The 72,089-nt window shown below is 37.9% G+C and overlaps 4 protein-coding genes and 1 pseudogene across 5 annotated transcripts; 1 reads left to right on the top strand and 4 right to left on the bottom strand.

Moving 5' to 3' along the window:
* Positions 1–12,507: 12,507 nt before the first annotated feature.
* On the bottom strand, positions 12,508–16,764 carry LOC107799139 (kinesin-like protein KIN-14S; annotated as a pseudogene).
* A 1,498-nt stretch (positions 16,765–18,262) lies between these two features.
* On the top strand, positions 18,263–26,330 carry LOC107799142 (uncharacterized). Its single transcript, XM_016622224.2, has 9 exons — positions 18,263–18,662; positions 18,983–19,070; positions 20,440–20,553; positions 20,795–20,877; positions 21,068–21,182; positions 21,795–21,886; positions 22,448–22,513; positions 22,642–22,735; positions 25,863–26,330. The coding sequence occupies exons 1-9, from the start codon at positions 18,394–18,396 to the stop codon at positions 25,971–25,973; spliced, it is 1,032 nt and encodes a 343-aa protein (XP_016477710.2). The 5' UTR covers positions 18,263–18,393; the 3' UTR covers positions 25,974–26,330.
* Positions 26,331–26,753: 423 nt separating this feature from the next.
* On the bottom strand, positions 26,754–29,033 carry LOC107799140 (pentatricopeptide repeat-containing protein At3g05340-like). The gene has a single exon (XM_016622222.2). It carries the CDS (start codon positions 28,751–28,753, stop codon positions 26,849–26,851), a length of 1,905 nt encoding a protein of 634 aa, XP_016477708.1. The 5' UTR covers positions 28,754–29,033; the 3' UTR covers positions 26,754–26,848.
* LOC107799141 (GDSL esterase/lipase At5g03980-like) lies at positions 28,956–31,107 on the bottom strand. Its single transcript, XM_016622223.2, has 5 exons — positions 30,804–31,107; positions 30,400–30,600; positions 29,857–30,005; positions 29,501–29,774; positions 28,956–29,294 (listed from the first exon to the last, which is right to left on the bottom strand). The coding sequence occupies exons 1-5, from the start codon at positions 31,105–31,107 to the stop codon at positions 29,080–29,082; spliced, it is 1,143 nt and encodes a 380-aa protein (XP_016477709.2). The 3' UTR covers positions 28,956–29,079.
* Positions 31,108–33,456: 2,349 nt separating this feature from the next.
* LOC107799138 (acetylajmalan esterase 2-like) lies at positions 33,457–37,209 on the bottom strand. Of its 2 annotated transcripts, none has more exons than XM_016622221.2 (5): positions 36,750–37,209; positions 35,688–35,816; positions 35,423–35,571; positions 34,009–34,282; positions 33,457–33,755 (listed from the first exon to the last, which is right to left on the bottom strand). In XM_016622221.2, the coding sequence occupies exons 1-5, from the start codon at positions 37,048–37,050 to the stop codon at positions 33,538–33,540; spliced, it is 1,071 nt and encodes a 356-aa protein (XP_016477707.1). In that variant the 5' UTR covers positions 37,051–37,209; the 3' UTR covers positions 33,457–33,537. The 2 variants fall into 2 exon arrangements, with proteins under 2 accessions (XP_016477707.1, XP_016477706.1); XM_016622220.2 differs by having other exon boundaries at positions 35,688–35,894; positions 36,750–37,202.
* Positions 37,210–72,089: the final 34,880 nt, after the last annotated feature.

Genomic DNA, 72,089 nt, shown 5'->3' on the forward strand with positions numbered 1-72,089 from the left:
CCTGTGCAAATAGTAATATACGTACAACATAACAACAATAAAGGCTAAACATGTACTATTGGCAGAGGACATGCGAAAGGGGGTACAAGATACGATAAGTACAATAGGGAATAATATCAAGAAAAATTAAATAAGCCCTTAACCAGCAAAACAAATAAACATAACGGAAAAAACTGCACGACATCACCTTTCGTGCTTTTACTCTCAACCTCACTATGAAACAATAATAATAGCATGACATCACTCTTCGTGCTTTTACTCTCACTTTCATCATAAATCAATAGATACGACACGAGCATCACCCTTCGTGCATTAACTCTCAAAATATGGCACGGCATCACCCTTCATGCATTAACTCTCCCAATATGGCACGACATCACCCTTCGTGCATTAACACTCAAATACGACATGTCATCACCCTTCGTGCATTGACACACACTCTTACCATATAACAATGAACATATAACAATATAGAGATAAAATGAACAAGAACAAGCCTTACGTAAAAATGGGTTCCATAATACCAACCTCAACTTCAGAAACAATACTCAATTATCACAGATAGTCCATAAACGCAGAAAGAATGATCAATTTAATAATTAATTAGTCTAAGCATGGATATCATGATCAAAGAAAGCACTAAGTTAAAAGAAACTAGTCCCACCCGCATGCTTTAGCCCAACAACAACGCATAAGTACTCGTCACCTCACATATATGTTGTACCCAACATTTAAACAAGTAGCAAATAGAAAAACAAGTCCTAATCCCTAAAGTCAAGATTAACCGTGATACTTACCTCGCTCTAAATATAAATTCAAAGTTCAACCAAAGCTTTGCCATTCAAACAAGCCTCCGAACCAACAAAATCTAGCAAATTATCAACCAAACGATTCAAATTAAGCCTTAGGAACTACCTACGATTGCAAAAGATTCGATTTAGATCATTATTGAAAAAGTCAACAAAAGTTAACTCCCGGGCACGCTTGGTCCAAACCCGAAATTCGGACCAAAACCCGATTATCCATTCACCCCCGAACCCGGTTATGTAATTTATTTCGAAAACCGACCTTAATTTGAAGTCTAAATACCAATTTTTTTCAAAAATCCCTAATTCTACCCAAACCCCCAATTTCCACCATGAAAATACTAGATTTTAGGTTGAAATCTTATGAAATGTAATGGAAGATTGAAAGAAAATAGGTTAGAATCACTTACTAATGAATTGGGGAAGAAGGGCTCTTGGGAAAATCGCCTATAGGGTTCTCTAGGTTTGAAAATTTGAAAGAATGAGGTAAATCCCGTCTAACTCAAATTTTGATCAGTCGTAGATGTCGCAATTGCGATATATGTTGCTATTGCGAAGCCTTTGAACCTCTAATTTCATCGCATTTGCGATGAAGTGTTCGCAAATGTGAACTCTGGTCCCCCGCAAATGCGACCTTTTGATCGCAATTGCGATCCCTTGCTGACCTAGGCGTTTCTTCGCAAATGTGAAGAAGTGGTTCGCAAATGCGAACCTAATAGGGATTTGATTGTTTGCAATTACGAACACTGACCTCGCAATTGCGAGATCAGAGACCAGCACCAGAACGAGATACACCAGCTATTTTCCTAAGTTCAAAACTCACTCCGTAGCCTATCCGAAACTCACCTAAGTCCTCTGGGCTCCAAACCAAACATGCACACAAGTCTGAAAACATCAAACGAGCTTACTCGCATGATCAAATTGCCAAAATAACACATAGAATCATGAATCGGACACCAAATCAAGTGAAATTTTTATGAAAACTTTGGAATTGCTATTTTAACAACCGGACGTCCGAATCACGTCAAACTAATTTCGTTTCTCACCAAATTCGATAGGCAAGTCATACATATAGTATCAAATCTATACCAGGTTCCGGAACTAAAATACGGACCCGGTATCAACAAAGTCAAAAATTGGTCAAACTTTTAGATTCATTAAGCCTTCAAACTTCAATTTTTCAACAAAATATGAAATCTCGAGCTACAGACCTCCGAATTCGATTTCGAGCATACGCCCAAGTCCTAAATCACGATATAGACCCGCCAGGACTGTCAAAATATGGATCCTGATTCGTTTGTTTAAACGTTGATCGAAGTCAACTCAAATAAATTTTTAAGGAAAAAATTCATATTTTATCAATTTTTAACATAAAACCCTTCTAGAAAAATACCCGAACTGTGCACACAAATCGAGGAAAGCTAAAATGAGGGTTTTTGAGGTTTGAAACATGGAATTAGGGTTTAAAACTCTAGATGACCTATCGGGTCATCATAATTATACCCAATTGTACATAATATTATGCATGTATTATATATTATACATCTGCCGGCTATTTTTAGTTTAAAAGACTAGGTGGACAGCTATTTGGTTAATTCTTCTAATAGTAGTTATACATTCTCTATAAGTCTATATAGTTCAATGTGAGAAATATGCAACTGGTAAGTCTTTCATTGTTGCATTGTAATCCTGACCTTTTGTAATTTAACTTGTTTATAAGTTTCCCATAGAAAAACTAGGATCTCTCTCTATAACACTTCGTGCTGATCTTTCTCAGATAATATTTGGGTGTGTGGATGAGAAGGAAGAGAACAATAGCTCACTGTTAATCTAAATCAGTGTAGAGTCAACACCAGGAGCCTTTCGCAATGCGCTCCCTCTATCTATGAACATATTTGGATGTCTTCTAGAATGGATTACCAGAGTATAGATTAAATGAGTGCATTCAGTTTTCATGATAAGAGCAATCATGGTGAATTTGAAGGGACTCTTTTGCTATACATGCATGTAAATTTCATAGGACCCTTGATATAATACTATTAGATAATTATGTAAATAATGTGAATTAGTCCTAGTCCCACATAGAATAGGAGTATAATGTGTATTGTGTAAATATGGCACATTGTATTATAAATAAATGGAAGATAAATAATATTTTGTCATGTGCTTTCTCACATGGTATAAGAGCATTAGTGAGAAAAAATTGATGTGCGTCATTCCAGCGTAACCGGAATGAAAGAACTTAGTCATCATACAATTTTTCTGGTGAACTTAGGCATGTCTACATGAAAGTCACTTTCTGACAGTGTTGTGCAACAACCAACATCACCACCACCATGAGGTAGATCACCCTCCGACAACCAACCCCTAAGAATTTCTCCGGTAGAAAAGCTGCCACGCGCCGGCAACAAAATCTTTTTCCGCGAGGGTTCCGAACACGTGTCGGTGCGTGGGCCACTTTTCGGCCATTTTTTTGTGAAACCTATTCAGGATAGTCTACTCTCCTCACAATTCTGAGTCTGTCCATTTAACTCAAATAAAATTTTGATGACGTTTATATTTTCCGATGTGAATAGTGATTTTTTTCGGTATGAATAGTAATTCCCAAAAAGAATCTGCTTTTTCCGGCATAAACATTATAATGGCATTCATATCAGAAGCCTTTGACTCACAATCTGTTGGATCCAATGCAATCCAAATGGGTTCCTTACCAGATTATATTGAGTTCCTTTAATATAAAGCATGTAAGCAAACATCTTCAGGGATAACTTCCGTTATTCAAATAGATAGTAGCGTGACTTGTGTCTCCCAATTTTCAACCCCTGAGTTTTGGGTCATTGATTCAGGTGCATTTGATGATATTTCTGGTAATAAATCTCTTTTCACTACTATTTCATGTTCTCAATCTCTCCCAACAGTCACAATGGCCAACGATCTCAAACCATGACAACTGGAATAGGTCAAGCAAGTCCACTTTCTTCTTTACCTTTAGATTCAATTCTTTATATTTCCAATAGTCCTTTTAATCTCATAGCCATTAGTCGCTTAGCCAAATCACTTAAATGCTCTATTTTATTTCTTGATGACCTTGTTTTTATACAGGAATGCAGTACAGGTCGGATCATTGGTGTCGGGCGTGAATCAGATGGACTTTATTACCTTATCCTTGCAAAATCACATGTACTCACATCTTGTCTTCCTTCAATAACTTGTCATGTTACTGATTCACCAGATTTATTATATAAACGGTTGGGACATCCCAGTTTGTTAAGATTTCAAAAAATGGTAACTAGCTTATTGTCACGACCCATTTTCTGAACAAGCCGTGACCGACACCCGATCACTAAAGATGACCGAGAAAACCATCTGTGCTTATCAAATATATTATAACTTCAAACTTTGTATGCAACAAGGTAATACTTTAACCAAATACTTTTGACTAATTTAAATATTTAAAATAAATCAACTCCAAAACTTTATTCGTAGTAACTGCTGAAATACTACTAAGTTATTATCCAAAAATATCTGAATCTTAACCCACCGACTGTGTCTATGAAGCCTCTACTGATAAACTGATGCATTGCTCAGTACATGAGAATTCCTGGCTAGTTCTATAAGTAAACAAAGAAATAACTAAATAAAGATGACTCTAAGGAATACTCCACAAACAAAAGCGGAGCTCACCAATAGCACTGGAAGGTAGGGAAGTCCTAAATTGTAGCCTGCTCGCCTACAAAACCGGTTCCTACATTGTACCGTAGACCAACGTAGGTTCCCAAAAGAGAACGTCAGTACTATCCATTGTACTCAGTGAGTCTCAATGACAGGGGATGAAACTTTAATAAAACATACATTACGAACAAAGATTCTAATGCATGGGAAACATAAAGCTTCTAAGAAGAATTCTAAAATAATTGCATAATAGCACTTTATGAATATTCTAAAAGAAATTCTTTTCTTTTTCTTTTTAAAAAAATACTTCCCGTCGTACTTCGAGAGTTCTAACTATCCTGACTTATTTCTGTCTTAGTCACCATATGATCAGCATGGGTTCGATCCCAACCTAATCGAATAGGCCCAATCCACGAGGTGCTACTCGCTTCATGGTTCTCAGCTCTTATGTACCATACCTTAGCTTGGCTAGGTAAATTCTCAGCAACGAATCCCTCGGCTCATGTGCTCCCTACTTTGGCACAAGTAATTTCAGGAAGTCGACGCCTTGGTCAGGATCCTCGACCTGGATGATGACCCCTTCTCAGAATAGAGGATACTCCCAAAAAAATTTTCTTTCTAAAACTTCTTCTTGTGACTTTTCAAGTCTAAATCTTTCAAACATACTTATTGTAGAATCCTTAAAGGTAAGGTATGACATAAGAATGAAATAAACATTCAAAATTATTTCTAAAGATTCTTGCATCTTCATGAATTTTCAATATGAAAATGACATATAAGAATAACACAAAAATCTGAAAATTTATGCACATATATCAAAATAATCATCTAAACTTTAGCTAGAAAATAATTCTAAGCTAGTAGGTACTTACTCACTCCAATTAAGTATATATTAGCTCTTTTATGCAATTCATCAAACACCTTCTATGCGTGCTTTTGTGAGTTAAACCACTTTAATAAAGGGGTATATCAACTCACCTCAAAACTCCTTGAGCCAATACATAGGCCCCAGTCCAATTTATACCCGTCAAACAATTGATTCTACAACAACTAGTGCATTTGGATTAATTTCATAGTTTTACGCCTAAACATGGAACTTACTGTTGATACATAGGAAGAAGGAAATTAACTATTCAATTTTTACCTATTACTACTGTAGGATAATTGACAATAGGGAATTTTATATACCCGAGTTCAAGAATCAGTGAGTTATGAAGAAACCTAGAATTTTTTGAGCAATTTCTGGCTGCATCTGGTCGATCCGTGTGTCTGTATTTTTGTGTTCTCTAAGGCATTAAGCCTTTTTTGTTTTGTTTTGTTTTGTTGGAATAAGGCTTCTACCCTTTTGCCCTTCTGAATGAGAATTACGTACTTCTCATTCCAAGGCTTTAAGCCCTTTGTTTTGTTTTGTTTTGTTTTTTTATTTGTTTTCCCTTTTTTTGGTTTTGACTTAACTAGTATTTAATTATACTTACTTTTAATAATTAATAACATTAAAATTATTAATATTTCCCTAATTGTACATTCAATTATTTATAAATAGAGAAGTAACTCAAAATCAATCACAAGGGTTTTAATCTGTAATAGAATTATAATTTAAGATTATAAAAATTAAATTCTATATTTAACAGGTCTTGAAACTTTTATAAATTTGAGGAGTGTTACACTTATCTCACTTGTCCACTTTAAAGTGTGAGTCGTGTCAGCTTGGTAAACATACCCGCTCCCATTTCCCTCGGCGTCTTGATAATCGAGCAGGGTCACCTTTTACTTTAGTCCATTCAGATGTTTGGGGTTTTAGTCGGGTTAGTTCTACCTTAGGATTCTGCTACTTTGTTAGTTTTATTGATGATTATTCTAGGTGCACTTAGATATTTTTGATGATAAATCAAACTGACTTATTTTCTATTTTCCAGACCTTCCATACTGAAATTTGAAATTAGTTTAGGGTTTCTATTCGCACATTTCGTAGTGATAATGCCCTAGAGTATTTTTCTTCCCCATTTCAATAGTTTATAAACTCTCATGAGATTATTCATCAAATATCTTGTCTGTACACATCCCAACAAAATAGGGTAGCTGAAAGAAAGAATATACATCTTATTGAAACAACTCGTACCCTACTCATACAATCTCATGTTCTGTTGCGTTTTTGGGGGATACAGTTCTTACATGTTGTTATCTTATTAATCATATGCCATCTTCATCCATCAAGAATTAAAGTTCCATTCTCTATCTTTTTCCCCACTTAACTTTGTTCTCTCTTCATCCCGTATTTTTGGGAGCACGTGTTTTGTTCATAACCTTATTCCAGGAAAAGATAAGTTAGCTCCTCGTGCTCTTAAGTGCATATTTTTGGGTTAGTCTAGAACGCAAAAAGGATATCGATGCTTTTATCTTGACCTCCAGCGATATCTTATGTATGTTGATTTTACCTTCTTTGAAACCCAATCATACTTCACATGTCCAGGTAATCACTTAGATATTTATGAGGTGCTACCACTTTCATCATTTAGAGATTCAGTCACTATCTCCCATTAATCTTCCTCTATAACTCCAGTTTCACCACCTACAACTCCAGTTGTAGCTCCACCACTTATAGCTCTAGTTCTACCACCTAGTCCAGTTTAACCTTCTACAACTCCACCACTCCTGACTTATCATCGACATTCGCACCCATTATCACACTAGCTGACCCTGCTAATACTGCAGACTTGTCTCCTCTTAGTCAACCTACTACATTACAGAAAGGTATATGGTCCACATTTAATCCTAATCTCCATTATGTCGGTTTAAGTTACCATCGTCTGTTATCACCCCATTGTGTATTTGTATCATTTTTTTCTCTATTTCCATCTCTAAGTCTACAAGTGAAGCACTGTCTCATCCAGGTTGGCGAAAAACTATGATTGATGAGATGTCTGGTTTACATATGAGTGGTACTTGGGAACTTGTTCCTCTTCCTTCGGGTAAATCGATTGTTGGTTGTCGTAGGGTGTATTCTTTCAAAGTGGGTCCAAATGGCTAGGTTGATCGACTTAAGGCTCGTCTTGTTTCCAAAGGGAATATTCAGAGTTTTGGGCAAGGGCCCTTGGGGCTTAAAGTATAAAGCGCACTCAAAGCACGAGCTTTAGTGCAAAAATAAATGCAATGTAACAAATAATATAAAATATATTTACAGATCGCGTAATAAAAACATAAGTGACAAATATATTCAACATTAGAGCAATATAATATTATTTTTATCAATGCAGCATCATTATGGTAACAAATATGATATACTATCTCAACTATTCTACTTCTAAATTCTAATCACTAGCATTATCATATATATCTAAACTGTCATCATCTTCTTCAATTGGATACTCTCATTGGTATCACTAGAATTATAACCTTCAATATCTTCTTCCTCTGATTCCTCAGAATCAACATCATCATCTATATCTATATTAATACATCGAACTTGAGAGCTTGAAGCATTGGTTGCCAAAGTTTTTGATGGTCTCCTTTGTCTCATTGAGTATGAGTATGTTTGTGCATCTTCACTTCCTGATGCTCTAGCCACATTGCCTCAAGTTAAGTCACCATCTCCCCCAAACACCAATTCATTTTCCGCTTCAAAATTTACCCCCATTTCTCCAACCAACCATTCATTACTATGATCAACATGATCCAGTGAAATTGGATCAATGATATTCCGCAAGTGAAAGCGAGTTCTTAGAACATAATTATACTTGACATACACTAGATCATTCAATCTTTTATGCTCTAATATATTCCTCTTCTTGCTATAGATCTGTACATGAATTATTTTATCTCATTGTTAGTAACACTGTAAGTTTGTATTAATTAACCAAGTAAAATAAAATAACGAATAGTTATATGTAACTAATGTCTAATAAGAACCCACATGTTCAAACACACTCCAATTACACTCACAACCAACTGAACTAGCGGTTAAGCTCAAGATTATAATGTCTAATTTTTGGAGATGAGGGGCTGAATTCCATATAGGTTCCACCATTCAGCTGAAAAAGATATAACTTAGTGGTAAGTAAATATTGAACGTGAAGCCTTTAAGTGTTAATTGTAAAAATTGAATTTTTATATACCTGGAGATCTCGTTGCTCTTGATCTTTTTGCCATGAGAAGTCCAAATTGCCCTCAGCTCTTGTATATAATGGTAACTGTAAAGACCCAGCCGATCGTTTTATGAATTTCAATCCTGTTTCCCCCATTTATGCTTCTTTATGTCTTGTTCAACTGTATTATGTGGTATCGGGTTGGTTGGTTCTGGTTCGGAGAGGTTTTGGAGAGGTATGATACACTTAGTCTCTTTTGAGTAAGCTTAAGTTAGAAAAGTCAACCAAATATTGACTTATGTGTAGGAGGTCTCGGATATAAATTCTGATGGTTCGTATAGCTCCGTTAGGTGATTTTGGACTTAGGAGCGTGTTCGGAATATAGTTTGGAGGTCCGTGGTTGATTTAGGTGTGAATTGGCGAAATTGGAAATTTGGCATTTTTCGGTCGGCAGTGGAAATATTGATATAGAGGTCGGAATGGAATTCTAAAAATTTTACTAGGTCCTTTGTGTCATTTGGGACGTGTGTGCAAAATTTTAGGTCCTTCGGAGGTGATTTGATAGGTTTCGGCGTCGTTTGTGGAATTTAAAAGTTTATAAGTTCTTAGGCTTGAATCCGATATTAATTCGGTGTTTTGGTGTTATCTTGAGTGATTCGAAGGCTCGACTAAGTTTGAATGATGTTATGTGACTTGTTCGTATTTTTGGATGAGGTCTCGGGGGCCTCGGGATGATTTCGAATGGCATTCAAAAAGTTTGGAGTTTGAGTTGTGCTGCAGATTTTGTTGTTCCTGTTATTTCCGTACCTGCAGATTGGGGAACGCATGTGCGAGGTCCGCAAAAGCAGTTATGTAGCGTAGGTGCGCAGCAGGGGTCGCAGGTGCGGTTTGGTCCCCGCATCTGCGATGACCGCAGGTGCGGTTAGGAAATCGTAGAAGCGGAAATGCCTTTTAATGAAATTCCGCAGAAGCGGAGGATTTTGCGCAGATACGGCCCCGCAAATGCGTAATGGGGACCGCAGATGCGGAAGTGTTGGGCAGTGATTTTCAAGAGGAATCAAGGATTTTCAATGGGGTAAGTTACTTGGGCTTTATTGTTTTTGTTTATGATGATTTTCCATTGTTTAATCATGAAATTAGTGGGATTTAAAGCCTAAAAACGGAATATTAGTGCTTGAGTTTTGGAGAGCTTTGAGGGGCCATTTAAGGTCCGATTTTGATGTTCTTAGTATGTATAAATTCGTGGGAGGATAAAGATTTTAGTGATGTAATTTTTATCGAAATACGAGGCGTGGGCCCAGGGGGTCGGGTTTGAGCAAATTCAGGATTTTTGATCTAATTTGATAATTTTCGTATGAGTTTTATTACTTTAGCGTATATTGATGATATATACTGATTTTGGTTAGAGTCAAAGCATTTGGAGGCCGAATCGAGAGGCAAGGGCATTGCGGGCTAGAGTTTGGCTTGGCTTGAGGTAAGTAACGCTTCCAAACTTGGTTCTGAAGGTTTGAAACTCTGAACTATGTGTTCTATGATTAGTATTGAGGTGGTGCAAATGCCAAGTGGCGGGTGTGTAGGTGTGCACAGTGATAATCACGGCCTGGATCATTGCATGGCACCGCTTAGTGACTCTTTCTTACTGATATCTGCTTTGTAACTATGTGATTAAGTTAATGATCTGTAAATCATGCTAATTATCATGTTAAGGCTTCACGTCGATACTGTTGAGACCGAGAGGTCGTTTCTTGCTGTCATATTATTAGCTTCATTGATATTCTTTACTCAGTCCTGTTCATGCATATTATATCATGTCTCAGTCTCGGTTATTGTTATTGGCGTATCATATCATTGTTTCGGGCTAGTATCATGGCATTTTGAGCCCGTGTGTGTGAGATTGGAGAGTGATGACTGAGTGAGGCTGAGAGCCTGATATTGAGTGGCAGTATGGGATTGGGATGCATGCCACAACGAGATATTGAACATGCCTTCATTGGCTTGTTATAGCGCTTGGGCTAAAAGAAGCCCCTCCGGAGTCTTAACCCCCCCCCCCCCGGTACTGGATGACTGTTGTTAGTGATGTGTATATATATTCCGGGATGGATCTTCCCTGGGCCTTGTGAGCTATATACAGTACCGAGTGGTTGTGAGGTTGTTATTGTTATTATCTGGAGATGGATCTTCTACAAAGGCTGGAATGACCTTCCTTAGTACTGAGTGACTGTTGTCAGAGATGTATATATTCCAAAATGGATCTTCCTGGGTCGTACGAGCCATAGACAGTACTGAGTGGATGAGCATTTAAGATTGTGGGCACATGAGGCACTCAGCATGGTGCATTCCATACAACATATGTATTGACATGTAGATGTAGCAGAGTTACACTTCTTTACCTTATTCATACTTGCTCTGTTTTACTGTTCGAGCTGTTTATTTAACTGAAATCATGCCTACGTTTATGTATATTATTTTTGTTATCCTTGAGGAGTTTGAGTTCGTGACTACCTATCAGTCCAAGGTTGGACTCGTTACTTATTGAGTTGGTGTACTCACGTTACCCCCTGCACCTCTGTGCAGATTCAGGCACTTTGGATCCAGTGGCAGTGGTTGATCGAGGCTTCTGACTTAGGAGATTATTGAGGTATCTGCACGCTGTTCGCAGGCCTTGGCTCTCCACCTTACTTTCCAGTTGTATTTCGGTGGTTCCCCTAGACAGTATATTAGACTATGTATTTTCCTTAGACGCTCATGCACTCAGTGACACCCCGGTTTGGGGCTGGATTGTATCTGTTCTTGGAAATTTCTTATGTTTCAAATGGTTCTTTAACTGTTAAAAGCTTCCGTAAATATTTTCAAACTTATTATTATTGTGTTGATTGTTGAGTTGAGGCTAACCTAGTTTCACGATAGGCGTCATCACGACGGGTCGGGTTTTGGGTCGTGACAGTAACTCAGATACAATCTTATCTTGAACTTCAATACTTGGAACCAATTTCTTAATACAAGCATATAGTCCATTCATTACTTCTCTAAAATTCTCAATGGCTGGATCTTGATAGAAATACTCGGGATTCAAATAATGTCTAGCGGCATGTAATTGTTGATGCAATTGGAATTCCAATCTTTGATCAATGATCTCAAAAATATTTTTGTACTTCACAGACTCCTCAAATGATTTTGCAATGGCTTCTTTAGCTCTATCTATAGCTTCATAAATATATCCCATAGCAAGATTTTTCTCAATGTCAACTAATCGTAAGACTTTAAAAAGAGGTCACATTATCTTCAATATATAAACAACTTGATTCCAAAATGCAGGCATTAATATAATATGAGTTGTAATTTGATTCCAAAGCTCGGTACATATGATTTGTAACCGGCTTGAGAGGAAGTGTTAGATAATTATGTAAATAATATGAATTAGTCCTAGTCCCACATAGAATAGGAGTATGATATGTATTGTATAAATATGACACATTATATTATAATTAAATGGAAGATCAATAATATTTTCTCCCGTGCTTTCTCGCAATACTATCAAGACTGATCCAGGATGAAGTAAATGTTTGTTAACCGAATCATGCCTATCAACAACTTTTTTCTGGTTTGTTTAAATCTTCCAAAATCAGACAATTTGATTTGATGCTTTTATCAAATTAATTTGATTCAAGTCCAAAAGGAACAATTAGTGCCAAGAGTCCATAATAGTATCGCGAGTCATGATATTACTATCCAGTTGAGTCTTCCTTATTCCGTAGACAAAATGAGAAGAATTAAACAAATTAAATTGAACGTTTGTTTTTCTTCAAGAGGTTAGTACAACCACCCACTACAGGGAAAATTACAAGAAGAGATACAAACTTTATCAGTTAGAATTGAATGTCACAAGTGCGCAGAATGACAATAATTATGTAACAAAGTGAATTTTTACTCACACAATTAGTAATGTTCCATCTGTACATTAATCTCATAAAGCACAATGTTCAAGCAAGTCGGTGGATATCCATTTACAAGACTTTGGTAACATAGCATAAGGTTGAAAGGTCTGTAACTCTAACAACATTTCCCCAATGGTCCATGTGATGTCATCAGCATTGCATAGCCCGCCTTTTGGGTTGATATGTTAGACTCGGGCGAAGGATTGCAATAGAAGCCCGCCTTTTGGGCTGCAAAACCTGCTTTGCTCCTTGAGGTGATGGTCTAACTACAGCAATAGATCCTCGCCTTGGTTTCAGAATTGCCGTTGTCGTTGATGTGCTTGCTGAATTTTCCTTGCCATGTGATGGCACAAATGACTTCCTAGCTTTTGCTGGACGAGGAAGAGGGGAGGGTGGGGGCAAAAGATTGCTGGTTCTTAGTGGCAATCTCAGTGCTTTTGAAGGAGCCAGTGATGGTTTCTTCTCTGTTATGATCTTCCGTGATTGGCTTAAAGCTGATATGGTAGTGAACTCTCTAGAAATATCAGGGAAAGCGTTGCTTTCTTGTTTTAGACGTGTTCTCCTCTCGTCTGCCAATTGGTTTTCAAGATCACGAACCTGTTGAGAAATTGAAAAGCTCAGCTCTTTAGAGTCTTTTCGGAAAAGATTAGACATTTACACTGCAAATGTGACACTACCAGATAGTTTTAAGAAACTCCATTAAAGAAGCTAATTTCTTTCCTACCCTGTCCTGAAGATTTCTGCATGTCTGTTCTCTGCTAGCAAGCTTCAGCTGCAGAAACTGCAAATTGTCCTGCAATTTTTGGGTTTCCTTCTCATCTTGTTTGGCTTTTTCTGCCTGTTGATGAGTATCACAGTATTAGCTGAACAACATTTTAGTGGAAACGTATGTTCATTGAAAGAGGTGTTTGTTTATAACTACCAGTAGTTTATGCTTCATGAGCTCTACAAGATCTGTCTGTTTGCGAGCAGGGCCATGTTCAACTCCTCGGACTCGACTTGCAAAATTCAAAGAGCATAGAGTTTCTCCCAAATCTGTCGTACTAGGGCTGATTTGGACAAACATGACCGCCTTGCAATCTCCTCCTGCATTAGAGATTAATTTGCTCTTTCATCAGGTTAATTTGGAATTTAAACTGATGGCTTAATATTTTTAACTTTCACAAAATTCAGAATTATCTAATAAGATACAGATGCTTTAAAGAGTTATCACATGCACAAATGAAAGGAGAAATACCTGTATGGAATGTGAGCTGTCTTAGAGGCTAGTGCAGAAATGACATCCCCAAGTGCAGACAATGACTTGTTTATGAACTGTGACTCTTTCAACCTCTCACCTTCAACTGCTAGCCGTCCCACGCGCTCACTGCCAGCGAGGTCAACAAGCCAAAGGTGGCTCCTAGTCCTCTGGCCGTTAATCAAGTTGTCCCCCACAACAGTCACCCGCAGTAAGCTAAGGTAAAAGTGACAAAGAAAGTGTGATTCTTCATTGATGAGACTAATAGCGGATAGTAAAACTAAATTCTTTGAAATTTGTCTAAACTAAGGCATTGGCAGGAGAAAGGTAAAGGAAAGAGGAAAGAAGAATGTGAATCCAGAGTAAAAGCTGTTAATCATACCAGTGAGAACGGCTGCTAAGCTCGTTAGCACTAGTTGATCCAACAGATCTAGCCCGGCTTCCGGACTTGAGCAGTTCCCATACTTCATCTGTACCATATACACGAGCTTCCACAAGTCCTGGAACTTCCTGAGTTCCCTCGGCCGATTGTTTTATCTCCAACCTGTTTAATGTTTCAATATAAAATCATTTCTTTAAAATACATACACAGAGACACACATAGATATTCTCTTTCTTTAATAGATTCTGGCTCACTAAACTTTACTCACTGGTACTGTGAGCCAATTTACTAGTATTTTCTCCGAGCTGAGCCCTCATATCATATTTATCCAAAGCACTGTTTCTAATTCCATCTTGCAGAGCAACTTTAATGAATTATGAAGCCTGTTTCTGATTATATAAAAATGCATAAAACATAATTAACCGAGTCGATATCGTGTTTTTGGGAGAAAGGCTTTTCTTTAAAAGATACTATTCGCCTGACTTTAGCTACTGTGAAAAAATATATACTAATGAGATCAATTTTTGAAGTTCTGATATTATTGAAACTTGATTAGTCAATTATTTTTAACACTTTCCAGAAACAATTTTTACAGTTCAAAATATGCCCAATGTGATCTCCAAATCTAGCACATACATTTACTTTGGTATCTTTTTACATTGTGGAGACAGATTATATGCCAAACCAGAATGATGTTCTTATCTAGCCATAACCAGCATTATGGTCTTAACTGTCAAAGCTTGAAAGCACAACCAAGCCAGTAAAATGAAGAGCTTAGGAACTTACTTCTTAGCTGGTTGATTTGAGTTCTCTATCAGGAGGTCTCTTATCTTCTCATTATAAACCTCTAACATGCTGACGGACAACTCATATTTCATGATACTGCTTCTCTCACTAGATAAGCTAAATAGCTTCTCTAAAGTCCGGTAGTTGACTCCTCTATTTTCTGGTGTCCCTTCCATGGTGAACGTCTTCCCTGTCCCAGTTTGTCCATAGGCAAATATGCAGACATTATATCCATCCAAAACAGAGGTCACAATGGGCATAGTTTGAGCAAAGACGGCATCTGCATTAGAAAATTACAGAGTTTAGAAGTCAAATTGCAACAAGCTATAGAAAAATTCCATACAAAAGAATCTTGGATATGCACATCAAATCACAGATACCGACTTACCTTGGTTGTCCTCAGGTTTGAACACATAATCAAACTTGAACTGCTTCTTAGAGGAACCTGCACAGATCTGCAGTTCATTTTCATGAGATGGATCAAATTCAACCACAGATGTTGGTCCATCTGCAATTTCATCTGAATTTAAAGGTCTACACCTACAGAAGACCCTGATATTTCCTTTGAGCTCGATCACTTCATTGTATAGACGTTTTCTTTCAGTACACTCTTCCAGATACTTCTTCTTCAGCAGTTCACACTCTTCATCATACTTCTTTTTTAGAAGTTCATGTTGGACACCTGATATTGCCAAAGAGACCACAAATAGATCAGAATTGATAGCACACAACTGTATAAAATACCAGTTATGAGATGTTCTTCATACTCATGTGCTGAAGAACGTTAGAGGCTTCAGAACCAGGAAAAGAGTCCATACTCATGCCCTTGACTTCATTACGTAATGCTGCCTGCTCTTTCCTCAGGTCCTAAAAACAAGTAATTGTTATGAATAATAATAATACTTGTTATATCTCCATTAAAACATATAGAAGGAAATAGTTAACATCTTACGAGCACTTTGTTTCTAAGATCTTCAATCTTTGTAAGAATTGGAAGAGTATGCTCTTGAGATGAACATACTTCTGCAGTAGAATGTGAACCATTACTCTCATCCGCTGACTCAGAAATTCTGTCGACTTTAACTGAACGAATTCAAAAGACAACAATTCAACAAATGTAAGAGGCAAAGGCTATCCATTGACAATGTCTACACTACAGACCAGCAGCTCACTTTATAGCTTTAGGTGGAATCAGGGACTCATATCTTGAAATCGTCTTTGTGAAAAGATAGTTAAATTTAGAAGCAAAGTCTGCTACATTTTGCAACTCACAATCCAGGACGGTAAATCAGGCATAACAAAGTCAGACATCCTAACTTTCTCCACATTCATTGAATAACAAGGAGGCAACTAATTAGCTAATTCTTTACGGTTCCGAACAGTTTCAGTAGCAAAAACAAAGAAAAATGCGGCAGAGTCTACGCAACAGCTAATTAATTCTTTTAATTATTCCCATCACACAGAAAAAAGTAAAGAATCAAACAATTGACTTAGTCAAATATAAAACAACAAACAGAGGTAAAAAGAGAAAACGAACCCCCATTTGGAATGGTTGAAGCCTTCAAATTGTCCCCAGAAATGGTGACTGCTTGATCAAAATTGTCGCATAGCTTTTCCAGGGTTCGAACTAAAAAAAAAACACAGAATTTTGAAATTTTATAAACAATATAGATCTCGGTAAGGAATTTGTACGAAAGAAAGAAAGAGGGAGAGAGAGAAAAAAAAGTACCGTCCATTGTGAGTATATCAGCAACTGTGAAATCAGTGAAGATGAAGAAGTAGTATGAGGAGGAGAAGATTTGCAGAAATGGAGTGATGAATTGGGGAGAGGGAAATGGGAGAATGTGGAGGGAGAGATTTGGGAATTTGATTCTTCAACGGTCTACAATAGGGTTTGAATTTGTTATGGTAGGATTCTCAAGTTTTTTGAATCAATCTGGGCCGTCGGATTTATGGGGAGCTACCTTTAATGGCTTCATCTCCTCAAGGAGCGTCTAGATGACGGGGCAAACCGGACTCAATCCGGATCTATCCGTTATTTCGAATTACTCTTCTAAAATTGCACTACTCTATTATATATAACGAAAAAAATGAAATAAAACTTATATGATCCTCTTATCTATTTTTTTTTCTTTCTTTTATTTATCTTTGTCCTTTTTCCCTTCCGAACATGCTATACTTCTTTTATTTCTTCATAGTATATGTAATACGTGTTAGAAGTTATATAGATATGTGCAATCATATAGTACAATATATTTATTTATTTATGGCATTAGCTTATACTAATTAGCAAGATATCCAATATTTTTCGTGTTATAATAAATTTTCGTGTTAATTTGGCACTAACTTAGCAAAATAAGTATATATATATATATATGTATACTATGAAGAATTAAACGAAGTATAGCATGTTCGGAAGGAAAAAAGGACAAAGATAAATAAAAAAAAGAAAAAAATAGATAAGAGGATCATATAAGTTTTACTTCATTTTTTTTCTTATATATATACCCATATACACACTTAAAAACAATATAGATAAAATGAATTCTCATGTTGCTTTTTCGTTTGAGAGATAATTCATTATTTTCATATTAGACTAAAGTTTTTATATAAACAAAAACAAGTGATCACCAATAAAATATAAGAGGTCGTCATAAGATTACCAAAATAAGCATTGAATTGAAATTAAAAGATTGCTCAATCTTTTCTTTGAATTAGACTTGACTCGTTAGCGGGACTTCATACATGGATGAATGTGAATTAGAGAGAAACAACAACAACAACCCAGTAAAATTTCACAAGTAGGGTCTGGAAAGAGTAGGGTGTATGCAGATCTTATTCCTACCTCGAAGGAGTATAGATGCTATTTTCAAAAGACCCTCGGCTCAAGAATTATATAAACAAAAACAAGTGATCACCAATAAAATATAAGAGATCGTCATGAGATCACTAAAATAAGCATTGAATTGAAATTAAAAGATTGCTCAATTTTTCCTTTGAATTAGACTTGACTTGTTAGCTGGACTTCATACATGGGATGGGATGAATGTAAATTAGAGAGAAACAACACCAATAACAACCCAGTAAAATTTTATAAGTGGGGTTTGGGGAGGGTACGGTGTACACAGACCTTACCTTCTATAAGTGGGGTCTGGAGAGGCCTGTACTCCGGAAGGGTAGAGATGCTATTTCCAAAAGACCCTCTTTCAAGAAGAAGAAAATAAACAATAGACAATAGATCATGACAACAACATAAACCAGCAAAATAATATTAGCATCTTAAGAAATAGAAAATAGAGGTAAAAGTGAATTAGAGGGAATTTTTATTTTGCAAATTTCATTCATTTTATCCTCCATTTTTTTTTATTTCTTGGACCAAATTGTCAATTTAAGACAAGTTTTGTGGCTCTCCATTTCTTTCATATTTAACTGTACCACTTCACAACTTATCTCGTCTACGTGGGAGGTTCGTGTGGAGCACTTGGAAGCTCCAATGGCATCTTCTTCATATTCAAGCCTCTCATGGTGTTCTGCTCCAATACCCAAACCATCCCCCACAATTCCCTTACCATCATCTCTTTTTCCCTCAAATGCTCGTGGGTTTACTGGAATTTTACCCCAAAAATCCATTTCCAGCTCAAGAGCTCAAGCCAAGTTTGACAAATTTCAAGGCCAAGATAATCTTGAACAAGACTCCACAGAGCCAGCTCTTTTAGACCCACAATTGCAAACAATTGAGGAAGAGGAAGAAGAAGATGACGAGTGGGTTTGAAGCTTTCTTATCTTTAGTAATCATTAATTCATGTCAATCAAAAGAATATTGTAACTCATATGGTGCTCTCTATTGAAAGGAGCCTTGGCGTAACTAGTAAAGTTGTATCCATTTGACCAGGAGGTCACGGGTTCGAGCCGTAGAAACAGCCTACGGACCTTTATGGTAAAGGTCCGGCCCTTCCCGGACCGCATAGCGGGAGCTTAGTGCACGGGCTGATGGTGCTGTCTATTAGATATTTTCAAGAGCAGGTATAGAAGTGACGGTTAATGGCGTGATATTCTTCCTTTTGCTTTTTCATCCTTTTCAGTTGTCTGCCTTCGGATTTGGAGGGTGCCGTTCAGCAGTCGGGCCAAGCAACTGCCACTTTTGTATCTTCAGGAGGAATGAGAGCCATAGTATGTATTAGCAAGTCTACATTTTATACTAATGCAGTTTAATTGATTGTCAATTATTTCTGTCGCTAACAATTAGATGATGAATTTCAAAATTATTTGTTGCCCCCTCTTAGGCCTTATTTGTTTGTACTTAATGGAGGTCTGAATCTTAATCATTCAGATCTCATACATTAAGTGCGTTTATTTTTAAAATCTGAATCTTAATTATTCAGATCTTAATCATTAAGTGTGTTTGTTTTTTTACTTCACAACCACTTAATGGATCTGAATATGTCTGTATGATTAAGATCTATAACAGAGACTCAATTTCATTAAGATGTCATCACATATTCATTATTAACTGCCGCCACCGCGTACCATTATCAACTACCACCATGCCGCCACCACCACCATACTCAACCACCGCCACTAACCCCACCACCACCACCATGCCACCATCATCCTCAATCATAGCCGCCACCATTATCAACCATCACCACCCACTATCCCCACCACTCCGACCACCATCATTCTCACCCACAATCAACACTCATTCACTTCAACTACCACAACTGACCACACCATCACCATCAACAACCACAACCGGTACTGCCCATCTTATAACCTACCACCCACCACCTTCCTCAGTCACAACTATTACCACCACCCGCCATTATTAACTATCACCACCCACCACCACCATCCTCAATCATAATCGCCACCACTGCCAATCACTACTAGCTACTAGCATGAACCACCATCATCAATCAAAACTACCACCAACCACCGCCTCTAGTCGACATTCACCCGTTAGTCATCACCACCAACGACTATCATATTTTTAAAAACTATATATTTTATTGATAGAATATTAGATTAGTTAGTATTTCATTTGAATTTTATGTTTATTATTTTTCAAATAAAGATAATTTTATACATTCAGATGTCAAAAATCAAACAGTCTTAATTATTTCTATTCGGATCTTAATACACATCTTAACATATTCAGATGTGTATTCAGATTCAGACGTCTTAATCTTAAAAAAAACAAATGAGGCAATCAGTTATATGCTGCGCCATTCTTCAATTTAACATTCTGCCATTCACCTTTTGTTGTGCCCTCAACTCCTGCAAATTTAGTACATTATCAGAATCCCGCTGTCTTTTTAATCATGTCAGCATAAAGTGATAAGTACATTATAATCAGAGCTGAGGGATTAACATATATTTTCTGATCCTTCTGCTATATTATGGAAAAGTTATGCATAATGCTCTATGGACTCCTAGCACTATTTCTTGTTTGGCCATTAATAGTACCGGTTTATGCATGATGCATTAACCATGAGTCCTAAACTAACCAGCGGAAGTCCAATGTGACTTTCTTCCTCAGGTTGAGCTCTTAATACCACAGCTTCAGTTTCTTGACGATGAGGGTGCACAAGCTGAATTATGGGAACTATCAAGGGTATTTTTGGAAACACTTATTGAGGAGACAGGATGCCAGGTTAACTTCAAAGTTGCCATAACACTAGTATCAAGATTTCGCGACATACTCCCGTTGCCCCATTTATATGAATGTAAAATGACTGGACAGGGAGTTTGGCCTATTATACATAACTGAGATTGGTTCTAGGTTCCGGGCCCCGTTTTTATCTTTTCTATCTTGTCCCGTACTATAGACAAGGATAGACTTAGCTCTTTGTCATCCATGTTCAATTACTAAGATGTAAAACTTTCATTGCTAGAGAGTTAAAGCCATTTTTCCAGATGCTGGAGCTGCGGCACTTCTAAAATATCGGTGGAAAGATGCTACATTTGGATTCTCCAGGTATACTTTGTTAGATGAGTATTATCTATGAATGATTTGATTGCTTCCTAAGTTATAAGAGTTCCTGAATTGGTTTCTCTGTCAGTGGAATACCTGAATACAGTTCCTTCTAACTATGAGATTGTAATATGATATGAAAAGTAGATTGTCTAACATTTCGTTATTGTTCGTGGTGTACTTACTGATCCAGTCTAGGTGATCGGAAGCCAGTCACTAGGGAAGACGAAATTGTTGTCATGGTAGTTCCTGATTATCAGATGCTGGGATATGTAGAAAAAATTGCATCCGATCTCTCAGATGACCCGGTACCCTTATGATTTTGGCTTTATACTTGTGTCTCTTGTTTATTCAACAACTACTATCTCTCCTTCTCTCTGTCTCTTCGTATGAACAGTTAAAGTGACAACTTAACCTCAAAGTACTTGATCTAAAAGTCATCACTAATTGTTTATCTAAAAGTCATTATAGTACACTACTAGCTTTATTCTTGTCTGCCACAATGGAGAAGACAATACATTACTTTTTGAAACTAGTGATAACTGGTTGCGTAAAACGTGGCCTTAAAATGAGGCGTTATTCTTTATCACTAATTTATACGTTCTCCTTGATCTTCTTCCTCATTACAAAAATAGATCCTACAAATATCTGGTTTTAATAATAGGAGCTACGACTACACAAGTTCTCAAAAATGTGAGGAATGGAACTTTATATAAGCTTTTGCTCTTCAAGCTTTTCAAAACAAACCTATTCCCACTACCGATAGTAGTAGCATCTAGTCTAGAGGAATACAAGTCGCAGGCTATTTGATTGCATGCTAGCGTCTGTTTTTCTTGATTCTCACATGCTTAAATTGAACCTGTGTTATTCTTCAACGTTATTTTCTGTTTTTTGTTAATAGTCTGTGGTTATTTTGTTAGCCTAGGCCTCTTATCATGTGGAACCCTCGTCTGATTAGTGAGGATGTCGGAGTGGGGATCAATGTACGTAGGCTGCGGCGCAATTTTTTAAGGTAACTTTGGTTTATGATAGGAAAGTTTTGCTTCAGTTCTGAAATTCAGTTAGGTATTGTGTGTTACAGCTCAGTCGTCCTATAAGATTTATTTATGTCATTCAGCACAGATAGGGCTCTTTATGATTTGGCTCTACTATTATATTTAGCTGATCTCTAGTGTGTTGACCAAATGTTTCTATCATATGTAGTTTTAAACTCTCATGCATGAGCAAGCAATTGTTATGCCCCACCTTCATTATCCTCGGGTTGAATATGATCTACTAATGCAAACAATGTGGTTCCTCACGGTAACCACTGACTGCACAAGTTAATGATTGTACAACCACCATTCATCTTCATGCCGTTGAGCAACTTCTAAGTTTCTAATAAAAATTGCTTCCCATATGATTTGTCGTTGATTAGTGGTTCTCTTCTTCAACGGAACTTCTTGTTTTATACTCAACCTTACACCATCTTTGCTTGGGGATGTATTTTCCATCTTTTCTTGTCAATGTGAACTTGCCACTGTATATAACTTTACCATATTCTGACAGCAACAATGTATATTTTTCGCTGCAGCACCTTCACTGTTGCGTACTCGATGAGACCTCTAGCATCTGGTGCTGTATTTAGATGTTATCCCGGGTAAGGATTCACCTACCTAAATCATTACACTACATGGCTTAAAGGACTGGTCCCTTGTCAAAAAAACATGGCTTAAAGGACTAGTCTCAAGTTACATGCTTATTTACTTATTTTCTGGTTTACTCCAGATTGTGGAAAGTGTTTTATGATGATAAGGACCGACCAAACAGATATCTTCTTGCCAAGGAACAGATCAGCCGTCCAACTACAGAAGATCTGGAGGTCTGTTGCTCCTCTACTTCTATGTATTTAAGTTAGGCTGTAATGAAGGGCTTGTTACACAAATAGCCGGCCAGATTCAATGTTATACTTTTTGTAGCCGGTATACATAGACTATACATTGATTATACACATATATACATACATACATACATACATATATACATACATATATATATATATATATATATATATATATATATATATATATATATATATATATATATATATATATATATATATATATTAAAAGCACGAAGGCCCTTAGCGAAATGTCGTTCACCTTTTTTACCCTTTAAAGATAGATTTCACACTAGACGAAATATTAATTTAATAATTTTCCTAATAGTTAGGACTTTTTATTTTCCTACTATATAGGACTTTGAAATCAACTAAAATTTTAATTATAAAATATTTCCTTATTTGAACTATTTAGGAAGTCCTAATATTTAAGAATTTAAATCAAGCAAGCTTTTATTTATGTAAATTCTTTCCTTGTTTGTATTGAATAAAATAAGTACTAGCGTTTAAGTATGATTCTTCTTTATAGATTAAATAATCCTAATTCCACACAAAGAACATTTATACAAAATTAACTTTGTAATTATGAGTATGTTTCTTTCTCTAGATACAAATGAACCAAAACATTTTTAATAAATTATGAAGCTTAAAATAAAAGAACAAGCCAAATATTGTATTTATCGGAAAACAATGAAGGTTTTGGATTTGAAAAAATTAGTTAGTGTTAGATGGAAGAATTATTTTGAAATCTAACATTTTGGTTAGTTGTCATGTTTTGAATTTAAAAAATAAATATTCTCAAAGGAAAAAAATAATTGTTCATGTTCGAGAAAATTAACATAATAATAAATATAAGTATTTAAAATACCTAATAACCTAATATTTTATAGAGAGAGTTATATAGAGTTAACTGTCACATAGTGAAAATTGGTCTATATACCAACTTTTATACCCTTTGAAAAACTAATTTTTCCTTCAAAAAGTATATCTACGTTTAAAATATTTATCTAACGTGTAGAACTAAACCTAATTTTAATTTTAACATGTATTTTATATTTTTACTGCTTCTAGAATAGTATTAGCGTAGTCTTTTTAGAACCCGTGAATTGCATATAATTTTATTACAATCATAGACACTAGGTTCTTTACTAATTTGTTGAAAATAATTACTATATTTTTTCTTATTAATTAAAGTATATAGCACAATTTGTATTTGCGAGAAAAAATGCATATTTTGTTAGTTAGTTAAATTATTTGTGTTTTTTATAATGAACTTAAGAATATATAAATTTTTAAATAACTTTTACGTAATAACTTAAATGTTCAAGGATTAATGTATTCTTGCTAAAACTAAAAATGAAGAATGATAACTTGTGAAATTAATGTAATAATATTATAAAATTTATAAGTTGAATATATTGACCGACATGATTGAGGGCTTATATGGGGTATAGTTTTTTTTGCTTATTGTGTTAACTAGATAGGTTCAACAACTACTATTGTCAAGAACTTATATTTTTTCTACAATATTTATTTCATCACTCAAACATAATTTTTAATAGAATATTTATGTAATATTTTAATAGTTCATACTCACCTAGATAGTGTTCACCGCACAATGGTTCGTATTTTTACCCTCTAATAATAGCTTTCATGTTGCACAAAATAATAATTTAAGTTATTTTTCTAAATTGTACAAATCACCATTTAATTATTTTCCTAATATTTATGAATAATTGCTTAATTATTTTCCTAACTCTTAGGACTTTGATCTAAAAAATTATGTTATGTGATTGGAGTCCTTCATATAATCTCTATTTAGATTTAATGTATTGAATTCCAAGCATTTCACGAGTATTTTTTTATATTGGGCTTACGAGTATTTTTTTGTTATAAAAATTTAGGCGATTATTTCTTGGTGTATGTGTCCTTATTTTCATCTTTTTTTCCCCAGTTTTAGGAGTACTTTTTCAAGATTTACGAATATTTCTTTTAAACAATAAAATGCTCATTGAATTATTTTTCTCATATTTATAATTTTAATATATATCAACTAAACTTTTGTTATTATACTTGGGAGTAAGAATAAATATTTAGCAATCACAAACGTAGTAATCTCAATCAATCCCCATTTTTCCAAAATTGAAGTACCAAGCTTAAATAAGAAAATATTTTAATTTTAAGAAAATAAAAGAAAAAGTGTTGGTAATATTCAAACACTAATGGTTGTACTAACATAAAAGTCCAAAAGTGATGTCATAGCAATTTTTTATTACACTAAATGTAGAATTCTTATTGGATAAAAATTATAATTACAGTTAAATATTTAAACTTTGAATGAGCTAATACAAATATTTCAATCAACAACAAAAAAATTCTCTTTAACGTTAAGATCAGTCCTAATTAACCAAAAAAATCTTTGCTTTAACTAATTTGCGAAAAAATCCAAGTGATTCTTTTTAAAACTTATAATAAAATCGATTATAATTTAGAAGTAAGAGTCAAACTATTAAAAATGCAAAAGTTAAAATAATAAGGATAAAATATTATAAGACAAAATACATTTTAAGTGAGTTGCCATTAGTTAATTTTCTTTCTTTTGGTATTCATTTAAATAAATGGCAACTCCCTATACTTTTCTAGGTACAAAGTTACTTATTTTAAAATATTAACTTAATGTAGACATTTTAAAACTAAGCATTTGATAAATTGATTTACATGTTCTTCGTATACTCATATTTCATTGATTGACGCTAAGCACACGTGCTACACATATTTACTTTTTCTAGCAGGTATACATAAATTATATATTATTTATACATAGTTATACATATGTTATATACTAATTATACATATATTATACATCCATCGGCTATTTTTAGTTTAAGAGATTAGGTGGACGGCTATTTGGGTTAATTCTTCTTATAGTAGTTATACATTCTCTAGAAGTCTATAGTTCAGTGTAAGAAATATGCAACTGGTAAGTCTTTCGTTGTTGGCTCCTGTAGCATTGTAATCCTTACCTTTTGTAATTTAACTGTTTATAAGTTTCCCATACTATGATCTCTCTCTCTCTCTCTCTCTGATACTTCGTGCTGATCTTTCTCAGATAATATTTGGAGGTGTGGATGAGAAGGAAGAGAACGGTCCCTCACTGTTGGATCAAGCAGCTGGAATCTTCTCTTCTATAAACCGCTTCATGAAAGTCATTTCAAGATAGACCGTGCCATCACCTTTTAACTGAGAGGCATAATGCTGAGTATTCAACTAAATCAGTGTACAGTCAACACCAGGAGCCTTTCGCAATGCACTCCCTCATATATGAACACATCTGGATGTCTTCTAGAATGGATTACCAGAGTACAGATTAAACGAGTGCATTCAGTTTTCATGATCAGAGTTATCATGGTGAATTTGAAGGAACTGTTTTGCTATACATGCATGTAAACTTCATAGGACCCTTGATATAATACTATCAAGACTGATCCAGGATGAAGCAAAATGTTTGTTGACCGAATCATGCCTATCAACAACTTTTTTTTTTTTTTGTTTAAAGAAGAAAGTGACTCTTCCCAAATAGCAGCATAACAGTTCACTTTTCATAAACCAGACAACTTGATTTGATCCTTTTATCAAATTAATTTGATTAAGTCCAAAAGGAACAGATTAGTGCCAAGTGTCCATAATTTTTATTTTTTATTTTTCATAAGAGTCTATAATAGTATCGTGAGTCATGATATTACTGTCCAGTTGAGTCTTCCCTATTCCTCACATGACGGATTTTGGCATGTCAGCCCAAAGGAAGTATTTCCCCTATTCACAGAAAATAGAAAATTTAGTGAACCAGAGGAACTGATACATCTGATAAGATCCCTCTAAGAAGAGAAGGAACATACTTTTGCTTTTGATCTGTAAATGGTTTTGCTTGCACCTTTTTGGTGGTTGCTGCTATTTATCAATACAATTACCAATTCTCAAACAGTATTTCCCCATCTCATAATATAGAATAAAACATATTCGTGGCTGCAATTTGCAACAGTCAATCATAATACACATATAATACATTGCATTGGTCAGCCACCAGTTCACAAATGACTACCACAGGCTGCACAAAAGTTCAGAGGTATCTTGAAAATCGATTAAAAATTCCTTCTCATCACTATCCATGCAATGTAGAATGAACCTATTATCTGGTACATACCCTTCATCTCTCATGTGTCTAAACAATTCCACCAAGGTGGAATAAATGATCATGGCTCTGGGATGCATTTGATCCGCAACTACGAAACTATGGACTTCCTTCTCAATCTCTATCCAGCTTGTCCCTGTCTCCTTTGCCACTCCCATTTCCTTCATTTTCCTGATAGTTCTAGCTCTATCTTTCCATCGCCCCCTGGAAGAATATATGTTTGCCAGTAGAACATATGGCACAGGATTATCAGGTGAAACCAAGACCCATTGATCAGCTGCATATTTTCCCATCTCAGCATCACCATGAATACTACAGGCACCAAGCAATGCCTGCCAAATAAGTATGTCTGGCTTTACTGGTATCCCCTCAATGAAACTCTTGGCTTCACTTAGCAGTCCAGCTCGACCAAGCAAGTCAACTACAGCCGCATAATGCTCCATTCTAGGAGTCATCCCATAGATATTCTGCATAGATTCAAAGAATTCCATACCCTTGTTTACTAGCCCTACATGACTACAAGCATGAAGCAGAGAGATGAATGTAACATCAGTTGGATCTACACCATCTGACCTCATCTCTTCATATAACTGGAGTGCCCTATAGCCATTCCCATGACGAGCATAGGCTGCAATTATGGAATTCCAAGAGACTGAATTTCTTCGAGCTATACTATTAAAGATTTCAACAGATTCCTCCAGTTGACCGCACTTGGAATACATGTTAATGAGCCCATTACTTACAAACGAATTTGAAATGAAACCTTTCTTGATGATTAATGAGTGCACTTGCTTACCAAGACCCAAAGAAGTATCGCTACCAAAGACACCAAGAACGGCTGACACTACATCAGGGTCAATGTCAACCCCTGATTTGACCATTTTCACAAAAATCTGCAGTGCCTCTTCTTCATATCCATTTTGGGCAAACCCCACAAGCATAACTGTCATAGCAATTGTGTCAAGAACCTCTGCGGACTCAAACATCTGCCAAGCATCTTGTACACTGCCACACTTGGAATACACATCCATCAATGCACTCTCTATATACAAATCTGAATGAAACCCCAACTTCAAAACAATCCCATGAATTTGACGAGCCTCCACGAGTGCCTTGATGCCAGAACACGCCAACAGTGCACTTAAGTATGTCAAATAATTAGGCACAACGACAGCACCTTGCATCTTCACAAACAAATCCAAGCTTTCCTCACAAAATTCATTTTGAGCAAGACCAGAAATCACAGCTGTCCAAGAGATAACATTCCTCACACCCATCTCATCAAAAACCTGTCTGCCCAAATTAGCACATCCGCATCGAAAATAAGAAGTAATCAATGCATTACTAACAGATATTTCCCTCTCCATGCCGCTCAAAACAACCAACCCATGCATCATCTTGTTAAGACCAAGAAAATCAAGCCCATCACAAGCTGATAAAATTGTAGTTAAACTGGCATGATCAAACTCAAAACAACCAGAACCCATCATTTCTTTGAAGTACCCAAATCCCATTTTAAAATTCCCATTATTTATAAATCCTGAAACAAGTGAGTTCCATGAAACCGTATCTTTCATGGGCATTTCGTCAAACACTTGGGCAGCATCATATGTCCTACCACATCTAGCATACATTGTCAGAAGAGAGTTCCATACTACAAGCGCATTCCGGGTATTAAACTGATTTCCTAAGTAAACAAATTGTGGGTCTTTGAGAACGAAGGCATGGATGGACGAACCAAGACGAACATTGCGTTCCCTTCCACAAGTTGAAAGGAGGAGGCTTATTCCTCGTGAGCAGGTTAGGTTCATTTTTTAGCATAGTTTAATTTTAAAACATCTACACGGCAAATTAGATACGTTATGATCATGAACATTGGGATAAGCTAGTTTTCATGCATGATGTTAAATTAATTCGCTAGTATCTAATAAAACAGGGACTTCAGCAGAGGAAAAGCTTTGCATTTATTAGTTTCTAAATTGTGTGTTTTAGAATAAAAAGAAGCAATTCCTTATTGGCTTAATGTATAAAACGTTGAAGGTAAATCTATCGCTTAAACAATTCCATTGGAAAATTAGATTAAAAGAAAGATTTATTGTTGCACCTTGGCAAGAAATTTAGAACTTAGAACTTAAACTTATTGGCAGTTCAATTTGGGTAACATGTCATTAATTAGCCATCTCGCCAACCATTTGTATGCTTGATGTGTCAAATGAATTCCGTCCCAACCGATGTAGGTACTAGGGTCAGCACAGATTGGCACTCCTGGAGATCCACATAGTTTACGTATGTTAAAATTATAGTCTCCTCCCATTCCACAACAAGCTTTTTGTAAGGAGCTTTTGTCAAATCCTGCAGTGTATTTTAATTAAGAAAGTTTTTAGATGCATATACGTTTCAATAATTTTACATACATATGTGGTTTGAATTTTTTTTTTTAATACACTTTTTGATAAATAAGTGCATTTTAAAAATTGGCTGCAGAGGAAGAAATTGAAAAACAAAAAAAAGAAGAAGTTATGATTAAAAATAGGAAAACCAATTTTTTGAGCCCTTACCAAGACTGACGGCATTGTGTAGAAGCCAGAGATAGGCATTGTAGTAGTCACCATAAATCAGTGTAATTTTTGGATACCTTTTCTTCAAATCTTGAATGGCTTGTTGCAAATGATGATTGTAGAATACTGCAAAATTATTTAGATCTTTCAAGCAATGGTGCTCGTCGTAGGCAGTTGAGTTCTTTGTCCTGAATTTCGTTAGGTAAATTGGTAAACAACCAATTGGAAAATTGCCAGGAACTGCAATTCGAGTAGCCCCAAAACCAATGACCCTCTGAAAAGAAGCAACTGATCATTAGAAAACAAACTTCAACCAACTGAAAGAAAAGAGGTATGTAACAGCAAAATAAACTCACTCTAACACCATGAATAATGGTTTGAACAACTTCTGGCACCATATTTCGCAACTCTTTCATCGTTTTACCTTGCAATAACCCATGGTTGAAATCATTTCCTCCTACTTCTCCAACTAAGAAAAGAGCCTTCTTTAATTTTGTTGCAACATCTACCAAGAACAAGAAAAAGATCATTTAAACTCAACAACAATAACAACATATCCAGCAAAATTCCACGGGTAGGAAAAAGATCATTTAAACTTGCTTGCCGTTAATTAGTTTATAGGGAGAGACCAAGCAAGTAAACATGCAACACCGTTTCCTTGGAAGTTTCTCTTCAGCGAGGCAAAATACAAAATTGACCGGTCGACTGAAATTAATTGTATTCGCATATAAAAAGCGTATAAAATATGTATTATTTTTGTATATAATACACATATAGAAGTAATATTTATATAAAATATGTATTATTTTTGTATATAATACACATATAGAAGCAATATTTTGTCTACTATTATTATTGGGCAAAAAAAACAGATTTCTCTTGAGCAAATTAATTACCACCTGTGTATGTTTTAAAATGAGAAGACATCCAAGCAAGCTGCACACTTAATGAGCTATTGGTGGCTGCATTAACAATCTTCTTCTTAGCCATGACTTCAGCTGATAAAGCAGTAGCTCCTGCTACTGCAAAATTCACACCATGTCTAAAATTTGCACTTTTAAGCTTGTACGGATTTAGGAGAGGTAAACCAGATCCCAAAGCTGTCAAAAGCAAAAGAATACATATATATAGTCAATCAATCTCATTCCCATTTAAGTTAGTAATTTGTACCTAAATATAGAAACGTGACTAAGGACTATACCAGCCAAACAACAAATTAACCTCTTTTTTCTTCCATTAAATTCTCTAATTAAATCAGGGACACACAAATACTGTAAGATAATAAAGTTTTATACATACATACCTATGAAATCAATAATGAGCATGCCATTAGAACAACGTCCAGTTGTTTTTTTCTGGAAAAAATTCATTCCATAAGGAAGTCTTGCACATGCAGTACGAGCTCCACAAATGCTCTCTCTAATGCAGTTGCCTGTATCAGCAAGTGAATCACCCAACTGATATATTTTATCAAATCCGCATTTCGTCAATCGTGGATTTTGAAGCGTTCGTAGTGATTGAGCACTGCTTTTCTGTTGAAGAACAATGAAACTGAACATGAAAGAAATAACTAGGAGATCATGCACTACTCTTACTGTCAATGCCATGCCCCGATTTTTTCAAAATGAAATCCGGAACTAACTGAAACTTCAGCGTTATAAACATATGCAATCTCGATTAACAGTTTATTGGAGTAGTTAATTTTTTCTTGCAAAAAGCTAACGATGAAAATATTTTAATAATTATAATACAGTAGAATAATAATAGTAATTAATAATTGGTGTACCTAAATTAAAGATAGATTTCCTTGAATAATACACTATCATTAAAAAGTATTGCGTAGTAAACGATCAACAGACCTCTTTAGCTTTCTTCCCTTTTTTCTTACTCCTATAAATAATTAATGACTTCTTTTCTTGAACTACGAAAAGATTTCCTAGAGATACAATAATCTGTACAATCTCGGCTAGCTCTTTTAATTGATTGATACTGTTGACTTTACATCTCACAACTTTGTACACCATCACGTCGAGATTCAAGAACGAACTCTCTATACTGTTCCCTCGTAATTTTTTTAAAAACATTGTACTAATTGGAAAATTTTGCATGCAAGGAGTGATTTTTTTTTTTTTTAAAAAAAAAAACTAGTTTTGTGAAAGTTTGGTTATAAAAAATGTTAAATGATTTTGGTAATACCTTGGTAATGTTGAGTAAGTTTTTAGTTATAAAAAATAGTTTAATAACTTCAGTGCAATAAAATGAAAATTGTATGACCATCTATAAAATTAACGTCGAAATAGTCCCTCCAGGTTGAGTTATATTTACTACTTGATATCTATAAGGTAAATAGATCACGGGCAAAATGTTTTAAAAAAAAAAAAAAGAAACTGAATTGTGATTTTTAGGCACGTATGAACTTTGGATATGAAGCCCTTAATTAATAAAGTTAATTTCACTGAAGGTCATCCAACTAATTCTGTATTTCACAAAAGTCACTTATCTATTTTTTATTACTTAAAAGTCACTCTATTTTACCTTTATAACTTAAAAGTTATTCTAGTTCAAAACCTAAAAAAATCCACCAAAATTTATGAGATGGCATTAAATTTAATAATAATGTCATATGAGCTTAAATAGACCATATCTATGTTAAACCTATTTCTTCAACCCGGTTTGACCTATAACCAAAATGGGTTATTCATATTTTGACTATCTGATTTTGTGTTTGATTTGCAGAGACACAATATGTTGTCTCTTTCTTTTGTCCAAACTATTGCTATAGGCTGTTATGATTGCAGTGTGTGTGGATAACTTCCACTATGCAATTTAATTGTGGGTGTTTCTCACTGAGCAATATTTTTGTCGGTTGGTATTGTGTAATAAGCAGCAGTTTGACTTAAATGGAAAAGTAATTTGTGAAAATAGGTTCTTATTAACTTATTGTTCTTGTCTGTTAGTGGCACATTTATATATTATGTGAGATGAATATGGTAGTATTTTATAAAATGATTCAACGATGCAAAACCTAGTTCTTTGCTAGTTCGGTTCATACTTTTTATGAAATTTTAGGTGGCATTAAGGTTATTACGTAATAAATTTTATTGTTCGTCTTCTCCTTCTAATGATCAAAATATTAATAACTCATTTGGGTTATGGGTTAAATCGAATTGCGCATAAAATATGTCTAAATTGGGTATGATCCTTCTAAACTTATGTAGCATTATAATTAAGAAATTTATTAAATTTAATGCCATATCTTTTATAGGATATTTTTATAGGTTTTGAATCATAATGACTTTTAAGTTACAAAGATAAAATTGAGTGATAATATAAGTGACGAAAAATGAATAAGTGACTTTTGTGAAATAAATAATAAGTTAGATAACCATCCGTGAAATTAACCCTTAATTAATATTAAGAAACACCAAAACACCAAAGCATGAAAAGTACACTCTGTTCTAAAAGATGAGCAGGGGCGGATCTAGTAAGACTTGGGAGACTACATCACCCACAAGCTTATTGTTTTTGCCAGTGGCAAAGGGCATGCGATTCCACCTTGGTTGTGAAGGATCAAACCCCAATAGCTTTTGAACCTTTTGCCTGGCTTTCCTTTTGTGTCTCTTATTAGTTAAGTATTTGCTTTTTTCACCCAAAGTTAAAATGACATTTTCTTTTAAAAATCTTCCCTCTATCATAACTAAAGTACTATACTTTTCCGTTCAATCGATATATATATAAAAAAGATAAGTAACCCAAAGGAAGTCTAAAGTTGTTCAAACCGATAAAATATTTGCTCTATCTCGATATATCAATAGCGACAAATTGACGTTTAAAGCTACGTGATACTCAAAAGCTCCAAATCCTGGATCCGCCTATGATAACACTTTTTCATAATCAATTCCTTATTGGCTTTGAGACGAAATAATTCTATAAAAAATTGAAGGTAAATTTATCAATTAAAACAACTCGGAATATTTGACTAGATTTAACGAAAGATTTATTATGTGTACTTTGGCAAAAAGTTAAAGAGTTTGAACCTAAACATGACAGTTCAATTTGGGTAACATGTCATCAATTAGCCATCTTGCCAACCAACTATATGTTTTTTCTGTTAAATGAACTCCATCCCAACTGATGTAAGTACTCGGGTCAGTGCACACTGAAACTCCTATAGCTCCACATTGATTATGTACGTCATAATTATAATCTCCTCCTATTCCACAACAAGCTTTCAGTAAAGAGTTTTTGTCAAATCCTGCAATATATTTCAATCAAAAAAGTTTGTAAATGCATATACTTTTCGATAAATATACATTATCTACCTTGAAAATTTGTCATAATATATTTTTTGGTAAATAAGTGCATTTAGAGGAAAAGGAATTAAAAACACTAGTGGAAAAATTAATTTATGAAACTGAAAATTTTACCGGACAAGAAAAAAAGAAAAAGAAAAATGAAAGAACCTTACGATTAAAAATAAGGAATATTAAATATTTTTAAGCACTTACCAAGAAACATGGCATTTTGTAGAAACCACATATAGGCATTGTAGTAGTCACCATAAACGAGTGCAATGTTTGAATGCTCTTCTTTTAGCTCTTGAATAGCTTGTTTCAAATGATCATTGAAGAAGATTGCTAAATCATTTAAATCTTGCAGGCAATGGTACTCATCGTATGCAGTTGAATCGCTGGTCCTGAATTGCGTTAGGAAAATTGGGAGACAACCAATTGGGAAGTTGCCTGGAACAATAATTCGAGTAGCCCCAAAACTAATGACTGTCTAAAAGAAATAAATTTCAACCAAAGAAAGGTAATCAAGCTAAGAAAAAAATAATAATAATAAACGCGTATCATAATCAATACTTAGTTTGCTTCATTAATTTTTGGAATTTTGTTTTAAAACGTGTCATCTATTATTGCTTTCTTTTGAAACACTAATATCACAGAAATATTGTCACTTTTTTCCTTTTTCCTCTTTTCAATCAAAGGATATAGTGGAATGATAAAGGTTTATGATCATCTCTTAATAAGAGATTTAGAATTCAAATCTTGGAAATTGAGTCTTGTTCAATTGGAAACGCTAATCTTCGTAAAAATAGCACGGCATAGCCAGTTTTCGGACTGGTCATTCAAAAATAGCCAACGTTTATAAAGTCAATGAAAATAGCCATTACTTTGCTGCAGCAGAAACCGATCCAGCAAAATATATTGGAGTTCGGTGCACCTGTGTATGAACTCCAGTATATTATGCTAGACCGATATACTTTGCTGGAAGAGTTCTAGTGTACTTATGATGGAACTCCATAATATTATGCTGGAGTTCTAGCATCTTATCTTGGAACTCTAGTATAATATGATGGAGTTCAAGTATACTTATGCTGGAACTCCAGCATAATATACTGGCGTATTTTTCGGGTTTTGAACAGTGTTTTCGCTCATATTTATCTTTACATGAAAAATGGCTAAATTTCGATTACTTTTGAAACTGGACTATTTTTGAACGACCAATTGTAAATCTGGCTATTTTTTAATTTCACCCCTAATCCCCCTCATATCGGGCTTTCATTGGGTTGGATTCGGATTAATGTAAATTTTTTATATTGATTATTTAAAACAAAAATAAACTGAAATAAGATACTACTAAAAGAAGGAGAGGGGATAAACTACAATATTATAATTACTAACAAGCATAAACCTTTGGGATTTTTTACATAAATAAGATGTTGTATTCATTGTTTACTTTACATATATATTATATATTCATCGACTATTTTTAGTGTAAGTGGTTACCTAGACTACTATTTGGGTTATATAAACTATTAACCTCAAAGATATTTCAAAGGGCAACCATGTCCCCAGCTTAATTCCCACTCCCCTCGTCCAATGACAAATATAATTAAAGGTAAAAAGTAAAACTTACTCTAACACCTTGAATGATGGTCTGAACAACTTTTGGCACCATGCTTCGGAGCTCTTTTAGCGTTTTACCTTTGAATAAGCCATAATTAAATTCATTTCCTCCTATTTCTCCAACTAGGAAAAGAGATTTCTTCAATTTTGATAGGCGATCTAGGAAAGGAAAAAGAAAATTATACATGATAGTTAGTGCAACTTGTCGATTGGAAGATACCAAAGGATAGCATCTCTTTGAATTAAGTATTTAGCAAATTAATTAAATAAATTACCAGTGGGGTAGCTGCTTTTGAAATGAGTAGACATCCAATCAAGTTGTACACTCAATGAACTATTGGTTACTGAATTAACAATCTTTTCCTCTGCCAGATTTTCAGTCGATAAAGCAGTAGCTCCTGCTACTGCAAAGTTCGCACCATGTTTAAAATTTGCATTTTGAAGCTTGTAGGGATTTAGGAGAGGTAAACCAGATTCCAGTGCTATAAGAAAAAGCATACAAATTATTAGATTATTTAGGTAATTACAGGGATATCTTTCTGTACTGAACTGTAATTTTTTTTACGCAATTAGATCACTTATAAAATAATTACAAAATATTTTTATAATAAATATTAAGCTATTAACTAGTAAACTGGTTAAAATGATAATTAGCCTACTACAACAAACAAGTTAACTTATACGCTGACAGGATATCTAATTAATGGGATAATAATTTAATTTGTTATAACGGTTGCCTGCTTTATTTATTTTTCAGGTAACTAATTTTATTTATTATGAAAATTTATTTTAGTTTAATCCAAAAACACAAATTAACATGAAAAGACAATAAAGTCTCTTACAACAACAACAAACATAGAGTAATCTTACAAGTGAGATCTGAAGAGGGTAATGTAGACGCAAACCTTATCCTTCCTTGTGGAGGCAGAGAGATGTTTCCGATATGCTCTTGGCTTAGGAAAAACTTAATCACAATCATAGTTGACAGAGGGGAATCCAGTATTCGAGGCTTATGGGTTTCTACCGTAATTTCAGATTAATATGCAATAATAACTGGGTTCACAGACAGATATTTACTAATATTTAGTAAATTTCTTAATATAAATACAGGTCTACACAAGAGTTACTGGGTTCCCGAGAACCCGTAGTCTATGCACTATAGGTCCGGCCATAGTTGAAAAGAAATACAGTGCGAAACCACATGGAAAGAAAAACACTAACAAGAAGCAGTAACATACATCAGATAACCGAAACAAAAGAGAAAACAAGCGGTAGTGGAGATCTAATTATAAGTGTTAGTGCTTTTCCTGATACAGTCAATGAAGTCTCTTACATACCTATGAAATCAATCATGAGCATGCCGTTAGAACAACGTCCAGTAGTATTCTGGAAAAAATTCATTCCATAAGGAAATCTTCCACACAGAAAACCTCGAGCACAAAGATTTTCTCTTATGCAGTTGCCTGTATCAGAGAGTGAGTCACCCAATTGAAATATTTTATCAAATCTGCATTTCATTAATCGTGGTTTCTGAAGCATCAGTAATTGATCTTCACCGTTGCTTTTCTGTTGAAGAACCACCAAACTAATAGAAGAAATAACTAGGAAATCTAACAGTGATCTTATTATCAGTGCCATAACCTGAAAACTACACAAGGGAGCTGAAACTTCAGCTTTATGAATATGATCAATAACAATACTTTTTTCCCTGCAGAATACGATGAAGATATTTTAATAATACAAGTGGATAAAAATAATAATAATAATATGTGCACCTAAATTCTAGCTAGATTCCTTGAATTATTGCAAACATACATTTTTTTAATGTATTGCATAACACAACGGTTAAACAGTCAACTCTTATGTTCTCTCAAGTAATTTGTAAATATATATATTTCTTGTGAAGCTAATAAAAAAAGGAAGCAAGTGTATCACTAACATTTAAAAAGTGTTGCATGATACACGTCCAAATAATCAACTCTTTTGTTTTCTTGCTTTTTTCCTTAATAAATAATTTATGAAACTTTTGAGCAACTGCAAAAAGATTCCTAGTGATACAATAATCTGTATGATATAAACATTAAGTAGTTGGGTTGGGTATTAGGAATAATAATCACGATACAAGATTTTGCAATGTTTAATCCCTTGTAAATGGTTACTTTTAAAATTTCTGTATAGACAATCTCCGTATAAATTATACGATAAAAAAAATACCATTTTGTTTTTGTAAAACAAGATCGATTAAAAAAAAGGTTATATAAATATATAAAAAACTAACTGAACTTTGATTTATAATCACATTTGAACTTTTGACATGAACCCCTTAAAATTTCGAAACATGAAAAATAGGCTGAACTTAATGGAGGTTTACACATTCATTATGAACGATGAATATTTACTTCTATCAGGGAGGGAAAAGCGCATGGGCTATGGTCTTTTTGGGTTGTGATATATTGTGCTATTTACTTCTCCATAGCTATGGTCATGCGCTTCGTGTACTTGATGTCAAATTGCATGTAATTATTGATTTTGAGCATTGTGGCTTAAGGTATTTCGTATGGATCGGTGTTGGATAAATATGTTGGGACATGATCCTTCGTGTTAGATTCGGGTGTCTTGATCCTACTATGTGTGATGGGTTCATAGCATTGCGATGTAGTGGTACTTGTTGATCTGGTGAGTGGTTATGAGTTTCTGCGCGTTGCTTTCATCGCCGGCAGTGTACGGACGTTTGAACAAGGTTTTATTTGATGAGGTTCATTACGGATATTGGTTTGTTTTGAGCAGCTACTGCGATCGAGAATTTTTTCTACGATTATGTGAGTTGAGTGGTATATCATATGATTACGCCTTGGGTTATGGTTATGATTTGATATAGCTTGTTCAGGCTTATACAGTGTGTGGATACGAGGTTCGACTCTTGTAAGGAATTTCGGACGTTGAAAATTGAGTTCAAGGTATATGGACTAAGGTTAAAATAATAATTTTCAGTTATGTTGTGTGGTCAGGCTTACATGGCTTGGGGTGACGTGGGATCACCCCCGGGTATGTGCATGGTAAGGTTACAAGGTGATTTGATGGCTTTAGAACGACTCTTGGCACGTTCGAGGATGAACATATGTTTAAGAAGGGGAGATGTAACGATCCAGCCGGTCTTTTGAGCATTTGCGTTCCGTTCAGCTATCTAAAGTCTTGAGCAGCACTGTATGATGTGTGAATTATCGGTTTTTATTTTCAGGTTATTCGGAATTGTCACGATCCAGATTTTCCACCGTCGGGATCGTGATGGAGCCTAACTCTGAGAATGCTACGCAAGCCAACAGATATAGTTCTAACACATTCATCATTAAGCAAAACAGGAATTAACAATAATTAAAACTAAACAAATATGAAGTGCGAAAATTTTATAACAATTTAAAATACTAATACACGGCTACTCCAAAGATCTAGTGTCACAATACACGAACGTTTAAGAATTTCAACAAATACTAGTTTGAAGGAAATACATCTGTTTTCAGAATGAAAGAAACAGGAACTAAGATAGAGGGAAGAGGACTCCAGGGTCTGCGAACGCCGACAGATCTACCTTGAGTCTCCCGTGGACTGAAGGCAACAACCCAAACTCTGATCAGTGTGGTCCAGTACCGGGATCTGCACAGAAAGTGTAGAGTGTAGTATCAGTACAACCGACCCCATGTACTGGTAAGTGCCGAGCCTAACCTCGGCGAAGTAGTGACGAGGCTAGGACACGACAAATAAAATAAACCTGTGCAGTTAAACAATATGCTAACAGAATAACAATTAATAGAAACTAAGCAGAAATTAACGGGAATGGGCAACATGTGATGGGGGTACCAAAATAAAGAATCACGACAGTAGAGGCATCACCCTTCGAGCTTTATCAATCTTCCTCACCATATAAGAAAACAACAGAAATAATAACAACCCGACAAGAGCATCATATTAAACAACTTCGCTTTATCATTTAACTTCACAACATAAATCTCAACTTGAGCCAATACTCAACAAATTTCCAAAATTAGGAAAGCATAATAAGACTTGTTTAACATGAGTAATAACCAGTTTAAGCAGGAACATTGCGTATAAAGAAACAACAGTCACAAGTATAAGACTCACTTGCATGCTATGACTCGACAACAACGTATAGATACTCGCCACCTCACCTATATGTAGTACTTAACAACTAAACATATAGCAATTAAGGCAACAACACCTAATCCCTCAAGCTAGGGTTAGCCACAAGACTTACCTCGATTCCATGACCAAACTCAAGCCTCAAATACCGATTTTCCCTTAGTTTTCACTTCCAATCCGCTCGTATCTATTCATAATTAACTTATTAACATCAATTAACACTAAAGAAACCAATTCCAATTCATAATTATAGATTTTCCAACATTTTTTCCATAAAGTCAAAAACTGACCCCCGCTTGGTCAAAACTCAAAGTTTGGACCAAAATCCGATTACCTATTCACCCCCGAGCCCGGATATACAATTGGTTTTGGAATTTGACCTCAATTTGAGGTCTAAATTCTCAAATTTTGAAATTCTTAAATTCTACCCAAAAATACCCAATTCCACCACGAAAAACCCTAGATTTTGCGATGAAATCTTGTAAAAAGATGAAATGGATTGAAAGAAATAAGTTAGGAATCATTTACCTATGATTTGGGGAAGAAATGGTCTTTGGAGAATCGCCTCTTGAAGTTTAGGGTTTGAAAATTTGAGAAATGAATCAAAAATCCCGTCCAAAACTCGTTTTGAACAGTTGCAGGTATCGCATTTGCGATCACAGGTTCGCAAATGCGAACTCGCAAATGCGAACTCGCAAATGCAGACTTTACTTCGCAAATGCGAAAGTTGGTCTGGCCTACTGGCATCGCAAATGCGAACAAGTGTTCGCAAATGTGGCCTCTGTTCCACTCGCAATTGCGACAATGAGCTTCGCAAATGAGAAGGTCCCCTCCCAGCCTACTGATTGCAAATGCGAAGCTTCTTCGCAAATGCGATGCTCGCATTTGCGAGCCACACTTCGCAAATGCAAAGTCTACAGACCTGCAACATACCAGAAATTTTTCTTAAGTTTCAAATCACTCCGTAGCCTATCCAAAACTCACCCGAGCCCTCGGGGCTCCAAACCAAACATGCACACAAGTCTTAAAACATCATACGAACTTGCTCATGCGATCAAATTGCCAAAATAACACCTAGAAATATGAATTCAACATCAAAACACATGAAATCTTCAACATAGTTTCAAACTTCCTATTTTCTCGACCAAAGGTCTGAATCCTGTCAAATCACTTCCGGTTTTCACCAAATTTCACAGATAAGGTTTAAATATTATAACGGACCTGTACCGAGCTCTGAAACCAAAATACGGGCCCAATACCAACAAGATCAAATCATGTAAATTATTACATTTTCTGTCTTATCAATTTTCTTCAAAAATTCATTTCTCGGGCTAGGGACCTTGAAATTCGATCCGGGCATATGCCCAAGTCTCATATTTTACTACGGACCCTCCGGGACCATCGAAATATGTGTCCCAATCCATTTACCCAAAATGTTGACCGAAGTCAACTAAAATCATCTTTTAAAGCTAAAAATCATCTTTTCTTAAGTTTTTTTTCCAGATAAGGGCTCTCAGGATACGCGCCCGGACTGCACACGCAAATAAAGGGGAGATAAAACGAGGTTTTCAAGGCCGCGGAACATGGAATCGGGTTCTAAATCAAAAGATGACCCTTTTGGTCATCACATTCTCCACCTTTAAAACAACCGTCCGTCCTCAAACGGACATAGAGAAATATGTGAGTCAGTGAAAAGATGGGGATATCTGCTCCTCATATCGGACTCGGACTCCCAGATAGCTGCCTCAACAATCTGACCTCTCCATTGCACACAAATCGAAGGGTAACTCTTCGATCTCAACTGACGAACCTGCCGGTCTAGAATAACTACCGGCTCCTTCTCACAGGTCAAATCCTTGTCCAACTGAACAGTGCCGAAGTCTAACACATGGGATGGATCACCATGATACTTCCGAAGCATGGACATATGAAACACTGGATTCACAGCTGATAACCCTGGCAGCAACGCAAGTCTGGAAGCCACATCTCCCACTCGATTAAGGATCTCCAAAGGCTCGATGAACCTAGGGTTTATCTTGCCCTTCTTCCCAAATCTCATCACGCCCTTCGTAGGCAACACTCGTTCTCTGACCATGAATGATATATCACAAAACTTACGGTCGGCATAACTCTTTTGCCCGGACTGAGCTGTACGAAGCCTATCCTGAATAATCTTAACCTTATCCAAGACATCCTGTACTAAATCTGTACCCAACAACCTGGCCTCCCCCAGATCGAACCACCCAACCGGTGATCAACACCGTCTACCATATAATGCCTCATAAGGAGCCATATGGATGCTCGACTGATAGCTGTTGTTGTAGGCAAACTCTGTTAACAACAAGAACTGATCCTAAGAATCTCTAAATTCAATAACACAGGCGCGAAGCATATCCTAACGCTCGAACTGTCCGCCCATCTGAGGATGAAATGCTGTGCTCAACTCAACTCGCGTACCCAACTCACGCTATACTGCCCTCCAGAAATGCGAGGTAAACTACGTACCTCGGTCAAAAATGATAGACAGGGGCACACTATGAAGACGAACAATCTCCCAGATATATATCTCAGGCAACCGCTCCGAGGAAGAGGAAACTACCACATGAATGAAATGCGCTGACTTAGTCAGCCTATCAACAATAACCCATACTGCATCAAACTTCCTCTAAGTCTGTGGGAGTCCAGCAACAAAATCCATAGTGATACGCTCCCACTTCCACTCAGGGATCTCAATCTTCTGAAGCAAACCACCAGGTCTCTGATGCTCGTACTTTACCTGCTGACAATCAAACACCGAGCTACATATGCAACAATATCCTTCTTCATCTTTTTCCACCAATAATGTTGTCGCAAGTCCTGATATATCTTGGTGGCGCCCAAACAAATAGAATATCAAGAACTGTGAGCCTCCTCTAGAATCAACTCACAAAGTCCATCTACATTAGGCACACAAACTCGACCCTGCATCCTCAAAACTCTGTCATCTCCAAGTGTAACTTTCTTGGCACCTCCGTGCTGCACTGTGTCCCTAAGGACAAGCAAATGAGGATCATCATATTGCCGCTCCCTGATACACTTAAACAAGGAATACCAAGCGACTGTACAAGCTAGAACACGACTGGGCTCAGAAACATCCAACATCACTAACTGATTGGCCAAGGCCTGAACATATAATGCAAGTGGTCTCTCACGACTAGAATACACGCAAGGCTGCCCATACTAGCTGACTTCCTACTCAAAGCATCAGCCACCATATTGGCCTTTCCGGGATGATACAAGATGGTGATATCATAGTCTTTCAATAGCTCCAACCACCTCCTCTGCCTCAAATTTAGCTCCTTCTGCTTGAATAAGTATTGCAAACTCTTGTGATCCGTGAACACCTCACACGACGTGCTAATTAAATAATGCCTCCAAATCTTCAGCACATGAACAATGGCTTCTAGCTCTAAATCATGAATCGGATAGTTCTTCCCGTGAATCTTCAATTGCCGCGAAACATATGTAATAACCTTTTTATTCTATATTAACACCGCACCAAGTCCTATCCGAGATGCATCACAATATGCTGTATATGGCCTTGAACCTGTGGAAACACCAACACCAGCGCCGAAGTCAAAGTTGTCTTGAGCTTCTGAAAGCTCGCCTCACACTCGTCTGACCACCTGAATGAGGCACTTTTCTGGGTCAACCTGGTCATCGTGGCTGCTATAGATGAAAACCCCTCCACAAACCGACGGTAACAACCCGCCAAGCCTAAGAAACTCCGGATCTCCATAGCTGATATGGGTCTAGGCCAGTCCTTGACTGCCTCAATCTTCATAGGATCCACCTGAATACCCTCTGGTGACATAACGTGACCCAAGAAAGCAACTGAACTCAACCAAAATTCACATTTCAAAAACATAGCATATAACTGGCTGTCTCTTAGAGTCTGAAGAATGATCCGAAGATGCTGCTCGTGCTTTCTCTCGACTGTGGGAGTAGATCAAGATATCATCAATGAAAATAATCACAAAGGAATCCAGATAGGACTTGAACACCTGGTTAATCAAATCCATAAATGTTGCTGGTGCATTTGTCAACCCAAATGACATCACTAGAAACTCATAATGCCCGTACCGAATGCGAAAAACTGTCTTAGGGACATCGGATGCCCTAATCCTCAACTGATGGTAGCCAGACCTCAAATCAATCTTTGAAAACATCTTGGAACCCCTGAAGAGGATCCAATAAACATCAATCCTCGGCAATGGATATTTGTTCTTGATGGTGACTTTGTTCAACTGTCGATAATCTATGCACATCCTCATCGACCCATCCTTTTTCTTAACAAAACAACACCGGTGCACCCAGGGAGATACACTAGGTCTAATAAAGCCCTTATAAAGCAAATCTTGCAACTGTTCCTTCAATTCTTTCAACTCTGGCGGAGCCATGCGGTACAACGAAATAGAAATGGGCTGAGTGCCAAGAGCCAAATCAATGCAAAAGTCAATATCCCTATCAGGTGGCATCCCCGACAGGTCTGCAGGAAATACCTCTAGAAACTCCCGAACAACTGTCACGGAATCCATAGAAGGAACCTCAGCACTAGAATCACGAATATAAGCCAAATAAACCAAGCATTCCTTCTCGACCATACACCGAACCTTCATATAAGAAATAACCCTACTGATAGAATGACTAGGAGTCCCTCTCCACTCCAATCGAGGCAACCCTGGCAAGGCTAAGGTCACGATCTTGGCATAACAGTCCAATATAGCATGATAAGGTGACAACCAATCCATCCCTAAAATAATATCGAAATCAACCATATCGAGAAGTAGGATATCTACACTAGTCTCAAGACCCCCAATAACAACCATGCATGAACGATAGACACTGTCTAAAATGATATAATCCCCTACTGGCATGGAGACATACACGGGAGCACTTAAGGAATCACAAGGCACAACTAAATATGGGGCAAAATAAGATGGCACATAGGAGTTTGTAGACCTTGGATCAAATAGAACTGAAGCATTTCTACTGCAGACTGAAACCATACCTATGATAACTGCATCGGAGGACTCAGCCTCAGGCCTTACTGGAATAGCATAACATCGCGGTTGGACCCCACCACTCTGAACTACATCCATTGGACGTCCTCCTGCTGACTGGCCTCCACCTCTAGCGGCTTGACCTCCACCTCTAATACCTCGACCTCCACCTCTAGCTGCCTAACCCCTACCTCTAGCTGGCTGAGCGGGCGGTGGAACACCTGGTTCCAGAACCATGGCACGAGAACCCTGATGTTGAGAACTGCTCGATGCTCGAGGATAAAATCTAGCAATATGCCCCGAGTAACCACCCTGAAAACTCTAGAGCGGAGGTGTACTGATAGGAGATGGTGGTGCACTGTAGGGTAGCTAATCAGAATATTGCATATGAGGGCCACAACCACCTAGAACACCGTGAGAAATCTTAAGTATTGAATGAAACAGCCTGGGAGGCTTGCCTCTACCAAAAGAATCCCTACCTCCAAACGAGGCACCACTGAACTTGCCAGAATGACGAGGCCTCTTGTCATGACCTTAACCACTCCCCTAAGCTAAAACCATCTTAACTCGCCTGGCCACATTGACCACATCTTGAAAAGAAATGTCGTTGCCGGTCTCCTTAGCCATCTACAATCTGATAGGATAAGCGAGTCCCTCAATAAACCTCCTCACCCTCTCTCTCTTGGTGGAGAGTATAAGAAGAGCATGACGAGCCAAATTAATAAACCTAGTCTCGTACTGCGTGACGATCATAGAACCCTGTTGAAGATGCTCAAATCGCTTGCGGTATTCATCTCTTTGAGTGACAGGAAGGAACTTCTCAAGAAATAGCTGAGAAAACTGGTCCCAAGTCAAAGCAGGCGACCCAGCTGGTCTGGCCAAACAAAATCCCTCCACCATTCTTGGCGGAACCTGACAGACGAAATGCAGCAAAGTCGGCCCCATTGGTCTCCACTATCCCCATATTCCGTAGAACCTCGTGACAATTGTCCAAATAGTCTTGGGGATCTTCTAAAGAGTTATAGCCATAGGTAGTAGTGAAAAACTTGGTGAACCTATATAATCTCCACAAGGCATCAGAAGACACAACTGATCTATCACCGGTCTGTGCTACAACACTCGACGAAACTCTCCCGACTGGCTGAGCTAGTGGAGTGTGAAACTGGGGAGCTATCTAATCCGGAGTGTGAGTAGCGGGAGTCTGTGTTCCTCTCCCAACCCGAGAGACGGCTGGTGGTACAGGAAGTATGCCGGCCTAAGTAACACTCTCCATAAGGCCTACCAGACGAACCAAAGTGTCTTGAAGTACCGGTACGTGTTTTCGCCATCTACGAAAGAACATAGTAGAAGTTCAATTAGTATTGAGAAATCAAACCGCACGACATAGAAGAATAGATGTTAGGTTGTTCCTAAACTCTATAGCCTCTAGGGGATAAGCACAGACATCTTCGTACTGATCCCTCAGACTCTACCTAGCTTGTTCGTGAATTGTAATACCTAGGCAACCTAGTGCTCTGATACCAACTTGTCACGACCCAGATTTTCCACCGTCAAGATCATGATGGCTCCTAACTCTAAGAATGCTAGGCAAGCCAACAGATACAGTTCTAACACATTAATCATTAACCAAAACAGTAATTAACAATAATTAAAACTAAACAGATATGAAGTGCGGAAATTTTATAACAATTTAAAACACTAATACACAGCTACCCCAAAGATTTGGTGTCATAATCTATGAACGTCTAAGAATTTCTACAAATACTGGTTTAAAGGAAATACATATGTTTTTTGGAATGAAAGAAAATAAGAACTAAGATAGAGGGAAAGGGACTCCAAGGTCTGCGAACGCTGGCAGATCTACCTTCGGTCTCCTATGGACTGAAGGCAGCAACCCAAACTCTAATCAGTGTGCTCCAGTACCGAGATCTGCACAGACAGTGTAAAGTGCAGTATTAGTACAACCAACCACATGTACTGGTAAGTGCTGCGCTTAATCTTGGCAAAGTAGTGACGAGGCCAGGACACGAAAAATAACATAAACCTGTGCAATTAAACAATATGCTAACAAAATGACAATTAATAGAAACTAAGCAGAAATAAACGGGAAGGGGCAACATGCTATGGGGGTACCAAAATAAAGAATCACGGTAGTAGAGGAATTTATACAACTAACACACTTTGAACCAGTAATAACAAGTAAACACATCAAACGGAAAATGCACGGCATCACCCTTTGTGCTTTTACTCTCAACCTCACCAGGTAATCAATAATAGAAATGTGCACGGCATCACCCTTCGTGCTTTACCACTCAACTTCACAATATGAATGATAGAAATGTGCACGACATCACCCTTCGTGCTTTATCACTCTTCCTCACCACATAAGTAATAGAAACGTGCACGACATCACCCTTCGTGCTTTATCACTATTCCTCACCATATAAGTAATATAAACATGCATGGCATCACCATTCATACTTTATCACTCTTCCTCACCATATAAGAAAACAACAATAATAATAATAACAACCCGGCAAGGGCATCATAATTAAACAACTTCATTTCATCATTTAACTTCACAACACAAATCTCAACTTGAGCCAATACTCAAAAATTTCAAAAACTAGGAAAACATAATAAGACTTGTTTAACATGAGTAATAACCAGTTTAAGCATGAACATTGCGTATAAAGAAAAACAACGGTAACAAGTATAAGACTTACTCGCATGCTATGACCCGACAACAACGTATAGATACTCGTCACCTCATCTATACATCGTACTTAACAACTAAACATGTAGCAAATAAGACAACAACATCTAATCCCTCAAGCTAAGGTTAGCAACAACACTTACCTCGATTCCACGACCAAACTCAAACCTCAAATACCGCTTTTTCCTTAGTTTTCACTTCCAATCTGCCCGTATCTATTCATAATTAACTTATTAACATCAATTAATGCTAAAGAAACCAATTCCATTGCGTAATTATAGATTTTCCAACATTTTCCCCAAAAAGTTCAAAATAGACTCTGGGCCTACTTGGTCAAAACTCGTAGTTCGGACCAAAACCCGATTGCCCATTCACCCTTGATCCCGGATATACAATTGATTTTGGAATCCGACCTCAATTTGAGGTCTAAATAATTCTTAAATTCTATCCAAAACTACCCAATTCTACCATGAAAACCCTAGATTTTGTGATGAAATCTTGTAAAAAGATGAAATGGATTGAAAGAAATAAGTTAGGAATCATTTACCTATGATTTAGAGAAGAAATGATCTTTGGAAAATTGCCTCTTGAAGTTTAGGGTTTGAAAATTTGAGAAATGAATCAAAAATCCCGTCCAAATCTCTTTTTGGACAGTTGCAAGTATCGCAGTTGCGATCATAGGTTCGCAAATGCGAACTCTCAAATGCAAAGGTTGGCCTGGCCTGCTGACAATGCAAATGCGAACAAGTGTTCGCAAACGCGGCCTCTGTTCCAGTCGCAATTGCGACAATGAGTTTTGCAAATGCGAAGGTCCCCTCCTAGCCTACTGATTGCAAATGCGTAGCTTCTTTGCAAATGCGATGCTCGCATTTGTGAGCCACACTTTGCAAATGCTAAGTCTGCAGACCTGCAACATACCAAAAAATTTTCTTAAGTTTCAAATCACTCCGTAGCCTATCCAAAACTCACCTGAGCCCTCGGGCCTCCAAACCAAACATACACACAAGTCTTAAAAAATCATACGAACTTGCTCATGCGATCAAATCGCCAAAATAACACCTAGAACTATGAATTCAACACCAAAACACATGAAATCTTCAAGATAGTTTCAAACTTCCTATTTTTTCAACCTAAGGTTCGAATCCCGTCAAATCACTTCTGTTTTTCACCAAATTTCAAAGAGAAGGTTTATATATTATAATGGACTTGTACCGGGATCCGGAACCAAAATACGGACCCGGTACTAACAAGGTCAAATTACTTAAATTATTGCATTTTTAGTCTTATCAATTTTCTTCAAAAATTCATTTCTCGGGCTAGGGACATCGGAATTCGATTCCGGGCATACATCCAGGTCCCATATTTTACTACGGACCCCCTGGGACCATCGAAACAAGATACTGGGTCCATTTACCCAAAATATTGATCGAAGTCAATTAAAAGCTTCTTTTAAGACAAAAATCATCTTTTCTTAAGTTTTTTTTTCTCATAAGGGCTCTCCGGATACGCGTCCAGACTACGCATGCAAATCGAGGAGAGATAAAAAAGGTTTTTAAGGCCTTGAAACACAATATCAGATTCTAAAACAAAAGGTGACACCTTTGGGTCATCACATGAATTGATTTGGAAGAATGATTCTCAACTAAGAAGCTTTAAGTTGGAAGAGTTGACCAAGTTTGACTTTTGAGTATTTGACCCCATATGAAAATTTTGATGGTTTCGTTAGGTCCGGATGGTGATTTTGGACTTTGAAGTATGCCTGAATTCACATTTGGATATTTCTAGAAGGTTTCAGCACATTTTGGTGAAAATTGAAAAGTTGAAGGTTTGGAAAGTTGATAGGGTTGACCGGGAGTTGATTTTGTTGATATCAGGTTTGGATTTTGATTTCGGAAGTTGGTATAGCTCCTTTATGTCATTTGGAACTTGCACGCAAAATTTGGCGTCATTCCGGGTTGATTTGATATGATTCGGTGCGAGTTGTAGAAGTTGAAAGTTCCTAAGTTCACTTGGTTCAATTTGAGGTGCGATTCGTAGTTTTGACATTGTTTGATATGATTTGAGGGATTGAGAAGGTCTGCGTTACGTTATGAAATATGTTAGTATGTTTTGACGGGGTCCCAGGGGACCTGAGTGTATTTCGGATGAGCTTCGGTCCATTTCGTCATGTTTTAGAGTTGCTGGTTTTTTATGCTTCAGGTACTTTAAGTGATTGCGTGTTTGCTGTCGCAATTTTGATGTGTTGTAGGAGCTGGGTGTGGTCCTTCTTCGTGTTCGCATAGCTTCTACTGCATTCATGATTCTTGGGTTGGTTGTTAGTCACGTTCACGTCATGAAGTTTGCGACCGCGTAGTGCTGTGGAAGGAGGTAGGCTCATTGGCTTACGTGTTTGCGGGAGGTGTTGCGCATTGCATTTCTTTGGTTCACTAGTCTTCGCGATCGCATTGATTTTCTTATGATCGCGTTATGCATTTTATTGGGCAGTTATTGTTTCCTCTCCTTTTTGCGATTGCAAGTTTATTTCTGCGATCGCGATAAGCAAATGCTTGGGCAGAATATAAAGTACTCTATTTCGAGGGCTTTTTATATTTTATCACTTTTTGAGTTAGAGAGCTTGGATTTGGGCAGTTTTGGAGAGTATATTCACATGTTGCTTTGGGGTAAGTGTTCTTTATTCGAATTTGATTATATTTTGTGATTCCATCTTTATTTTTAACATTAAATTAGTAATTTGAATTGGAGGAAATGAGATTATTTTTGTAAAATCTTTCAAAAAATGTAAAATGAGGATTTGAAGGATGAATCAATGTCAGAAATTGATAATTTTGGTATGATTGGTGCAGGCCTGGGGTTGACTTTTTAATTTTCTTTAAATATCAAAACTTTATTATTCAGAATTGTTTCCTATGGATTTTACTTAAGATATGAAATTATTTTGGCTAGATTTGAGCCGTCTGGAGGTTGTTTCACATGAGAAGTCATTTTAGAGTATCAGTTTAGCTTCTTCGAGGTAAGTGTCTTGTCTAGCTTTGTGTGGGGAAACTACCCCTTAGGATTCGAGTTGATTGTGTTATGTGAAAGCCGTGTACGCAAGGTGACGGGTGGGTACACGAGCTATACGTAGTATTTGACCGATTGAGGTTATCTAGACTCTTTCCATGCCTTTATGTGATTTGTCATGATGTGTTTTGTCTCTCATTGTTAATCTACTCTTACATACTTTATTTGACGTTGTTAGCACTCATTGTACTTCTTACTTGATATTTTGCACTTATATGCTTTAGTTGAAGTTGTTGCTTTCCTTATTGTCTTGTAAGCTCTTAATTGATGAGTTCCTTCCATGACTTCGTGCTTATCCGCTACTTACCTTAATTGTTGTAATTGCACACCTTAGTTGTCATGTGCTTCACTTATCCTATTGCTTTTGTAATATTTGTTGCATTCCTTGATTTTTACGTGATTCCTTTATTGTAATGTACTCATACCCTATGATTGTAGAAATTCTTGTAAATTGAGTATTGGATTGTTAATGTTAATTTGAATTGCTTGTGGACCAGATTGCACGCTGCAACAGTTGGAATAAAGGAGGATTTATGTTGATACGGTGGGATCGGGTTGCGTGCCACAACAAGTGAAATAAGGGAGGATTGATATGGTGAAAAAGGGAGGATTATGATATTGACTCTGATTATATGGTGGGATCGGGTTACGCGCTACAACATATATTTACTTATTTTTATTGATATATACATGGTGGAATAAGGGAGGATTGTGTTTGTACGGTGAGATCAGGTTGCGCACTGCAGCAATTTATGTGTTTTGTATTCCTTGTTGTATTGTGTTGGCTTCGATCCTTTCGTACGAGACTCTGAGGATTGATATTTCTTGTTTTTACTTGTTTTCTAGGATTGAGTTATTTTTATTAGTTTACTACTTTGCCGTCATTTCCTATTTTTCTTTCCTATTATTATTATTTTGGTGAATTGATTTTCAAGATGAATTTACTATGCTAAATCATTATCTCATAACCTGTTGAGTTGTTAGTAACATACCGATTTTAAATAAAATAATTAATAACATGCTTACCTTGTGTGACTCTTAAGTTAAAACTCGACGTTTCATTCGGTACATTACTATTTTTAATAGTCGTCATATTTCACTTCAATCGATTCCTAGAATTAATCTCCTTACCGTATCTGGTGTTTCTACTTCACTTAAAAAGGAACTGCTATTATATTTTAATTTATTAAATTCTATATTAAAATCAGTAGCTTATCCGATGCCTTATTTTATTTGAAAATGTTATTCTCTTCACCCAAATATTTTTCAAAATAAACTCATTTTCTCATTGATTTCCTGTTTGGTTCGAAAATTGCAATTTTAATTTATTGTACATGATTAGACCCCTCGAATATTAATATTAGCATTTGACACAGATACTATGTACCTGGTAGCATGTGTATTTTGCCGTACGAAAGTGACATGGAAAATGTGGCCACAAGGTGCCATGTGTGTAACGTTTGGAAGTTTTGATTTATGATATGAGATTACGAGAAGTGAGATTGTTGAAATTCGTGTATTAGGGATGATGTGATTGGTTGAGTTGTCATCGTTTTCCCTACTTGAACACATTCATACTTTATCCGTACCCCGACTATGTTGTTGCTTAATTACTTGGTTATTTCTCGTTGCCTTTCGTGTTCCCCTTATATTCACTGCTGATTGTAATTTGAATTCTTTCTGCTATTGGCCTTACATTGCTATTCTTTCCTTGTTAGCTTTATGTCATATCCTGCACATGTTTACATGTCCGATAGGTGTCTTGACCTGGCATCGTCACTACTCTACCTATGTTAGGCTTAATACTTACTGGGTACCACTGTGGTATATTCATGCTACGTTTCTGCACATTTTGTGCAGAACTAGGTACTTCGGATCGAGTTGGTTTTGAGACTTATGCCTGTGCGGCTAGAGACTTCAAAGTACACTTGCTGGGCATTCGCGGGCTCTGAAGTCACCTTCTATTTTATTTTATTTCCAATGTTTCCTATTATTCCGGGACAGTGATGTATTGTTATTTTTAGTGACTTTTAGAAAAGCTTATAACTCGTACTACAGGTTTTGAGATAATCTATCATGTTGAGATTGTCAGCTTATTATAGAAACTTCTATTTCATGCTTAATAGTTATTTGGTTAAAAATCTATTACTTAACCAGCAAGTGTTAGACCTACCTAATCTTAGAGACTAGGTGCCATTACGACATCCTAAGGAGGAAAATTGGGGTTGTGATAAGTTGGTATCATACCTTTTACAGAAGCAATTCCTTATTGACCCTAAGAAGTAAAATTTATAAAAAAAACACTGAATGTAAACCTATCAGTTAATCGAACAACTCTCTTGGAATGTTCGAACAGATTAGTTCCTTATTATGTGCACTTTGCCAAAGAATTAAGAGTTCAAACTAAAACGTGGCAGTTCATGAATTGGGGTAGAAGTGGTCATTATTTTGGTGTAACTCATGAAGTCATTAGTGCCATGTTCTACTACCAAATATCCACAAAAGAATAAATTTTGTAACCACCAATCATGTTCTACAATTTTATTATTGTAACGATACGACCGGTTATTTTACTTTCTAGGACCCCGTTCTCCTAAATAAGACTTTTCGTACTTGCTTTAACTGATTTACGACTTGCGGGTATGGTTGGTTTAGGATTTGGAAGAGTTTGAATTGAAATCGGAGCACTTAGTTCCTTAAGGTTAGCTTAAAAAGCCAAGTTTGACATTGGTCAACATTTTAAGTAAACGGACCCACACTTGTGTTTTGATGGTCTCGGAGGGTCCATAGTATAATATGGGACTTGAGAATATGCCCGGAATCGAATTCCAAGGTCCCTAGCCCGAGTAATAAATTTTTGTTAAACTCTGCTGCATTTGCGATCCCATCAGAAGTCACAATTGCGACTCTTGGGTCACATTTGCGACCACAGCAGCATCAACCGAGTCTTCATATTTACGAGGCTTTTGTCGCATTTGCGAACCTGGTGTCGCAAATGCGACATCAGAGGCCTGGGCACAACTTTTAAAAATGAGACTTAGACCATTTATTTCATTTCACTTCTACACTTGGGAGATTTGGGAGCTTTCAAAGAGGGGATTTCAACCTAGCATTATGAGGCAAGTTATTTCTATTTAATGGGAGTTTAATACTGGGGTTTTGGGTAGATTAACACACAAAAATTAGTAAAAATCATGGGATTCGAGTAGAACCTGTGGTTTTGATAAAAATAAGATTTAACCATGAAATTTGTTATGGAATGAAATAGAAAATATATATTCTTGATCCTTAGGTTATGGGTAACGACTTCCCTAAAAAATTTTCGGAATTCGGGCACGTGGGCCCGGGGATGGATTTTAGGAAACTTGTGTTTAGGGTGGTAAATTACTTAATTAATTAGAATACAAACTATTGAGCTTGTATTGACTAGTTCCTACCTCGTTTAATTAGTTTTGGGAGCGTTCGGCTCCAAATTGAGGGTTTGAGCACGTTCTTGATATTGGAAGTACGCTTTGGAGCGAGGTGAGTCTCCTTTCTAACCTTGTAAGAGGGAATTGTCCCCAGGTGAAATAATTGAATAATTTGCCACTAAATGCGGGGGCTACGTACGCACAAGGTGATGAGAGTTCGTGTGTAGCCACTATTATGCTTAAGTCCGAGTAGTCAAGGACCCAAAAGTATACTTTATGTGCTATTCTTGTAAATTTGTTTTCAATTTAGATTTCTTAAATCATGTTGAATTTGGAATGAATTTATAAAGAGGAACGTCATTTTCTTGAGCTTTTAAAGAGAAGTCGACATTTCTTTGAGTAATTGTTTCCCCGATATATTCCTGCCTGACTGTTTGTTGTGTTTAATTATATTTGACCACGTCACACGTATGATTCGCGAGCGGGGTAATAGATGCACCTATGGTTCGCACCTTTCGACCCTGCGGCAGTGCACACTTTATTTTTATGTCAGATCAGGCCATACGACCTCGGTACTATTTGCGCATGCTTCTTGCTCGATACTTCCTGTGATTTGAACTGTGTTAAATGCCCCAAAATATAAATGGTTATCTGTTATATTATCTAGGAAAGAACCTATCACTTCTTGCTATAAACTGTTATTTATTTATGACATCCATGCTTAACATATTACTTTATTATATTATCTAACCCTCGTAAGGTCAAGTCAACCCCTCGTCACTACTTCTTCGAGGTTAGACTGGATACTTACTGGGTACATATTGTTTATATACTCATACTACACTTCTGTACTTAATTGTACAGGATCTGAGGCAGGAACATCTGACTACTCGTCTGGTGCGCATCCTTGATATTAGGTCGAGATTCCATGGTGAGCTGCTCCCTTCCTATGCCGTTCAGCTGCTTGATGGAGTCTCTCTTTGTTTTTGACTGTCTATTCTATTTCAAACAGTAGGATAGATTTATTCTTTTGTACATTCTACTAGATTCCCATATACTTATGACACCAAGTCTTGGCACATACATTGGTAGACAATTCTTTTGGGTTGTAAAACTATTATTTTACGTTGCTAATTATCACTTGTTTTAAATTCAAATTTAGAAAATGATGGAATTGTTTTGGTAAATTAAAATGAGAACTCACTAATATTTCAGGTTGGCTTGCCTGACAACGGTGTTGGGCACCATCATGACCTGTAACATAATTGGGCCGTGACAACATGGTTTCAGAGCACTAGGTTCACGTAGGTCTCACAAGTCATGAGCAAACCTAATAGAGTCTTGCAAGTTGGTACGAAGACGTCTGTATTTATCTTCGGGAGGATATAGGGTGTTAAGAAATGACTCTTTATTCATTTCCTATCGTGTAGTGGTCGGCATACTAAATTTCCCTCTTCTATTCTATCACAGATGGTGAGGATGCGCACGGTAGATGTTCCAGACCCGGGAGGAGCTGCTTCACCCATTGCTAGAGACCGAGGCAGAGGCCGAGGGAGAGCACCGACCCGAGGTAGGGGACGAGAGCATCCTAGAGCTATCCCAGTAGAACCACCGGCGTATCCCACAAGAGATCCTATCATTTAGGAGCAGGGCGAGGTTCCCGTAGATGAGCCTACCCCGGCGGACTTCATGATAGCACCGGACTTTTAGGAGGTCATGGGCCGTATGTTGCGGTTCATGGACACCATGACTCAGGATGGATTATTTCCGGCGGATCCAGCTACATCATAGGCTGGAGAGGGAGCACAGACCCTAACTGCTCAGGCTCCTAGTCATGCAGCTGCAGTGTATCAGACTTTGGGTGTACTACCCGCGGATGGGGCTCAGCCAGTCGCTACAACAGTACCCGAGCCCAGACCAGCTGCAGATGGGGACCTACAGAAATTTTTGGACGGATGGACTAGGCTACACCGTCCTATCTTCGGGTGTGAGTGTCATGAGGATGCCTATGATTTCATTGATAGGTGCATGGATATACTTCACAATATGAGTATATTGGAGTCTCATGGGGTTGACTTCACTACTTTCCAGTTGGAGGGTAGGGTCCGTAGATAGTGGCAGTATTATGTTCTTGCCAGACCAGCAGGTTCTCCTCCGATCACTTGGGGTCAGTTCACGCAGTTGTTCCTGGACAGGTATATCCCACCCTCTAAGAGGGAAGAGATGTGGTATCAGTTCGAGCAGCTTGATCAGGGTCAGATGTCCGTGACCGACTATGAGGTGAGGTTTTCTGAGTTATCCCGCCATGCATTGATGATACTTCCTACTGACACAGAGAGGGTGCAGAGGTTCGTTGCATGGTTGCATTCTAGCATTAGGGCCAACATGGCCCGAGAGGTGGAGATGAGGACTCCTTATCAACTAGTAGTGGAGATTGCTCGGAGGATTGAGGGCTACTGTTTGAGAGGTAGAGAGCAGGCGCAACAGGACAAAAGGGCCCGATTCTCTAGAGAGTTCAAAGGTGCCCTAGCTAGGGGCAGAGGTCAGTTTGGGAGGGTTCAGCCTAGCAGGCCCCCATATTCAGCACCACCATCTCCTCAAGGTGCTCCAGCATGCCCCTATTTCAGCGCCATCCTAGAGAGTTCCTACCGTCCGCCAGCTATTCAGGGTTCCTCCAGTAAGTATTTGGGTCCCTAGGGTTCTTCTGGTTCTTATTTCAGTGCTATTCCAGAGAGTTTATACCGTCCACCAGCTATTCAGAGTTCCTCCAGTGGGTATTCAGACCATCAGGGCTAGGCTTCCGGACAACAGTCTATGGTACCGAGAGGCTGTTACGAGTGTGGAGATCCGAGTCACATGAAGAGGACCTGCCCCAGACTTCGGGGCAAGGCAGTGGTGATACCCAATTTTTCCTCAAACTATTTTTAAATTTGGATATATACCTTTAAAATCACTTTTTATAATAATTGGTATTTTTCCATAATTTTCCATATTATTATCAATTTTTTCTGATTTATTCAGTACTTTATATCCAATAATTATTCATAAATTACATTATAAGTAATTTCAAAGTATTTCTTAGCTCAATATATCATTTTTAATCCTATTAGGATTTAATTATTTCATAAATTAGCCAATTTGGCATTGTTTGGCTATAATTACAATAATTTTACAATTATAGCCTAATTGTACACTTTATGCTATTTTAATTCAATAATCAGTCATTTTATATTTTAAATATTAGTTAATTACCTTAATTTCACCTATTTAGCTTTAATTCCATTTTATCTAATTATTAGCTATTTTTATTAATTATTTTTCTAAGGCAGAATAACCTAATAGACACTTGTACTTGTCCCACTTGGTCATGTCGGTCCCAGTACTCTATAGTTTGCCAATTGAACACTTATACATGTTTAAATTCTATATATTAAATCCTTTCTGAAGAGGTCAATGGTGTGTGCAACACAATCGTCTCCACATTGGACTCGGGTCATTATTTAGTACCACATAAGAAATAATATGTTAAAAATTAAATAAAAAACCCCCAAACCCTATTTCCCTCATTTTACACAGATTGTTTCTCTTTCATTGTCTATTTCTCCTTCTATGCTTCATCTCCGTTTCTCCTTCTACGCTCCTTCTCTCCTTCATCTTCATGCGTTTTTACTAAGCTTTCTAGGATTTTGAATGTAAATGTTTATAAGATGAAGATGATGAGACACATGATTGGTAGCAGCCATGGCTCATTAGTATCTTTACCCTGAAACCACTACGCTATCCGGAGCTAATGACTGGTAGACTGAAATTGGTCCAATGGCAGAGTGAGTAAATGACAAGCTTGTATTTCTTTTTCTTTTTTTTTTCCCGTATTTATTTGTGTTCTCGTAGAATATTATATTATGCGCAAATCCTAATATTATCATTGTTCATTAGGTTATGACTTGGTAATGGTAGGATACAAATTAGTCTCTTGATTTTTTAATTTTTTTGTAAGTATGTTGGGTTCCATTCTGGATTGTGGTCACCAAGTTATATCATAATATTATGGTATTTTTGGGGAAGATAAAGGAATCTTGAATTCCTTTCCAGATAAAAAATTAGGGGTTTTTGTTTGTTTCTTATGGAGTCCCTTAAAGGTGTAATTTTATCTGGGGAGATTCCAAACAAGGACGAAAAAGTTGGAAAAAATTAAGGGAAAGAAGAGGTGATTTTACTAATACCGAAAGAGAGCTCTAGGTAGGTTCAACAATGGAGAATCAAGAAGAAGACCAATAAATAAGGGGAAATATTATTGTTAGGGCTTTCTAATAGGTCTCATGCCCCTAAAAGGCGTGTGAGTCACGCACTGAAGTCAGGTCAGCCATGTAGTCTTAGTCAACAGTCAAAGGGCTTAATATATAGAATTTGAACAAGTATAAGTGTTCAATTGGCAAACTATAGATCCTGGGACCGGTATGACCAAGTGGGACAAGTACAAGTGTATACTAGGCTATTCTGCCTTTATCTAATTTTGATGGGTATTTAACAATTAGCCATTGTTATTTAAATTATAGCCTAATTAAATATGCTCCATATTAAATAACCCACCAGACCCCAAGCCCAATACCCTATCCTACCTGGCCCAATCCCTATTCCATATGAGTCGTTGATTATTTTGAATCAACGGTCTAAATCATCTCCTTCCTAATTTAACCCCCTAATGACTACCCCCGTCTCTCATTCCCCCCTCTCATTCTCTCTCAACCGGTCTCTCTAGAACCTTCTCTTCTCCCCTCCTCTCCGATGGACCCTGTCCACCTTCTCCGGCCACCCCCCTCGTCAGAAACCATGGCCTCTCATCATCTCCTAGCCTCTGCTTCACCCCACGCCGGTTTGACACTACCCTGAGGTCCTCAGGTGAACCTGGAGTGGTTCAACTCCTACCCATGGTCCTTCATGCCATTTTTTGTCCACCTCTGGCCGTTTGAGTAAGATCTATGACTTTTCCAGCCAAAATCGGCAATATTTTAAGGTTTTCTCATCTTCTCTAGGTTCTCTGAAACCCTAACTCTTAAAATTTTCCGATTTCTTTTAGTTTTGTCTTAGATATGTGTATATTATGAGCTTTTGTTGTTTTCCTCAAAGGTTTTTCCGATTTTTCTAAAGTAACTCATCATCTTCAACTAGGGTTTTAGCCCCTTTTTCAAAAAAATGCTTTTCTTCTGATTTTTTTGGTATTAATCTACGACTCTCACTGTGTTTAAACGTTTGTTTGAGCCTTCTCCTTTATCCGAGTTATTCTGTTGAAAACCCTAATGTTTTCTTAAGTTTCTGAGTTCTTCTTGGGTGCTATGTTCAACTAATCTGTGTATTTTTTATGAATGTTCTATGAATTCCTGATTTATATGGTTTTTACTCTATGTGTACTTGTTAGAGTTGCTGATTTTCGTCTATTATGAGTTTAATCTATTTATTCTCATGAGCTTATGCTAATTTCTCCTAAATTGGTATTGTTTTTTATTTTTGGGTCTTCAAATCCGTGTGATTGGTTCTTCATCGATCTTGCATGATATTCTCTATTGATTCTTGAGATATCCCTTTAATTAAGGTTGGTTTCCTGTTTATCCTTGCCTATAGCATGTTACTCCGCTCATGTGTGATAAATTTCTTTGATAAATATTGATTCCCTGTAATTAGAACCTCACTCGAGGATCTCCTTACTGATTTCTAGAATTGGAAATATCTCTTACCTTATTTCTCTGGCTGATTCCACTGTCAAACTATCACGACCCAATCCCCGAACCCGATCGTAATGGCGCCTCTCGTGAAGATAAGGCCAGCCATACCAAAACGGAACACCATTTTTAAATAGTTAATCATCATAAACAGTAATAACATATAAATATAATACTAATAAATTGCGAAATTTAACGATAATAACAGCAGGAACCATACCGACACAACCCAAACCGGGGTGTCACAAGTCATGAGTTACTACAAAATCTACTATAGGTCTACAAAGTACGGAATCCGATACAACAGTCTGAAAAAAATATAAATGATAGAGGATAAGAGAGACAAGGGGCTGCGGGCGTCAACAGCTACCTCGTGTCTTCGAATCACTGCCTAGTCTGGGAGGATCAGCACTCAGGAGCGGATACTGCGATGCCTGAATCTACACACATGGTGCAGGGAGTAATGTGAGTACTCCAACTCAGTGAGTAATAATTATAAATAATGGCTGAAAGTATGAAAACACGTAAAGGCACAAAGCAATTCCACATCAAGCAGTAAAAATCACTTAAAGCAGTAAATCAGTGGAGAAATCAAATGATATTCCTTTTAAAACAAGTAAAATCGGTAATTTATCAGGTAAATAACAAGTAGAAATCTGCCCTTCGGACACAGTATCAATCGCTCAGCATAGTATCAGCCCATCGGGCTCACTCTCAGTACAGTATCAGCCCTTCGGGCTCAAGTATCAATCACTCAGAACAGTATCAGCCCCGCGGGCTACCTCACAATCACTCATATCAGCCCCTCGGGCATAGTATCAATCACTCAGCATAATGGGTACCCACGCTCACTGTGGGTGTGCAGACTCCGGAGGGGCCCCTTACGGTCCAAGCGCTAGATCAAGCCACCTCGTGGCATTATCACTCGGCACTCGGCCTCACATCACTCAAGCCACCTCACGACATATAAAGTATCTCAGGCCCTTGGCCTCATATCACTCAGCATGTCCTCACATATGGCCATCGGCCTCACTCAGTCCAAGAATCATCACAAGCCCCTTGGGTATTAGTAAAACAGTAGTACTCAGCCCAAAATATGATGTAGAAATATCATTTAAGTTTCAAATTTGAGTAAAAGTGGCTGAGTTTGTAAAACCGTAGATATCAACAAGACTGAGTTCAAATAATAAGTCAGGTAGTGAGGAAACAGTGATAAAAATCCCCGAAGGGTTCAAATAATTGGCATGAAGCCCAAATATGGCAATCAGCCCAAATCATGATGATAACAAATGAATTTCAGTCAAATATTCGGTAAAATCATCAATCGGGATGGACCAAGTCACAATCCCTAGTAGTGAAAGATCCCACGCTCATCATCCAGCGCGTATCTTGCCTCAATATAGCACTACGATGTGCAAATCTGGGGTTTCAAACCCTCAGGACATCATTTACAACTATACTCACCTCGAACCGGTGAAATCTCTAGCTCGCGATGCCTTTGCCCCTCAAATCGGCCTCCACGCGCGTCAAATCTAACCAAAATCAGAGCGAATACATCACAATATGCTAAGGGAACAATACCCAATCGAAAACAATCGAAAAATATCAAGAATCACGAAGTTGGCAAAACCCGAGCCCCGGGCCCACGTCTCGAAACTCAGAAATTTTCACGTCATCGGGTTCCTTATCTTGCCACGAATCTATACGTACAAAAATCTCTCACATCGGACCACAAATGGACCCTCAAATCCTAAATTTAAATTTCAATTTCAAGCCTTAATTTCTTACAATTTGGCTATATTTTTATGAATTTCAAGGATGATATCACGATATAATCATGTATATAGTTCAAAGGACTTACCTCTAATCACTTCCCGTCAAAACCCCTTCAATTCCCGTCCAAAAGCTCTCAAGGTTGCTCAAAAATGGTGGAAAAATGGGTTTGGTTCGCGGATGAAAAGTTTTTAACATTCTGCCCGGGTACAGTAGCTAACCTTATACGATCGCATAGAACAAAATTTCCAGGCCTCAAAATTACCCTATGTGATCGCAACACCTGCTATGCGATCACATTGCACAACCAAACAGCCCCCAAAAATCCTTCTATGCGATCGCAGCCCTTGCTATGCGATCGCATAACACAACCAAACAGCCCCCAAAAATCCTTCTATGCGATCGCAGCCCTTGCTATGTGATCGCATAGAGCAAAATTGCTCTGCACTGACTGCTGCATTTCTGCAGCAATTTCCAACATCAAAAATTCCCGTTACCCATCCGAAATCACCCCGAGGCTCCCGGGACCTCAACCAAAAGCACTAACACATCTTAAAACATTATTCAAACTTTCTCCAATCATCAAAACACCTCAAACAACGCCGAAACCATCAAATTACATCGGATTCAAGCCTAAATTTCTTCAAAACTTCCGAAATACGCATTTGATCAAAAACTTGACCAAAACACCTCCGAATGATCTGAAATTTTGCACACACATCCAAAATCACCTAACGAAGCTAATGCAACTCTCGTAATTCCATTCCGACTCTTGTATCAAAATCTCACCTACCAACCAGAATTCGCCAAAATACTAACTTTGCCAATGCAAGCCTAATTTTTCTCCGGACCTCCAAAATCAATTCCGATCACACTCCTAAGCCACATATCAACCCCCGAAGCTAACCGAATCACCAGAAATCACATCAGAGCCCTCTAACTCAATAGTCAACACCAGGTTGACCTTTCCAAAACAAGCCTTCCTTAAAGAGACTAAGTGTCTCATTTCCTATCAAAACCAATCCAATTTAACTCTAACACACAGAATACCGACAATGAAACATGAAAAAGCATAAAATGGGGGAAATGGGGAAATAACTCACGCGACGACGGGTCGGGACGTCATATCCTCCATAACTAAAACAAACGCTCGTCCTCGAGTGGGTTAAGTAACATACTTGGGGCCTCAAACAGGTGAGGATATCTTCTCCGCATCTTCCACCCGGTCTCCCAAGTAGCCTCCTCCATGGGCCGACCTCTCCTCTGCACCTTCACCGAAGCGATATCCTTTGATCTCAATCTCCGAACCTGACGACCCAAAATAGCCACTAGCTCCACATTGTAGGTCAAATCATCATCCAACTGGACCATGCTGAAGTCTAAAACATGAGACGGGTCCCCAACATACTTCCGAAACATAGAAACATGGAATAGCGGATGCACACTCGACTGGCTGGGTGGCAAAGCAAGCTCATAAGCCACCTCCCCAATCCTCTGAAGCACCTCAAAAGGCCCAATGAACCGAGGACTCAAGTTTCCTTTCTTCCCAAATCTCATAACACCCATCATGGGCGAAACCTTCAACAAGACCTTCTCACCCACCATATAGGACACATCCCTAACCTTTCAGTCCGTACAACTCTTCTGACGCGACTGCGCTGTACGAAGCCTCTACTGAATCACCTTCACATTCTCTAAGGCATCCTGAACCAAATCTGTCCCCAATAGTCTAGCCTCGCTAGGCTCGAACCAACCAATCGGAGATCTACACCGCCTCCCATACAAAGCCTTATATGGAGCCATCTGAATACTCGACCAGTAGCTGTTGTTGTAAGTAAACTCTGCAAGTGGTAGAAACTTATCCCATGAACCTCCAAAGTCAATAACACAAGCACGCAACATGTCCTCCAATATCTGAATAGTGCGCTCGGACTGTCCATCCGTCCGAGGATGAAACGCTGTGCTCAACTCTATCTGAGTACCCAACTCATGCTGAACAGATTTCCAAAACTGGGAAGTAAATTGAGTACCTCTATCTGAGATGATGGAGATCGGAACACCATGCAACCGAACAATCTCCCAGATATAAATCCCTGCCAACCACTCTGAAGAATAGGTAGTACACATAGGGATGAAGTGCACGGACTTGGTCAGTCGATCCACAATCACCCAAATAGCATCGAACTTCTTCAAAGTCCGAGAAAGTCCAACCACGAAGTCCATAGTGATTCTCTCCCACTTCCACTCGGGAATAACCATCTACTGAAGCAAGCCACCCGGTCTCTGATGCTCATATTTCACATGCTGACAGTTGAGACACCGAGCTACAAATCCCACAATATCTTTATTCATTCTTCTCCACCAATAGTGCTGCCTCAAATCCTGATACATCTTTGCGGCACCCGGATGAATGGAATACCGCGAGCTATGGGCCTCTTCCAGAATCAACGCTCTAAGCCCATCCACATTGGGCACACAAATCCAGCCCTGCATCCTCATCACACTATCATCACCGATGGTCATATCTCTGGCATCACCATGCTGAACTCTGTGCTTAAGGACAAGCAAATGCGGATCATCATACTGGCGTTCTTTGATGCGATATATAAGGAAGACCGAGAAACCACAAAAGCCAACACCCGGTTGGGCTCTGAAATATCCAATCTCACAAACCGATTGGCCAAGGCCTGAACGTCAACTGCAAGGGGTCTCTCCCCAACTGGAATATACGCCAAACTCCTCATACTCACTGCCTTTCGGCTCAAAGCATCGGCCACTACATTTGCCTTTCCCGGATGATACATAATAGTGATATCATAATCATTAAGCAACTCCAACCATCTCCGCTGCCTCAAATTAAGATCATTATGCCTGAACAAATGCTGAAGACTGCGATGATCAGTGAACACTTCACAAGATACGCCATACAAGTAATGCCTCCAAATCGTCATTGCACGAACTATGACAGCCAACTCCAAATCATGAACGGGGTAGTTTTTCTCATGGGGCTTCAACTGACGAGAAGCATAAGCAATAACCCTACCCTCCTGCATCAACACACAACCAATCCCAACTCTCGAAGCATCACAATACACAGTATATGAACCTGAAGCTGATGGCAAAACCAACACTGGAGCTATGGTCAAGGCCGTCTTGAGCTTCTGAAAGCTCTCCTCACACTCGTCCGACCATACAAATGGAGCACCCTTCTGATCAACTTGGTCAAGGGCGATGCAATGGATGAAAATCCCTAAACAAACCGGCGATAATAGCCTGCCAACCCAAGAAAGCTACGAATCTCTGTGGCTGAGGACGGTCTGGGCCGACTCTGGACCGCCTCTATCTTCTTTGGGTCAACCTGAATACCCTCGCTGGACACCATGTGTCCCAAGAAAGCCACTGAACTAAGCCAAAACTCACACTTGGAGAATTTTGCATAAAGCTTCTCCTCCCTCAATCTTTGCAACACAATTCTCAACTGCTCCGCGTGCTCTTCCTGACTACGCGAGTACACCAGGATGTCATCAATGAATACTATAACGAACGAATCAAGATAAGGCCGGAATACGCTGTTCATCAAATGCATGAATGCTGCTGGGGCATTGGTTAGCCTGAAAGACATAACGAGAAACTCATAATGACCATATATGGTCCTGAAAGCAGTCTTAAGAATGTCTGAATCCCTGATCTTCAACTGGTGATAACCCGAACGGAGATCAATCTTGGAGAACACTCTCGCTCTCTGAAGTTGATCAAATGAATCATCAATACGAGGCAAAGGATACTTGTTCTTAATTGTTACTTTGTTCAATTGCTTATAATCGATGCACATTCTCATTGTGCCGTCCTTCTTCTTCACAAACAGAACGGGCGTACCCCAATGTGACACACTAGGCCGAATGAACCCATTATCTAGGAGTTCCTGAAGCTGTTATTTCAATTCTTTCAACTCTGCTGGTACCATACGATACGGTGAAATAGAAATGGACTGAGTTCCCGGCACCAGGCCAATACCAAAATCAATGTCCCTGTCCGGTGGCATGCCCGACAGGTCTGCAGGAAAAACATCGGCAAAATCCCTCACAACTGGAACAGAATCAATACTAGGAGTCTCAGCTCTAACATCCCTCACAAATGCTAGATATGAAAGACAACCCTTCCCAACCATACGTTGGGCCGTCAAGAAGGATATCACTCTACTAGGAACATAATCAGTCACACCACGCCACTCGATCCGCGGTACACCCGGCATAGCCAAAGTGACTGTCTTAGCATGACAGTCTAGAATAGAACAACACGGAGATAGCCAATACATGCCCAAAATGACATCGAAATCCACCATGCTCAATAGCAATAGATCCACTCGGGTCTCCAGACCCCCAATAGTCACCACACATGACCGGTACACACGGTCTACAATAATAGTATCACCCACTGGGGTAGATACATGAATAGGTAAAGCAAGAAACTCATAGGGTGTACCCAAATAACGAGCAAAGTATTATGACACATAAGAAAAGGTGGAACCGGGATCAAATAATACAGAGGCATCTCTGTGGTAGATTGAAACAATACCTGTAATGACAATAACCGAAGCAATGGCATATGGCCTACCAGGAAGTGCATAGAAACGGGCCTGACTGCCCCCTGATCGACCTCCCCCTCTGGGGAGACCCCTGGCTACCTGACCTCCACCCCTAACTGGCTGGGCGGGTGGTGAAGTAACTGGACCAGAAGTTGAGGGCTGGCCCTTCTGCTGGGACCAACTAGCAACACGACGAGGACGCTACCTCCACACATGTCCAAACTCTCCACACTCAAAACAACTCCTAGGTGCTGGAGAAGGGGACTGAAGGGAACCCCTCACACCAGAGTGACCAACTAATGCACTAGGCATAGAAGAACCCTGAGCTGACGGGGAACGAGATGAAATCTGGGCTGGAAGGGCACTGAGTGATGACTGGCCCCGTTGAGATCCATGATGACCATGACCCGAAGATGCCCTGCGATAATCTGGGCGGGATGACTGAGCATGCCTGAAAGAACGGCCCCTACCATGCTGATAATGGCCCCTCGAAGAAGCAACACTATAACTACCAGAACCTCGAGTCCTCTTGTCCTCCCTCTCCTCTCGATACTGACAGTGAACCGTCTCAATCTCGCGGCTATATCGACCACCTCCTCGAACGTAGCACCCAACACTCTCTCTCGGGTCATAAGAATACGGAGGTGATAGTTAAGTCCATCAACAAATCTCCTGATCCTCTCATGATCTATCAGAACCATCCAAATGGCATGACAAGCCAACTTAGAAAACCTTAACTCATACTGTGACACAGCCATATCCCCCTTTCGCAACCACTCAAACTATCTAACCAGCCCCTCTCTGCGGGACTGCGGCACATACTTCTCCAAAAAGAGAGTGGAGAACTGCTGCCAAGTAAGGGGCACTACTCCAACCGGCCTACACCTCTCATACGCCTCCCACCATATGAAGGCATCCCCAGTAAGCTAAAAGGTGATGAATACCACACCACTAGTCTCAAGAATCCCCGCTGTACAGAGCATCTGCTGACACTTATCAAGAAAACCTTGGGCATCCTCGCCCTCGGCACCACTGAATGACGGAGGCTGGAGTCTACCAAACCTCTCAAGACGACACTGCTCATCGTTTGGCATAACTGGCACAATAAACTCCTGAGCTGGTGCAACCGGCTGAGCTAGAGGTTCCCCCGGTATCTGTAGTCCCTGCACTACCTGCTCAGGTGTGCGAGCAGCGGGGGTATGATTGCCTCCCCCGGCCTATGAAGTAGCTGCTGCTGTAGTGGCTGAAACTGCCTAAGCCAGGCAAGTGCAAACTGATAAGATATATGCCAAGTCCTCCTGAAGACCCAGAACCACGATAGGCACAGTTGGTGCCTGAAATGGTGCTACTGGAGCATCTATAGCTGGAGCCTGATCCGGAGACGGGGCAGCTAGTGGGTCAACAGGTGCTGCCCTTGCTGCTCTGCCTCTGCCACATCCACGACCGCATCCACGGCCTCTAGTGGCCTCAGTGGGTGGCACTGGTGGTCGTCCACCTCGTCTGGTAGCTCGCGTCCTCACCATCTGTGAGAGAATGGAATATCAGAAGTTTAGTACTCGGACCAACAAGATCGCACGACAAGAGTTTCAAGAATATGAAGTTTTCCTAAAGGTTCTGCAGCCTCTCGAGGATAAATACAGATATCTCTGTACCAATCCGCGAGACTCTACTAAACCTGCTCATGACTCGTGACACCTAAGTAACCTAGGCTCTAATACCAACTTATCACGACCCAATCCCCAAACCCGGTCGTGATGGCGCCTCTCGTGAAGACAAGGCCAGCCAAACCATAACGGAACACCTCTTTTAAATAGTTAATCATCATAAACAGTAATAACATATAAATATAATACTAATAAATTGTGGAATTTAACGATAATAATAGTAGGAACCATCCCGACACAACCCAAACCGGGGTGTCACAAGTCATGAGCTACTATAGAATCTTTTATAGGTCTACAAAGTACGGAATCCGATACAATAGTCTGAAGAAAACATAAATGATAGAGGATAAGAGAGACAAGGGGCTGCGGGCGTCAACAACTACCTCGTGTCTCTGAATCACTGCCTGGTCTGGGAGGATCAGCACTCAGGAGCGGACTCTGCGATGCCTGAATCTGCACACATGGTGCAGGGAGTAATATGAGTACTCTGACTCAGTGAGTAATAATTATAAATAATGGCTGAAAGTATGAAAACACGTAAAGGCACAAAGCAATTCCACATCAAGCAGTAAAAATCACTTAAAGCAGTAAATCAATGAAGAAATCAAATGATATTCCTTTTAAAACAAGTAAAACCGGTAATTTATCAGGTAAATAACAAGTAGAAACCCGCCCCCTGGGAACAATATCAATCGCTCAGCATAGTATCAGCCCCTTGGGCTCACTCTCAGTACAGTATCAGCCCCTTGGGAATTATCACTTGGCACTCGGCCTCACATCACTCGGCACTCGGCCTTACATCACTTAAGCCACCTCATGGCATATAAAGTATCACAGGCCATCGGCCTCATATCACTCAACATTTCCTCACATATGGCCCTCGGCCTCACTCAGTCCAAGAATCATCACAAGCCCCTTGGGCATTAGTAAAATAGTAGTACTCAACCCAAAATATGATGTAGAAATATCATTTAAGTTTCAAATCTGAGTAAAAGTGGCTGAGTTTGTAAAATCGTAGATATCAACAGGACTGAGTTCAAATAATAAGTCAGGTAGTGAGGAAAAAATGATAAAAATCCCTGAAGGGTTCAAATAATTGGCATGAAGCCCAAATATGGCAATCAGCCCAAATCATGATGATAACAAATGAATTTCAGTCAAATATTCGGTAAAATCATCAATCGGGATGGACCAAGTCACAATCCCCAGTAGTGAAAGATCCCACGCTCATCATCCAGCGCGTATCTTGCCTCAATATAGCACTACGATGTGCAAATCCGGGGTTTCAAACCCCCAAGATATCATTTACAACCATTACTCACCTCGAACCAATGAAATCTCTAGCTCGCGATGCCTTTGTCCCTCAAATTGGCCACCACGCGTGTCGAATCTAACAAAAATCAGAGCGAATACAACACAATATGCTAACAGAATAATACCCAATCGAAAACAATCGAAAAATATCAAGAATCACGAAATTGGCAAAACCCGAGCCCCGGGCCCAAATCTCGGAAATCAAAAATTTTCACATCATCGGGTTCCTTATCTCGCCACGAGTCTATACATTCAAAAATCTCTCAAATCGAACCACAAATGGCCCCTCAAATCCCAAATTTAGAATTTTAATTTCAAGTGCTAATTTCTTACAATTTGGCTATATTTTCATGAATTTCAAGGATGATTTCCTGATATAATCATGTATTTAGTTCAAAGGACTTACCTCCAATCACTTCCCGTCAAAACCCCTTCAATTCCCGTCCAAAAGCTCTCAAGGTTGCTCAAAAATGATGGAAAAATGGGTTCAGTTCGCGGATGAAATGTTCTTAACATTCTGCCCGGGTACTGTAGCTAACCCTATGCGATCGCATTAGAGTTCTTGCGATCGCATAGAACAAAATTTCCAGGCCTCAAAATTACCCTATGCGATTGCAACACCTGCTATGCGATCGCATATCACAACCAAACAGCCCCCAAAAATCATTCTATGCGATCACATCCCTTGCTATGCCATCGCATAGAGCAAAATTGCTCTGCATTGACTGCTGCATTTCTGCAGCATTTTCCAACTTCAAATATTCCTGTTAGCCATCTGAAATCACCCCGAGGCCCCCGAGACCTCAACTAAAAGCACTAACACATCTTAAAACATTATTCAAACTTGCTCCAATCATCAAAATACCTCAAACAACGCCAAAACCATCAAATTACATCGGATTCAAGCCTAAATTTCTTAAAAACTTCCGAAATACACATTTGATTAAAAACCCGACCAAATACCTTCGAATGATCTGAAATTTTGCACACACATCCAAAATCACCTAACGAAGCTACTGCAACTCTTGGAATTCTATATACTTAGTACATGTTTGTTATGCGAATCCCCATGATTGGTACGATCATGGTCTTAGTTGTTTGGTGTTGATATGTTAATCTAATCCAATACCCTACTGTCTGTTGCTACCCAATTTTTTTCCATATATTTTTAATATGCAAAATACTTTCAAAATAACATATGTATGCATGTATAAGTATGTTCAAATGTTTTATTATTTTTCCTTAATTTTTAAAGGTTTTTTAAACCAATTTGTTTCCCTATTTTACTCATAAAACCCAATAATAATTCCAAATATTATCATTTTGGTGATTCATTTATTGGATTCTCATATTTGTAGTAAAATATAGCTAATATATCTTTTGCATATTTTTACAAATTTATTTAGTATTTTTAAAGCTAAATTGCATATAATTGCAATATTAGCCCCTTTTAAGATATAATTGCGTTTATATTCATAAAAATTAAGTCAGGTTTTATCAATTTATAATTATGTATTACAAATCATTTTAGTACTTTCAATTTATTTATAAGAAATTAATTCACTATATTTTTAATTTTAAAAGGGGAAAATTGGCTATTTAAATGATAGCCCAATTACATGTCAATTTTAGCCTAAATTCGATCCCAATTTGAACCCAAATTTACCATGCCAATTCCTAATCATACCCAACCCCTAACCCAATTACATGACCCTACCCAGATCCCCTCACCTAACTATTCTAATCCAGGCCGTTGATCATTTAAGATCAACGACCATCGGCTCCTTTTCCTCTTTTAACTCCAAATGACCCCTTACCCTACTTCATTATTCACATACCGCCGACCTTGAATCCCCTTCTCTCTCAATTCTATCTGCAATACCACCTAAATCCTATCCGCTGCCACACTAAGCCATCTTGATATCTACCTAATCAATGGCCCTTCGTGGTCATTTGAGGTATATACCAGCCTTCCGTGGCTTCTACGTGATTGTTATTATGGTTTCAAGACCAGATCTTGAAAGAGCTTGGTCCAGGCCTTGCTCGATGTCAGTTCATGGCCCTTCTCCGGTCATCTTTGACCTTTATCCGGCCAGCCATGGCTGCTCGAGTCAGATCCTTGACTCTCCTGGTTAGATCGGAAACTTTCGAAGCCTTTGTCACATTTTCTAGGTTTTATGAAACCCTAATCTCTAAGATCTATTTGATCTCTTTCAGATCTACTTTAGATATGTGTTTACCTTGAACTTTTAAGCATTTTTCTCGAAGTTTCTTTAACTTGCTTTCAAAGCGACTCTTTGTCTTTTTCGGTTAGGGTTTCTCCTATTAAGTTGTTTCAAAATCTCTTCTATGACTTTTAATATGTTTAAGATGTGTGCTTGTTTGTTTAAATTCTTGCTTGACTTGTCTGTTTACCATCTTTTGAACTCGTTGTTATTGAAAACTCTAATTTCTTTTAGGTCTCAATCGAGTTCTAAAAGCTGTTTGTTAGATGAGTATTTGTTTGGTTAAGTCTTGTTTGATCTATTTTTATCATCTTTTAGGCTTGACTATTATTGAAAGAATCTATGTCTTTGGGTCTGAAACGGTTTGTTTGAATACCTAACTCGATTTGAAGTTCTTTGTTTTAGAATCTCTTTTTCCTTTATGTGATTCCTTTGATTCTAGGCTCCGATTATCTTTAAAACTTGACTATGATTGAAACCCTAATTTTTCAAAGGGGGTTCCCTACATACTAATGTGAAACTTTTGCATGTTCTGATACTCTGTTTTTCTTTTCCTATTGACTCAATGTGACATGATCTACTTGATTGCTATGCTTCAAATGTTTGCTTTATTACTGAGCCTTATACCTATTTCTGCATGTTGTTTCTTTTGCCAATGAATCTGGCCTCGCATGTCTGGTATCCCTGCTCACCCTATTTAAATACTGAAGTGCAGAAGCATGCCACTTCTTTGATTGATCTTCAATCTTGTGACTAATTTCAAAACCTTTCTTTTATGAATTTTTATTTCACTCGCCTGTCAAGGTCAATTGATTCCTTTCCTCATTTTGCCTTGCTGAATCCTTTCCCAAAATAAGTATATTTCTGTACTTAGACTTGATTACTTACTCAATGGTTTTACTTCTCCTTTATGTCAACAATCATTCTACTTACAAACTGATTTTCTTTCCTTATTTTGAGCCTGTCACTGCCCGTTAAGCAAGTGATCTCTTAATTAAAGGGGATTCACTTGGTTA

The sequence above is a fragment of the Nicotiana tabacum genome, chromosome 7 (genome assembly GCF_000715075.1).
Source record: "Nicotiana tabacum cultivar K326 chromosome 7, ASM71507v2, whole genome shotgun sequence".
In the NCBI taxonomy this organism is placed as follows: domain Eukaryota; kingdom Viridiplantae; phylum Streptophyta; class Magnoliopsida; order Solanales; family Solanaceae; genus Nicotiana; species Nicotiana tabacum.

Bases quoted from the DNA above. Each gene is read 5' to 3' on its own strand.
- LOC107799142 (XM_016622224.2), top strand. From the start codon at position 18,394: ATGGCATCTTCTTCATATTCAAGCCTCTCATGGTGTTCTGCTCCAATA. The intron at 20,554-20,794 runs GTTAACTTCAAA...TTTCATTGCTAG, and splicing joins TTGAGGAGACAGGATGCCAG to AGAGTTAAAGCCATTTTTCC. The intron at 21,183-21,794 runs GTACCCTTATGA...TTATTTTGTTAG, and splicing joins CCGATCTCTCAGATGACCCG to CCTAGGCCTCTTATCATGTG.
- LOC107799140 (XM_016622222.2), bottom strand. From the start codon at position 28,753: ATGAACCTAACCTGCTCACGAGGAATAAGCCTCCTCCTTTCAACTTGT.
- LOC107799141 (XM_016622223.2), bottom strand. From the start codon at position 31,107: ATGGCATTGACAGTAAGAGTAGTGCATGATCTCCTAGTTATTTCTTTC. The intron at 30,006-30,399 runs GTGGTAATTAAT...TGTTCTTGGTAG, and splicing joins TCATTTTAAAACATACACAG to ATGTTGCAACAAAATTAAAG. The intron at 29,775-29,856 runs GTGAGTTTATTT...GCTTCTTTTCAG, and splicing joins CCATTATTCATGGTGTTAGA to AGGGTCATTGGTTTTGGGGC.
- LOC107799138 (XM_016622220.2), bottom strand. From the start codon at position 37,050: ATGGCACTGATAATAAGATCACTGTTAGATTTCCTAGTTATTTCTTCT. The intron at 35,895-36,749 runs GTATGTAAGAGA...TTTTTCTTATAG, and splicing joins GCTCATGATTGATTTCATAG to CACTGGAATCTGGTTTACCT. The intron at 33,756-34,008 runs GTAAGTGCTTAA...AATATATTGCAG, and splicing joins ACAAAATGCCATGTTTCTTG to GATTTGACAAAAACTCTTTA.